General features: G+C 36.1%; 1 long non-coding RNA gene and 1 other non-coding gene across 2 annotated transcripts; both read left to right on the forward strand.

The window, feature by feature from the left end:
- Positions 1-12,270: 12,270 nt before the first annotated feature.
- LOC141513761 (uncharacterized) lies at positions 12,271-47,032 on the forward strand. Its single transcript, XR_012475872.1, has 3 exons — positions 12,271-12,445; positions 17,071-17,190; positions 46,707-47,032. It is a non-coding gene; the product is annotated as an uncharacterized LOC141513761 (long non-coding RNA).
- LOC141510778 (U6atac minor spliceosomal RNA) lies at positions 40,439-40,563 on the forward strand. Its single transcript, XR_012475180.1, has one exon. It is a non-coding gene; the product is annotated as a U6atac minor spliceosomal RNA (small nuclear RNA).
- Positions 47,033-69,607: the final 22,575 nt, after the last annotated feature.

Genomic DNA, 69,607 nt, shown 5'->3' on the forward strand with positions numbered 1-69,607 from the left:
TGCATAGAGAAGCCTGCAGAACCCTTGGCAGCCTACCACGTGGCCTTCTTGCCCATTCCTGGGTGCTAGTGGCCCCATGACTTCCTTTTATGAATTCTAAGAGCTTGCAATAAGATGGCAGCTCCTTCTTCCTCCTCCCCCACCCCCCCACCCCCAGTGGGCTAAGCAGTGGGTTCTGTTACACCAAATTCTGCTTCATGGTAAGCCAGGACTTTCAGGTGACAGAAAGAAGTGTTATAACTGAAGGAATTCAAAGGTCCCTTCAGCTCTTAAAATAAACTATCACGTCTCAAAGAAAAATGGATAGAGGACATTTGTTTTTTCTTTATTTTCGATTGTTAAAGGTGGGGATCAAGTACTTTGTATGAGATAACCAAATTACAGTGGAAGAAAGCCTGGAGGGAGTCAGGAGGTCTAGCAGCTGGACCTAGCTCTGTCATTTATGAACTATATGATTTAGCATAAGTTAAATCCTCTGGCTTTCTTGATAGGAATTTTTATAAAAATGATGGTCTGATTAGGATCATATGATATGGAAAGGGACTTTACAGATCTTGTTCAGGATTTCTTAACCTTGATTTATATATATATATATATATATATATATATATATATATATATATATATATATATATGTATATATATACATATATATGTGTGTATTATATATCATCTCTCTATAGATATATAAAGAGATAAATATGTATATATTTGTCAATACAATTTATTTCCTTTGTAATCTTGTAGATTTCATTTTATTAATTTAAAAACATTATTTCAGAAAAGGGTTCAGAATCTTCACTAAACGTCATCTTCACTCTTCATAAAAGGGCGCCATGATACAAAAAAGGTGAAGCAATCCTGGTCTAGTTCAAGTCCTACACTTTAGAATACAAGAAGATGACTTCCCCAGGTCATACAGCTAGTAAATGGCAGTATCAGGATTTGAATCCAGATCCTGGGACTTAAAATTCAGTGTTCTTCCCAATATAGATCATTGTCTCCAAGACAGAATGATTAAACTAGGACTTCAATCTAGGTTCCTGACTAAATCTGTTGTACTTTCTACTATATCACCTTACGTTTAATCAGATTATAGGAGCACTGATTTAGAACTCTGAAGAGACTTCAAAGGTCATTCATTGAGTACCCTAATTAAACTTGTGAGAAAACTGAAGTTTCATCTTAGAGAGATGAAGCAATTGCCCAAGTTCATGTGTCTCATAACTAGGAGAGTAAGGACCCTTCAAGGAGAGTAAGAACCCTTCAAATTTTCAGCCAGAGATAGGGCCTAGGAGCTACCCTGCCCAACTATCTCATTAGATACTCCAATTGAGGGCAGCAATTGTTCGATGAAAAAAAAATCATATGACTGAAGGGGAAACCAGTTTTTGGATCCCAGGTGTCACACCAATTAGCTTTGTGACCCTGAACAAATAATATCAGTACTCTGATTTTCATCTATAAGATAAGGGAATTGAATACAGTGTTCCCTAAGAACTTAATCTAAGAATTTAAGTTTGCTTCCCAATATTAGAAATCTATTGAAATTAACTTGTTTGGTTCCTGTCTTTGCTGATGGAAACTGACAAATAAACAAGCAGACAAACAAATTTTATGGACTTAAGACATAAGGCATGATCATTTGGGGAAATGACAACAAATTTTAGTTCATAATTACAATGGCACATTATTGTATTATAAGATATTATGGATACGATGATGTTTTGTGCATTTTCAAAGAAGACCATGATATCCTAGAAGTGTTATCATGACAAGCACATGAATTTGAAGGAAGAAATGAAGATAAGGCTTTTTTTTCCAAATCCAAGTTCACCATCTTAAATCAGTCCATGGACTGACCCCCAAGTTAAGAATTACTGCTATGAGGTGACACTTTTTCAATAAGTCACCAGCCTCACTTTCTCCTCCAAAGCCATCTAGGTCCAGTGGCCAGATATAAATCAGGATGACTGGAGATGGCCCTGAATATGAGGCAATCAGGGTTAAGTGACTGCCTTAAGATCACACAGCTAGTAAAGTCAAGTTTCCAGGGCCAGATTCAAACTCCTGTCCTCATGAGTCCAAGACCAGAGCTATGAATATAATGACTACAGAGAAGCAAGGGAAGACATATGAACTGATACTAAGTGATGAAAGCAGAATAAAGAAAACAATATGCATACTATCTAAAATGGTATTTTAAAAAAAGCAAACCAAAACTCCTTCATCATCTCCTAAATAGTTTATGCTCATATCTTCTTCACCTCTCCATTAAGAACTATGATCAATTCAACCATTCCATTTCCCTTGGAAGGACATATGATACAACTCACCAATTCTGATAGTGGCTCTTCTGAGCCACTTCTCTCTCCTATATGCATTGCTTCCTCATTCAACTGTGATCTCCTTGAGAGCTGTATCTTTATTTTGTTTGTACTTTGGTTTTGTGCTTAATAAAAATGTATTCATTCATTCATTCCAAATAATTGAAATTGAATGCCATGAAATTGTGAAGACCAAAGTGATATAAAAACATCATAAGGGAGGTGACAGCCTTTGATTGTAGAATTAATGCCTTTAAGGCAGAGATATTTTACCTTTTCGTTGTCATGGACCCCTTTCACAGTCTGGAAAAACCAGTGGATCCGTATTCTGAATAATGCATTTAAACATATAGGATTACAAAAGAAACTATTTATACAAAAGAAATGAAGATAAGGCTTTTCTCCCCCACATCCAAGTTCACCTTCTAAAATCAATCCATGGGCTGACCCCAAGTTAAGAATGCCTGCTATAGTCTATTGAACTGTTTTCCCTTCTTTTAAAAATTTTTCATTATAAGGGAAGGGTCTCCCTGGAAGGGAGAAGGTAGAGAAATACATTGAGAAATACACATGTAAAAACTCAAGATATCAATAAAATTTATTTCAGAGACATATGGGGCAAGAAATTCCCTTAACATTCTTTTGTTTGGATTTCATGGGAATGGGAGACTTGGTTTTGAGTTTTATGACTTGCCAGGTTACTCTTATGCTAAGCACCCTTTGGCCAGGTAGTAAAAGGAAAGAGGAATATGTAATTATCATTATTACTGCCACCAATAAAAGAGTGCAGAAGTATGCACATCGGCAAACATGCCCCAACCATTCTTCTAATTCCCCAAGGACAGAGAGACAGCAACTTATATAGTTATGAAAGAACAGCAACCTGGAAAAACCCCATCTACCATGACATGATGGGGATGGAGGATGATGTCAGCATACAGAGTTAACAGTTCAATTGCTTCAGAGGATGAAGGGTCCTTGCTAGTCATCTGCCTCAGTTTCCTCACCTGTAAAATGGAGCTAATTCTAGCACCCACCTCCTAGAATTGTTATGAGGATCAAATCAGCTAATATTCATAAAATTATTTGCAGAGTTTAGAGTATTATGTTAGTTATTATTAGTAGTAGTAGTAATTAGTTATTGTTCTTCAGTTGTTTCAGCCTCCCAGTAATACCATTTTGGGGTTATCTTAGCAAGATACCAGAGTATTTCCTTCTCCAACTCATTTTACAGATGAGGAAACTGAGGCAAATGGAGTAAAGTGTCACACAACTGGTAAGTGTCTGAGACCAGATTTGAACTCATGAAGATAAATCTTCCTGATTTTAAACCCAGTGTTCTATCCACTGGGCCACATAGCTGCCCTTTAGTATTTAGTTTTTTTAGCTATTATTATTAGTAATAATAATAATAATAATAATAATAATAATAATAATAATAATAATTTTAAAGCACTTACAAACCCAATGTTCTATCCACTGTGCCACATAGCTGCCCTTTAGTATTTAGTTGTGTTAGCTATTATAAGTAATAAAAATAATTTTAAAGCACTTACCATGTACCAGGGTTTGTGCTTTTCTCTCTTCTTTCAAGATATAATTCCACATCAGGAGTTCTTATCAGGAGTTATATCATGGACCTCTTTGGTAGTCTGGTAAAACTCGTGAGCCTTTCTCTAATGCATAGTTTTTTTCAATGCATGATTATAAAATGCATAATGCAAAATATATAGGAAACCAATTATTGAAAAATAATTATAAAAGTTAATAAAAACTAAAAAATTAGTTCATAGACCCTAGATTAAGAACTCCTTGTTCTGCAAAAAACTCTTTTGATCCTCCTAATTTCTAGAGTCCTCCCCCTCAAATTACCTTGTTTTTAATTTTGAATTGATTCTGCATATATTTATTTATGTAAGAGTCAGCTAGGTGGCACAGTGGATAGAGATTGGTCTTGGAGTTAGGAAGACTTGAGTTCAAAACCTGGGTAAATCATTTAATCCTCTCTACCTTGGTTTCCTCATCTCTAAAATGGGGACAATAATCGCATTGTTGTGAAGATCAAATTATATCATAATTATAAAATGCTTAGGACATAATATGATATAAATGTGAGCTATTAGCACGTGCACGAATGTCTCCATCCAAAGAACACCATCATTCCTTTTACTTATATCCATAGTGCCTGCCACATAGGAGACCCCTGAGAAATGTTTGTTGATTGGTCAAATGACTGGTAGTTTCATCCATTGATGTGATCTGAAGACAAACCAAAGCCATACCCTGGTGGCCATCCCTTTGTATGAACATGTTTATACTTCACTAAGGATGGTCCTCAGGGGCCAGACCCATCATCCATCAGCAGACTCTCCTGGTAGCTTTTTCTGGCTCGTACAAGCTGCTAGATCTCTTATTCTACTGGCATATATCACCTTTGAGAACACAGGGTCACGTCCACACCTTGTGAGCATTAGAGAAGGCAGCTTTAGTGAAGATCTTTCAAAGCAAACCAACCCACAGGAAAAACAAAACAAAGTTTACCAGTGCATTTTATCTTTCTCCTTCTTTTCTGTACTAGCCTGGCTTGGCACAGCAAGTGAAAAAAAAAAAAAAAAACCAAGGGTATGGTTTCTTCTATATTTTGAGTGCATAAATTTCTATTCTCAGTAGAAACCATGTTCTTTTCTTAGGTTTCCTTTTTTAAAAAATGTAAAATCTAATCAGGGATCTAAACTTCCCTGGAATTCGACAGCCTTCCTTTTCGTTGTCCCCATAATTAGTTTAAATTACCTCGATTTTTCAACTTCCACCCACTCACTGAAAAACTTCCCTTCAGAGGGCTGGAGAAAAGGCTTCAGAGCCAGGTCTCGAGGGACCAGACTCTCATTGCAGGGTGCCCTGGTTCCCTAAATTTAGATAGTTAACACTACCAGGACATTGTGAAAGATGCATCAAGACAGTCACTATCTTTTTTCCATAAAGAGAAAAGAAACAGCTCAAGCCCAAAAGGATTTGGGGTGGGGGAGTGGTAGAGGAAAGGGGGTGGTTGCTGTTAATGGGCTTCCACCCCTGGAATGTGATTTCCCTCCTCTAAATGGCAACTGGAGTTCCACAGCTGTTTCCCATTGCTCCAGGAGGTGTACATTCAGCCCTGGACCTCAGGAGCCAGGGGGCCTTTTCATTATTTGTTTTCCTAAAAGATAACTTTCCCAATATAGAACTGAAATTAAAGGAGGAATTTACTGTTACAAACAGTCTACTACCCAACTGTAGAAAGGTCTGGTCTTTTGACTCACAGGATTGTGAACATAGGCAGGATGTAGCCTATGGAAGAGAGTCCACGTGAAAAGGATGGGACCTTTAATGGATTACAAGATTACTGGGAGTGGATATTATCACATGGTGGCCACAAAATGGCTAACCTGCTCTTCAGTATTTCGTTGGTGTGGATTTATCATTGTAGATTACAACCCCTCCAATAACATGACACATATTCTTTGTGGAAAAACAAATAAATGGATGGCAGAATGATTGGTTGTTATATCTCCCTGTCTATAGCCTATTTCCTGGAATATCAGCATATATCTCTGACTCTGTAGGTGAAAACTTCTCCAGCTTGGTAGGATCTGACAGAGCTTTGGAGAACACTTGGGTCATCTCCAGGCCAGGACAGAGAATCAAAGAATAAAATGAAGGAAGAAAATTATTTAATTAACATACTTAATCAGGTGTATATGCTGGAATTTTAGAATGACTCCCTTTATAATCAATTGAAAGATACTGGTTTTTTGCCTTCAAAATTTGTTTTAATCCAAGACAGAGAAGAGGGAGACCCAATGAGTTCAGGAAAGAGATAGCTTTGTAAATTCCTGGGTTGGAATTAGAAAAGGAGAAGCAGAGATGTATTTATAAATGTTTACAACTGGCTCTCCAGGGAAAGACTGATGCTCTTTTAAATTTAACTTGAATTATGTATGAAAATTCTTTCATTTTCCTCAAGTCAAACCCATCAACAAAATAGTCAATCAAGCCCTGGTTTGTGATGTTTGCTGATTTCCAAGGTGTAAATTTAACAATTTACTGTCATAAGGCTATAAGTATACTTCTGCTAAGGTTGTTTATATAACTCCCTATAATTGACAAATTGGGATACTTTAGAGAAATAGTTTGGAAAGAATACTTTGGAAATATTTCCAAAAAATAGAATAAAATATCCAGAAAGAAGGTATGGATAGGCCTGCTGGCCTCTGCCCCAGTCTTACTATATCTTAAGAGTTGTACACATTTATGAGAACCATATTTTAGAAAGGACATTGTCAAACCAATTTTCACAGGAGAACAAGCAGAGGGTGAAAAGACTGGAGACTCTGCCCTTTCTGTTGCTCAGTTTTTGACTTTTTGTAACCCCATTTGGGGTTTTGTTGGCAAAGATTTTGGAATGACTTGCCATTTATTTCTCCAGCTGATTTTACAAGAGTATGTCTTATAGGCATTAATTAAAAGAATTGGGTAAGTTTAGAGTAGAGAAGGAAAGATGTAGAGGGTGTAGAATTATTCTCTTCAAGAGGAAATATATATCTGGTTTAACTATAGAGGGAAAAACTAGGAGAAACCAGTGGAAGTTCAGAGGTAAAGATTTCAGCTACAAATAAGGAAAATTTCTAACTTATTCTCCAGCCACTCCTTTGTCCTCAATTACCTTGATTCCTTCTTGTGATTTCTACCCCGGGACCCCTGTTTGCCTTTTTGGTGTCTGCTTCTTTGTACCAATATTTTAGCTCTTCTTTCCTATCATATCCTTTTCTTTCCTGACCTCCTACCCATCATATGTATACTCTTTGCTCCCTTGCTCTTTTCAGTGCTATAACCATGGACTTGAATGAACTATTATTGCTAGTCTACAGATTTCCCCTTTCTCTCACCATCTTCTAACTTAGAGGTCTTTAAGTAGACATTGAAGGACTCCTGAGAAAGGTGAGTGGATTTTTTTGAATTATTTCTTGATTGAAATTGGTGATCTGGGGGTTCTCTTTTCTCCTCCCACAGTTCCAAGATTGTGTAATTCTTAATCTGATATAATTGGTAATTATATTGGGGTGTTAGAATGTTCCTGCATTTGGCTAGCTAATGATGGTGATTTCTAACCTCTGCTCCAGGCCTGGGTTGGGGACAAATTAATATGGAGTCTGTTACACTTCTTCCCTTTGCATTTCCTTCCATTTTTGTGATAAAGGGATAATTAATGACTGGCAGTGGAGATGTTTCTCTGATAATTCTGCTCTGTCCACTGATGCCAGAACACTTGAAGAGCCAGAACTTGTAAGGAATTGTGGAAGGAGATGGCAGAGATTATATTATTTGCATACCTAGGGGTCTCTCCATGATATTCATCATATTTCATGTGGGGAGAAGATTAGAGGTGTTGTTCTTTAAGGACATAATGGATGTGACTCATGAGAACTTCTTTGCAATCACTTGGGATTATTCTTCTCTCTTTGTAGTCTTCAGAAAATAGGCCTATGATGAGAGGGAGGGAGAAAGATATTGAGAATAGCTAAAAATAATAGCTAGTTTTTTTATAGAACTTTAAAAATATTATGACTCTTAAAGGAAGAGGCTATTATCTTTGCTGTTTTACATATGAGTAAATGGAGGTAAATGGTGTTTAAATAACTTGCTCAGGGTCACATAAGTAGTGAGCAATTTCTCAAGGTCGGATTTAAACTGAGGTGTTCTCTTTATACACTCTGAGAAGAGAATCTGGGGTAGGAGGAGAAGCAGAAGGAGAAGAGAAATAGGGAAATTGTTGAGGATATGCTTGCATTCTGAATAATCTCATTGAATTCTCCCATTGTCCATGAAATAGCTGAGCTTGAAGATCATTGCTTTTACATTTCATCAGTTTGTATAAAAATACTTCAAATTAAGAGATTTCTATCAATGTTAAAATAAAACTGAAGTGCTCCTGACTCCACATTCAATAATCTATTCATTGTGCCACCTAGCTGCTTCATTCCTAATTCTTATAATAAAATGTTTTATTTATGAAATTAAGCCGGGTAAGATTTCCAGTTAGGTGGTACATTGCAAATAATGGTGGGTCTGAAATCAGAAGTCCTTGAATTTGTATGCAGCCTCAGATACTACCTACATTACCTGAGCAATTCACTTAACCCTATTTACCTCAGTTTCCTCATTTGTTAAATGACTTGGAGAAGGAGAGTTTGACACTTCAGTATCTCTGTCCCAAAAAATATAACCAAAAACCCAACCGGAGTAATCAAGACCTGGACATGATTGAAATCATTAAAGAATAATAACAAAGTTCACAGGGGAATAGATATCGATTTCTGCTTTGATTCTACTACTACTGATAATTTTAAAATATAATATTTCTATAGTTTATATAGCATATACTATGTGTCAGACACTATGCTAAACATTTTACAAATATAATCTCATTTGATTCGCATAACCCCCCTCCCTATTTTATTAACGCCATTTTGCAGATGGGGAAATTAAAGAAAAGGGAGGTTAAGTGACTTATCATCTGTAAAATAAGAATAATAGCCCCTACCTCCCGGAGTGGTTGTGAGGATCAAATGAGAAGATATCTTTAGCGTGCTTTATGAACAATATCTACAAGGAGTCAAATACAACTTAACTTCAGGCAGTAGGGGATTTTTCTAGAAATACTCCATATAGGTGAAAGAAGATAGAGACAGACAGGACAGAAAGACCATTTTTTATACAGATGAGGAAAAAAAAAAGATGGCACACACAAGGTTTTTCAGGTACTATGTAAAATAGTGGAAATTCAAATCCAAAAGCATTGCTTTAGAACCATAAGGGACTTGATCATGCCTCCTTGCTTTATACATGAGGACATTGAGTCACAGGGAAATAAAGGTGTTAACCTGAGGTCATATATCCAAAAGTAGCCCAGGTGGAATTCCAACCCCAGGTATTCACACTCCAAGTCCTATGCTCTTCCGCCTAGGTCATGAGGTCAACTGGTGCCAAAATCTGTTCCCCATCCCCTTGCATATGTGGACAATGGTATTGCTGATGATGAGTAAGTCCCCTTTCCTGATTAATCATAAAAATAGTTAAACCATCCCACATCAATTTTATTATTATTATTATTATCTCTGTGTAAAATACCTGAGTTTAAGATGTAATGACTAATAATGACTGACAATTATCTGGAAGTACATATTCACTGTAGAATTTCTGTTGATAAAATACCCCCATGGCCATTCTCAGGAGATTGAAGGCATATGTGCCCTTCATTTTACTGGATGGGAAACCGAGGTTCACTCAAAGCTCACTAATTCTTGTTATTTAGCTAAGTAAGGAGGTAGGGGGTGATGTAGACACAGCTGGAAATTAAATCCCAGTTTCCTGATACCCAGACCAACATTCTTTCTATCATGCCACCTCTCTCTCAAAGGATTTAACGTGTTTTGTTCTGAAATTCAGGCCGCTGGACCAAATACATATTTAATGAATCAAATCTGAGTACATTGCCCTAGAATTGTAGAATCTTAGAGCTGGAAGAGAATGTTTTGATTGGCAAGTTTTTAGAAAAAAGATGATCAAAATGGATAGCTCGGGGGTCAGTTCTGGTCTATCCACTGCTATATGTCTTCAACTGAAAGCTGTTGGAGTTTCCAAGCAATTCCTTTTTTATATTTAATAGTGGTTCAGTGCCAGAGATAGGACTCTAGATTTTCATTTAGGGAACTTGGGGTCAAAATCCATTTCTCTCACTCACTGCTTATGTAGACCAACTTATTTACAGGTTGTCTCCACCACTGGTTCTTGAGGTCAGAGGCTATTTTTTTTCCTTTCTTTGACTCCCTAGTACTTAACACAGAGTTAGAAACATAGAAAACATATAAATAAATGCTTATGAATTGACTGACTACTTATGTAGTCCTTGGAAAAGGTGGAAAATTTCTAGGATTTACTTTCTTCATAAAAGACCCTTTAAAGTCCCCTTTGGCTTTAAAATTATGATTCTATACACCTATGTCTGATAAAAGCTAGGTAATGTAGCAAAAAGTCTGTGGGACTAGATCTGAATTTGAATCCAGCCTCAGATACTAGAGGTATGTTGGTGACCCCGGATGAATCAACCTAACTTCCTGCAGTCTCAATGAACTTATCTGAAAAATGGGAATAAAAATAATATCTTTCTCTCTGTATTGCTGTGAAGATCAAATAAGATCATATTTCAAGTACTTTGCAAATTGTAAAATTAGATTTAAATCTTTGTGGTTGTTCTTCTTATTATTAAATGTCAGAATCAAGATATCCCAGTCTATCATGGATCTGACACCTTATTATTTATGAATATCTAGACTTCCATTTTCCCCATCTTTTAGGGTCTTTTTTGCAAGGCAAATGGGGTTAAGTGGCTTGTCCAAGGCCCCACAGCTAGGTAATTATTAAGTGTCTGAGGTCAGATTTGAACTCAGGTATTCCTGACTCCAGGGCTGGTGCTCTATCCACTGTACCAGCTAGCTGCTCCCTTTCCCCATCTATTAAATGAAGGTATTGGTTGAAACCATCTTCTTTATCTTTGCCATAGAGAATCTAAAAATCTTGAATTTGTAAGTCACTCCTAATGTGTTTGTGTCATGGTGAGAATAGATGCCCAGAGTAATGTCTATCTTTCCCAGAGACCTCTTAGAGATTCAAAGGAACACAGATTAAAAATGAATTTCATTGGCAAGTAGAACAGTTGAATTGCCAACTTCAATTTGAACTGAGGGGTGGCTTTATAGAGCCCATCCAATTACCTTACCTGGATTTGAGGAGTATTAGCAAGGGAAGAGTTGGGACTAGATGTTCCTGGTTACTATTAGGGGTTCAAGTTTTCATAAGAAGCCTATGAAGACAAAGATCCTCTCATTAAAGGAACACCTGAGACAGACAAAAGCAACAATTAATTGTTGAATGTCCTGTGCTCAACACTAGGAGTAAAAAGGTGGAAAAATGATATTGTCCCTGCCTCCCAAGAGATTATATTCTACAACTGTACATCCAATATGTACAATGAAAAACTGTCTACAACATGCTAAGCATTGTGTTAAACTGGAATGCAAAGAAAAAAGCAGACCTTGTCCTCAAGGAGTTTATAGTCTAAAATATGTGGGGGTGTACAGAAGAGGGAGAGAAAACATGCAAACAACTGTACAAACAAGATATTTACAGGGTTAATTGGAGTTGTTTCCGGAGGGGAGAGCATTTTCAATATAATATAAGCTAGAAGTGATCAAGGCAGTTACATAACTCAGTGGGTAGAGTGCCAGACCTAGAGCTGGGAAGACTCATCTTTATACATACTAGCTATGTGACCCTGGGCAAGTCATCTTAATCTGTTTGTCTCAATTTCCTCATCTGTAAAATGAACCAGAGAAGGAAATGACAAACCACTCCAGGATCTCTACCAAGAAAATCCTAAATGGGATCCTATATAAATGAGTGAACAAGGTTATGCTCATTGGAAAAGACAATATTTCTAACCAAAAGAGAGGATGACAAGATGATTTTCAAATAGAGGAATCAGAGCAAGTTTTAAGGCAAGTAAGATCATAGGTTGATATCTGGAAGTGACCATAGAAGCCATCTAATCTGACTAGAGATTGATCATCTAACTATAGTTACTGGGTTTATTGTTATTGTTCTGATTATTTTGCTTTGATCTAGAAATGTTCTCAAATGTCACTTTTTAGTCAAGGAAATGGAGGCTCAGGGACAAAGGAAACAAACTTTAATTAAGAGTCATGTTTTACAGATATTATCTCAATTTGATCCTAAAAATTATTTCCCCCATTTTTAAAATTGAGGAAACTAAACTAAACTGAGATTACTCTATTAGTAAGTGTTTGAGAGTGAATTTGATCTTTTCTTTCTCACTCCAGGTCCAGTATCCTGGAGAAGGACTTGCTCTGGGTCCCATAGGTACTAAATACCAAATTCAGGATTCCCTACTTGTAAAGGTCCATGCTCTTCCACTGCACTGAGTTGAGCCTTAAAGGAACAAGAGAATTTCAAAAGGCAAGAAGAGGATCAGTTCCAGGCATATTGGATGAATTGCATAAATAAAGGTGATGGTTGAGAAAAGGCAGAGGCTAGAGAATATAGAATTGTCCTGATTGTCTGAAGCCAAGAGTGCATGAAACAGATTATTGGAAAGATGGGTTGGAGCCAGATTTTGGAAGGAATTCTATGTCCAATAAGTAATCTTAATTTTATTCAAATGATGTCTTCTGTTAATGAAGTACAAAAGTGTATATGGAGCAACAGCTTCTCCAACCTTGTAATCCCAAGTACAAGACAAAGCTGAGGACAAGATCTGAGTCACAGGGTGTGTGAATGTGTGTGTGTGTGTGTGTGTGTGTGTGTGTATGTGTGGTATGTGTGTATGTGTCTCTTAAGATGTATCTGCACACTCCCTGTCTTAGGGCTCTGCCCTCCATGACTCCATGCAGAGAAGATTGCAGGAGTAGTTCTGTTCAACTTAATGGGAGGGGTAATGTTCCTCCCTTGCCTCTCCCTCTTGCCATTCTGATGTCTGTTGATAGGGATGGAAAATTGAGTCCTCCACCCAGTAGACTAGGCGAATGTCCCTAATGTTACAGCATGGTAAAAAAGCATGGACTTTCTGAAAAATGACTTGGGGCTGGACTAGGAGGTGAGACTTAGACCTCGGCTGTCAACTATTCCTTACAAGTTCTCCTCTACTCCTCTCCAATATTGGGTTGGCTCGTATGGTTAATAATGGTTATCACATTATTGATTCTTAGTGAGCTGATGAAAGAAAGCAGATCTTTTTTCACATAGATGTTTCTCTAGTTTATCACCCTAATGCCCTACTTGTGAATTTGATTCTTTGAACCTAAACCCAAGACTTTATATTGATAGATAGAATGAGTAGGATTTAGCTGACTAAAGTAATTAAATTACCTCCATCTTGCCTGAAGCAAGTAAAATTTCTTCACTCCAGTACCTTTACCAGTGAGAATGAGTCTCAATCAAATCAAACAATCAGAGGCATTGCAACTAAGTGTGAAAAGGTTTTGATAAATTTATGTTTCTGATGTGCTACTAAGCAAAATGAAAGTGATATGGCATGAGAAGTGTATTGGGACTGTCTGAAGAAATTTGGTCACATCTTAGGAGTCTTCTATATAATATCAATCAATGTAGTATCAAGTGAGCTAATATATGTACAGTACTCTTCAAGCCTTAAAGTATATAAATCCTAGATATTATTTTTATCATCATCATCATCATCATCATCATCATAGTTATCAAATCAATTCAGGATTAAGAGAGATTCAGTCATGCATACATTGGGTGGTGGTGAGATAATGTTTGTCCTTCATTTTTGAAGAATCCCACAATGTTGGTGATGCCATGGCAAGCACATGAAATGAATTTGAGTAAGTGAATGCTAAGTCACCAGCCTCACTTTCTCCTTCACAGTCATCTAGGTCCAGAAGCTAGATAAAGATCAGGATGACTGGAGATAACTCTGGATGCCAGGCAATCAGAGTAAAGTGACTTGCCCAAGGTCACATAGCTAGTAAGTGGCAAGTGTCTGAGTCCAGATTTGAACTTCCAAGTCCATTCTCTATCCACTGCACTAAAAAGCTTCTGAGAAGGAAGGAATTGCTTTGGAGGGGGAGAAGCAGAAGGAAGAGAATTCTTTTGACTTTGATCTTGACTTCCTTCTCATATTTCTTAGCTAAAAGACCTTATGAACCTCAGACTTCCCCTCTTACCTTATACAACATAGTAGCATCCCTGGAATAGTTAGAAGCATTGTTTAATTGAGATTGAAGGATGCAGATTCATGACTCTATAAGGATTCCAGCAAAGAAGGAATATCATGCCTAAGGAGATGAAGCACCATATGAACGGGGGGAGAAAAGAACTTTCAGCAACCACAACTTGTGATTTAACTCTTTTGACTTGATAATTACAGAGTCATAATACTTAGTATTTACAACAATTTGCAACATAGATGTGCTTTCTAAGCTTGAACCCACTTTCTCCTGTATTCTTTATGTACCATTGAGAGTATTAAAGCCTCTTGTTAGAGGATGTTTTATTTTTAGTATTCTACCTTTGTGAAGGCTTAGGAAACTAGCTTTCTAAATACTAATTAGATCTTGCTAATTGATAATCTACCTATAGTCATGGAAGGAAGCATAATAATGGAGGTTCATTATTAATTATAACAATAGAATGCATTCCCTCCCAACCAATCAGGCCAATCCCTAGAGATTTAAAGGGATATAGTAGTTACAATGAAGACCTGACTTGTCAGTGCTTGTGAAAGTTGGGAGAAGAATCCTCAGTTTATAAGTGGGTCCAAAGACCATGGAATGTCTCTTTAAATCATGGTCCTCAGGGAATTGAGCACAAGATTCTCCTGTTTTATTCTGGACACTAAACTAATGAAAAGCACCATAGTCTAATATCACCTTCACTTTTGGGGTTGCCATGTGTTGACTGATATTGAGCCTGCATTTTCTTAATCCTCTGTATTCTTCTTGTATCTTCATTCCTTCTCCTTGACTCTACCTCTTGGACTTTGGGTAACAAATCCAAAGTAGGACTTGACTCAACTCCAATTAAATATTATCTTATTTAATTCAACCATTCAACCATTTAATTCAATCATTTAAACTGAGAAATTCTATTTTTAATATTTTATTTATTTGTCCAAATACATGCAAAGATAGTTTTCAACAATCTGAAAAATTCTTAACCTAATGTCCCTGAAATTTTTTAAAACTATATTGGTAACTATTTCATTCTAATTGGTTTCCTTTGTGATTCTGGGTATTTCATTTTATGTATTTAAGAGGTCCATAGCCTTGACCAGATTGCCAAAGGGCTCCATGAAACATACATATATAAATATATATATATATATATATATATATATATATATGGATGTTTTTGGATTTATTTTTAGGTTTTTGCAAGGCAGTGGGGTTAAGTGACTTGCCCAGGGCCACACAGCTAGGTAATTATTAAGTGTTTGAGGCTGGATTTGAACTTAGGTACTCTTGACTCCAGGGCTGGTGCTCTATCCACTGTGCCACCTAGCTGACCCTGTTTTTGGATTCTTACTAATATCTAGCAGGTTAAATATTTCATTAAGTTTTGTGTAATCAGTAAATTTGATGGGCATGTTCACTATGCATTCTTTAAGTCATTGCCTGAAAAAGAGTTTTAATAGAGCCTCGACCTCCCAAAGACCTTCCTTAGAGACAGAACCTCTGGTCCAAAAGAGCCTCAGTATTTCCTACTGTGACAATTCTCATGCCTTTTGGTTTCTTAGAAGATGAACCAAATTTACCTGCTACATACATTCTGTATGTGAAATGAATTCCTGCTCAATGTCCTTTTTTTTGGAATGTGGGTGAAAATAGGCAGGGAGAGAGAGGGGACATGGAAATGCACAGCAGTCTTTGCTTGTGTTACTCCCCAGGATATTTGGGCATTGATCCAGAGGTTGCAAGGCCAGACTGTGAGCTCCATGAGGGCAAAGATTTCATCTCATCTGAAATTTTATATCTCCCTCCATCCTTAAGCACAATATTGTGCCCACAGTAGGTGTTTTTATTAAATAAAAGAATAACAAAACCTGGTTTAAATAAACCACAGCAGGTTTATTTGATTGAAATGACTAGTTTATACACTTCAAGGAGGGAGTCCCAACAGAAATGAACTGCTGACTATCTCTATGTCCAACTTCTCCTCACTTTTGAAGTCTTCTGAATCTCTTTTCCTTCTTTAGGGGAACAGTCTAAGCCAATCTGGGTTTTTTTTTTTTGGTTTGTTTTTGTTTTTGTTTTTGCTGTGAATCAAAGGGAGATGCAGTCAGAGCTTGTAGGTAGAGTGAAGCAAGGAGGACAGAGAAGGTCATGGCCAAGGTGACCACATGGGCCACCAGATTTGTGCCAGTGATAACTCCCCATCTCCATGGATAAACACGTGTCTCGTGAATCCAGCTGTTTGGAAACAGTAACTGGATACTTGACCTCATTACACTTGGTTCCTGGGTAGGGGCTCTTGTGAGAAATGTTAAGTGAGCAGGAGAGAGGGAGACCGAGTGTACTCTGGCAGCAGATGAAAGGACTTTGGCAGAGTGAAGGAAGCATCTTTTGCAAAATGATGTTTAAACCCTGTGTTAGGGAAATTAACTCTTCATTGAGATGGACTCAGAAAATTTTCAATCTGTGCTGAGAAATGTCTGCCAGGATCAAGTGTGAGTCATTCCATGGCACACCAGTAGATTGAGAGAGCTGAGCTCTCTGCAGAAGCTTTGATCCAAAGATCCCTAGATAGGAGTAGTGTAAGAACACAGTGTCATGTGTCCAACAGGCAGAAGCCACTCGGGCCCTTGGCAGCTAAGACCCTGGATACTTTAACCGGAGACTCTGGACTCTGATCTATGGTGCCCCTGTCAGAGCAGAACAGTAAACCCATGGAAATGGCTCAACTAGTCCCAGGGAGAGCTAGCTGCTTCTACCCCTGCTTCTCTCCATAAGTCCTTTTCCAAAGTTTAAAAGTCATTGTGTTGTCTAATAAATATCTGTTGATTGAATAAGTGAGAAGGGAATTAAAGTTAAGTGGAAATCCCCAAACCTGCACTGTAGTCTACCTGCTGAATGTTAGACCTCAAAATTTACCTTTTCTTGACCCTCTCCAGGTTATACTGCCTGCATGTGTTTCAGTCTCCACTTCCCAACTGGATCCCAGATTCCCACCCCTAAGGTCAAACTAGAGGCAGTCTAATGAACTTGTGAGAGCTGATTATCAAACTTTCAGGGTGAGTATTACTACCTCAGCAAAAGCTCAATTTGTTTTATTGATTGTCTGAAGAAAGTGATAGAGAAAATATTAATAATGCAGATTAAATTTAAAAGTGTGTCATGGTAGTCTTCCTACCCCACTTTATTTTTTATTTCATTTTTACTTTTTTAGAAGCAAATACCCAGGATCAGACAATTAAAAAGTATCTGAAGCTGGATTTGAACTTAGATCCTCCTGATTTCAGAGCTGGTACTTTATCCTCTGTGCTGCAAAACTCTTCTCCACCATTGTTAAATATTTATGAGCACACCCTAACCTAGGATCTTGGGTTCAGATTTATGAGCATTCACCTCATCTTTCCAAGAACTAGATCCACCAAATCCTTATCCTAGCCTCTCCAAGGTCATGCCACAGGGCAATCAAATAGCAGTTTTCCCCATCACCATTCCCTCTGATTTCCCTGTCCCAACACTTCTCCTTGGATCCCATTTTCCTATTGATGTGTCCTCTTCTCCTATTAGAATGTCAAGTCCTTGGGGCTAGGAAATTCTTTGCTTATTTATATTTTCATTCCTTTTCCATCTCCACCCCCACCTCAAATACTCATCTGCTCACTCTGGTTTTTGTTATTCTGATAGAAATGAAGTTATAAAATCTGTGAATCTTAGAGACAGAAGGGGGCCAATGAGATCAAAGGAGGAAACAAATTATAGATTTAAAGCAAGAAGGGATCTCAGAGATCATTCATTCTAACTATTTCATTTTATTGTAAAGGAAACTAAATCCCAGTGAATAATGTGGCCATAGTCACAAATGGCAAGTGGTAGAGCAAAAATTTGCACCCAATTTTCCTAGCTTGAAATTCAGTGTTCTTTCTGCTGAAGTATTCTAATCTAATCCACAAAGGAATCTTCTCTTTGGTTTTCCCAACAATCTCAGTTACTCAGTAGTGGATAGCAATCATCATAGGCATGATATAAATTTGGGTGCTTTGACTCTAGAGTTGGACATGATTCCATTTTCTATCCCCTGAATCATTCTTCACACTCATTCAAGAGCTCATATTCCCAAGGTTGGGCATAACAATGATTGTTATAATGGGTCAAGTGTTTGAAATAAAAATCTAAATTCTGAGCATCTGGATCATCATTGATTTGCTTATGATTCTGGGTCCCTTCATTTTTCTTCAGGCAGATGTAGACATGGGAGAAAGGGGTGGGGGGTAGACATGTATCATGTCCCTGGAAAGCCTTTTCCTGACTTCCTGAGTTCTCTTGTAATTCCTCAAAAGTTCATTTGTATATTTATCTGCTTCTTTGATGCGTTTCCATCAATGAATGTAAACTTCTTAAAGGAAAGGAACTCTCTTGGCATCACCATTATTTAATAATACAGTACATGCAAAGGGTGCTTAATAAATGCTTACTAAATTGAAATACTTAATGGATTGAAATGTTCCTTTGGGCTTGTAATTTCTTCTGCTTTGGAAGATTCATATATTTACCTAGAAACACAGAAATTGCTCTCATGTATAAAATGGAAAAGAATGAAAAGACGATCATCAAGGCAGAAGGGTTCTCAGGAACCAATGTATAGAGCCAGACAGCCATTATCAAAGCTCTACTTTATCCTAGACCAGGCAGGCAAGGCAAACATAGAAAAAGATCATGAAAAAAATAACTAAGTAAGTAGGGTTCAAAGAACTCTACGAAGTGGCAATGGAATTTCCAGAGAAGAAATAAACAACCTGTTGACTTTAAACCAAGATGAGAGAGATCCATCTTTTACTCACTCAGGTTTCATTTTTCAAGCAGCTGTTTCAACTTCATATTCTAGGGTGGTTTTGTTGATTTTGGGGGGGGGAAAATCTGGACCTGTGATTTCATGAATTCAAAGAAAACCTAATTAAAGAAATTTCTTCTAAGAATGTAGAGATCAGCCAGTACTTTGCCACTTAAAGTCTTCTTGTTCCAAAGTTCACATGTGTCAGTGTAAGAACCCATGTTAAGATCTTCCTGACTTAGAGGTTGGTTCGCTATCCACTCTTTTCTGACTTTCTGCAAGTATTGAAATCCAAGGAAAAAATTAAAAGCCAGAGAGAGGAGACCCTTTGAATCTCATTTCTGCTGAGTACATCATGATTCAGATGTTTCTCTGTATTAGTCCGTACATAGCTCTCTCTCCTCACTCTGCTCTGCCATCTCTGCCATCTCTGTCTTCTCTCCCCTTTCCCACTTCTGTTCTTGGTCTCCTCTCTTCTTGGTTCATTTCTTTGATCATCTCATTCATTCCCTCAGTTTTAGTTATAGAAGTCCTTGAATAGATAACTTTTAAATCTACATTTCCAGTTTCAACCTCTTGCATTTCCATATTCCCAAATATCAACTGGTCTAAAATTGAACTTGTTCCCATTCCCATATTATGGTTGATTGCCCAGGATCCATCATCTCCCTTCCTCTGCATACAACCAGTGTGAAGATTCTATCCATTCTACTACCTTACTACCTTTCACACATATCCTTTTCTTTCTAGCAACCTAATTCAAACCTCAAGACCTCTCATCTACACTATTGAAAGTCTTATTATATGTTCTTGTCTCCAGTTTCTATTCCCTCTTATTGACCCTTTACATTCAGTAGATCACTTAATCCATGAACATCTATTTAAGTACACCTATTATGTTTCAGCATTGTGGATAGAAAAAGAGGCAAAAAACTGTCCTTGCTTTCAAGGAATTTACAATCTAATTCATCTAATTCTAGAAGAAATTTTCTAAAGCACTGATTGACTATATCACTCCCTGCCCCATCACCATTTTAGAGAGGAGAGAGGCATAGATTTCACTGGCACAGGGAACTTGTGATATAGAAACTCCACCTACCAATTCAGATCAGAAACTATTCTACATCTTAAAGTCTTAAAAGACACTGAGAAACCAAGTGGCTTTCCCCTAGTCATATAGCTTGGATATGTCAGAAACAAGACTTTAGAAGAGGTCTTCCTGATTCCAACCATCCATTATGCCACATTACCTCTTATTCTCTCTTTCTTACCCAATAAAGTCTAAACTCTACTACAGGGATAAAAGTTTTCTATAATGTTCATCAATTCATCTTTCCAAACTTATCTTCTAGAACCTTTCTCTCCGTGCTCTGATAGGTGAATTTTTTGCTATAATTCTAAGTCCCAAGGGACTCCTCATCATGCCCCAGTACAGATTTATTCCATATTTTTTCCAATCCTATTTTATAGTATCTCTCTTTATGAATTTTCTTCTTCTAATAAACTGTAACCTCAATGAGGGCAAAGAATCTCTCCCTTGTTTACATGTATTCCCAGTATCCTTTTGCCTGGAACATAGTAAGGGCTTCATAAATTCTCTCTCTCTCTCTCTCTCTCTCTCTCTCTCTCTCTCTCTCTCTCCCTCTCCCTCTCCCTCTCCCTCTCCCTCTCCCTCTCCCTCCCTCCCTCTCTCTGTTTATTGATTATTATATGTAATACTTTTTAGCAAAACAAGATTATCATTTTCTCATAGTTATATCTCATTATTTCCTGCCTCTATTTGGATCCTTCTTACTGTCTATTTAATAATTCAAACTGAATATCCTACAGGTACCCAAAATTCAACATATCCCAAACCCATATTCCTTCAAAATTTTACTATTTCTGCCAGTCAGTTTCAACCTTATAATCATTCAGGTTGACAATCCTCCTTCACCTTTCATATATCCGACTTCCAAACCTTGTCATTTCTTCCTTCATACACATGCATCCCTCATATGACCTCAACTCTAATTTAGGTTATCATCACTTACTTCCACTACTTTAATAGCCTCCTAAATATTCTTCATGTTTTATATTTCTCTCCAATTCATTTTCCATAAAGCTGCCAAAGTGATTTTCCTAAAAAGTGTAGTTCTGATTATGTTGTCCCCTTACTCAAGAGATAACAATGGCTCCCTATTACCTCTAAGATAAACTATAGAAAGTCAATCTTTTTGGCTTCCGAAATCTTTTACTATCTGTCTCCAACCTATATTTTCAACATTATTATATATTATTATGTCATAAGCTCTCTATATTTATGCTACATAAATTATTATTATAATACTATATTATATGCTACATAATGTTACTCCCCTTCCCCTACTCTGCAGTCCAACTTAATTGGTCTTCTTGCTGTTCTTCCCATTTAATACTGTGTCTTCTCTCTCCATGTTTGCTTGATGACTCCCTTCCATGCATGGATTTAGTTCCCATCTTATATCTTAGTTTCCTTCAAAACTCTGCTCAGGTGACATATTCTATGAATCCTCTAGTTCTCTCTAGCCACTGGTGCCTTCTACTACACTTATCATTTTTTTAACCTGGTATTTATTTGGTATATATTTGTTAATGCATATGTTGCCTCCCCTAATAGAATGTAGGCTTCTTGGGTAAAAAAAATATTGCATTTTTGTCTTTGTATTCCAAATGCCTAGGACACTACTCAGTACACAGAAGACAGACTTAAGTATTTGTTGAATGTTAGACTGAGCCATATCTTTGCCCATGTTGTTACTTCTCTTTGTGATTTTCTTCTTTACTAGTTGTAACTTCTCAATTTCTTCCTATCCTTTAAGGCCCACTCAAATCAGCACCATATCCATGAAGTTTCCCTGACCCTTCCATACTACTATTAACTTCCATACTACTATGTGTATATCTTTTTTATATCATCTGTACACTCATTTTCTTTTATATAGTATAGTTATGATTGTCATTTACTTAAAAGCTCTCTTCAGGCAAGGCCTCCATCTCCCTATTTTGAATTTCCCTTGTCATTAGCACAGAATCTTGCAATGAGTGTACAAAAATATATTTGGATGAATTAATGGATGAACAAGTAATAGGAACAAAATTATGACATACTCTTTGAAAGATCTGGGATTTCGTCTATATGGGTACTCATAGCTATGTAAATGAAATGAATAGAGCACTGGGCCTGGAAGGAATGACAGAAGTTCTGACCTAACTTCAAACACTTAATAACTGGGGTAGCAAGGTGGTGCAATGGATAGAGCACCAACCCTGGAGTCAGGAGGACTTGAGTTCAAATATTATCTCAGACACTTGATCCTTATTAGTTATGTGACCTTGGACAAGTCATTTAAACCCATTGCCCCACAAAAAACAAAATAATACAAAAATAAATACTTACTAGCTTAATGACCTTTTGCTTAACCTCTATCTCTCTTAGTTTTCTTAATTGTAAAGTGATGATTATAATAGCACTTACCTCCCAGGGCTATTGTGAAGATCAAATCTGGTAATATGTAAAACACTTTGCATCCCTTCCCTTCACTGATGGAGATCTCAGCTCATCTAATCGTTAGTGGTCACTCCAAGAGTTATTGTGGCCATGTCATTTCATCAGCTGGTAATCAACTTTCTGGTACAGGTATATATTTGTATATACAGATCTTGGATAGTAAATAAGAGTACTTGCTGACTTTGGATTCAAAAGGATAATGAGTAAAATTCTGAGCATGCATATATACTTATTCCCTATATAATACTGATCTAGTTGCTTATGTGACCCAGAAAACCCCTTGGGACTTATCTCCTGAGTCATAGATGGGTTACAATATGGTGGTGAAAGGAGTTCCTAAACCAGGGAATCCTCATGTTAGGGAGTCAGAGATACATACTTGGTGTGGGTTGTACATAGGCATGGAGCCTCCTCTTTGCACACAGAATTTTCAGAGCCTTAGACTAGCAGAGCACAAATTTAAGCAGGTCCTAGCAAGATGGCAGGGTTTGGAAGATGGATCCAGCAAGAGACTACTTGCTTGCTCCACAGATCCAATTTTTGTAGTATTTGAATTACAGTCACTAATGCCATCTGTCATGGTCTAAAGAAAGGAACAACCCCTCCATCCACAGAGCAGACCAGTTCAATCTTTGTTAAATACTTGAAACTGTTTAAAATTAAATTTCCTTTTATTTTTCTCTATTAAAAAATTCCCACAGAAGAGCAATGCCTTAAAGGATATGTTATTCATTTTTTAGTGGAGTGAAATCTTCTATGCAGTATTTTGAAAGAATTTCTAGTATATAGTTCTTCCATGATAACATGTTAGAAGTAACTAACAATTAAGTTATTTTGGTCCTCGCTAATAATGCTCAGGGAGCAATTCATGTTTCTTTCTGGGTTAATAAGAAACATTTGCGGCAAAAGCATGGAACTGTGCAGATAAAGCAATTGGCAAGAAATAGTATGTTTAAATACCAGAAAACAGCCCATATCCAAACAGGTGCGTGATAAAGCCATATAAATAGACTGCTCTGTATGCAGAATGGCGCGTAGCAAAGTTGGAGAAGAAGTTTGCGGGAAAGAACTTTCCTCCTATGTAGAGGAAAATAACTCCAAACTTGGACCTTGGGTATCCGTGTTAGACTAAACAGCTGGAAAAACAGTTCTGTGGGGGCTTGAAAGTAAGAGTGACTGTACCATTTTTTCCCCCAATGGCTGGATAAACAAAACCTTGCCAGGGAAATGATTAGACTTTTGCAAATATAGCCCCAAGCTAGAGTCTTGTGAAAGGCAGGCTCACCCCTTTTCAACCTTAAGAAATAAGTCTGACTCTTCAAATTAGTGTTGGTAATGTTGTTGTTGTTGTTGTTGTTGTTGCTGTGATATTTTAAAAGACATTTTTTGTTGGTGTGTGTTTTTTTTTTTCACCACTTGGGCACTTGTCTTGGGGGAATGCAGACCTTGGCTTCTCAAAGTGCTGTTTGGTTTCCATTAAGTCTTGCTAAGTGTACAGGAAATTTGCTTTCAGGCTGAAAGATTAAAAACAAAACAAAGCAAAAAAAAATTAGAATATTTCTGCCCATAGGATGATAGAATTTAGAGCTGAAAGGAATCTTAGACAGAATTGGTTGTAGGTGATTTCTAGATGAATTCAACCTGGATGAGAAGTGATTGAAAGAACTTGGAGAAGAGAACATTCAAAGAACAAATGATGCCTATCTTCAAGTATTTGAAATAGTAGGATAGGAAAAGGAATTAACTTTGTCCTTAGAAGGCAAAACCAGGAACAATGAATGGAAAATACAACTGGACAAATTAAATTGATATGAGGAAGGTATTCTTAGTAATTAAAGCTGTCCAAAAAAAAAAAAAAATGAAACAGACTGCCCCAAGAGGTGATAGTTTCCTCCTCAATGGAAGTCTTCAAGCAGAGGTTTTCGTGCCTGACCATCAATCAAGGATGTTATGGTGATGATTCCTTTAAAGTTTGTGTTGCCTCAGATGGCAACTGAAACCCCTTCCAATTCTAAAAATTATAAATAAATGCATTTGTGAATTCAGGGGTCTCTTCCACTTCTGATATTGTGTGATTTATGTTTGCGTAATATACTTGAAGGGATCCCTTGCAGCTCAAAAATTCTATGATCTTAGGACTTGGATACTGAGGGATCCGGAAACCATGCCATAAGAAGATTGGTTGAAGGCATTTGCAATATTGACCCTGCAGAAGAGAACAATGGGGATGGAGCAACAGGATGAGAAAGATGAAGCAAGAGTGATTAGGCTTGGACTGCAAGGAAAATGGTAGTAGTTGCTGATTTTGACTTGAGTTGAGGGGGAAAAAACAATACCTTAAATAATTATAACTATTCCAAAGTAGAACAGAATGCTTCAGTACATTTTCCCTTCACCAGGGTTTTCTAAGTGGAGGCTGAATGACTATATGGATGCTTTAACAATAAAGCTTATTCAGGTATATATCAGAAGACCAGATGGAGTATGAGGTTCCAGACCACTCTTGAGATCTTTTGATTCTGAATTTGTGTGTCCAGGACCCTCCTTTACATATTTGGAAGCTAAGGTTCAAGAAAGGTTGAATAACATGCCCAAGGCTGCATTCAAAGTAAATTAGCAAGGGGCGGCTAGTTGGCATAGTGGATAAAGCACCAGCCCTGGAGTCAGGAGTACCTGGGTTCAAATCCGGTCACAGACACTTAACAATTACATAGCTGTGTGGCCTTGGCCAAGCCACGTAACCCCATTGCCTTGCAAAATAAAGTAAATTAGCAGAAGCAATAACAGAAGTAGAAGATAGCAAATGCTTTTATTCACAGAATATAGAATTGGATGGAGCATCAGTTGCCATTGGATGTTGCAATGTAGAATGTAGAAAAGAATCTATACTATAGTATCCTTGATCAAAGATATGAATCCAGGTTCTCTGAATCTGGTCCAGTAAGAAGAACTCCCATATTTCTATAGCACAATGTTGCCACTAATTCTGATGGATTTAGGGTTGGTAGAATCAACTGTAATCTCAGAATTATGAGTTCTTTTTTGGTCTTTTAGGGTCATTCACTTCTTGTTAACCCATCTCAGTGCTCAGAGACAGAAAAGAACTCTGAAATCACTAAAAGCTGATCCACAAAGTCAGTGGTACACAAGATTTAAAAACCCAGTGTCCTGTGGCTGACTGTGTTGTGCCCCAAATAGCTCACTTGAATGTTTGTCTACTAGGAGACAGAAAGTGTTAAAGATAAGACAGTGGGAGAATGTGACCCTAAGATAGACCTTGGTCTGGGCAACTCCCTAGAGGCAAAAATACTTTGAAACAAAGAGTCTAGCTACTCCCCTAGTTCTTCCTTCTAACATACTACCTTTCTATTAGAAGACTATTTCTCCCAGGAGTGGTGAGAATCTTGCCTTTGGAGTTCAGTGACCTGGATTTAAACTCTGTCCTTTTTTTTTGTTTTGTTTTGTTTTGTTTGTTTGTTTGTTTGTTTCCTGGCTTTGTGGCTGTGGCAAATCTTTTCCTGAAAATGAGGGAACAGGACTCACAGAATCCAAAGATTTTCTATACTTTGAGGCCTAGACCATTTGTTCCTTCCAACTGTCTCTGACAGGGGAGATAGGTGCTGCAAATAAACTGACAGTCACTAGCAACCAATTGGTAAGGTGACCAAGGTAAAAAGACTGGGGTGCCTGGGGCTTAGTAAATGTTTAACAACCAGCTCTCTGAGATTGTGAAACATGCTTTTAAATGGAATTTGGATCATTAACTTTTTTCTATCACTTTAAGTCTAGACAAAAACAATTCAATAAAACAAGCATTGAATTTTAGCTTTTGCCCATTTTCAAGGGCAAATTATGTTGAAATACATTCAAATACTTTAAAAACTTAACAATTGTCTGTCTTGGACTCAGTTGTCTCTGACACATCCTGTTCTTTCTTTCAAATAAATTATAAACAAATTGTTTATATACTGTAACTAATTAAACAACAAGCAGTTATTAAGTGCCTACTATATTCTAGGCTCTCTGCCAAAAGTAAAACAGTTCCTTTCCTCAAGGAACTTATATTCTAACTGAAGAGGCAAGATATACATATATAATTATATACAGGAAAAATAAATATACATACAAATACATATCTTTGGAATATATAATATATATATATATATATATATATATATATATATATATATATATATATATACACATACCCATATGCACACCCATACATACATGCATTTACATGCAAATCTGCTAGGTAATGCCATAGTGCATAGAGTACTGACCTGAAGTGAAGAAGACTCATCTTCCTAAGTTCAAATCCAGCCTCAGACACCTATCTGTGTGACCCTGGGCAAGTCACTTGACCCTGTTTGCCTCAGTTTCCTCATTTGTAAAATGAACTGGAGAAGAATATGGCAAATCATTCCAGTATCATTGTAAAGAAGAGCTCCAATGGGGTCAAAGAGAGTCAGATACTGAAAATAGCTCAACGACAACAAGAATATATGTATATATACATATATGTATATATAAAATGATTATATTTATATGCAGGCATAAACACATACACATATATACACATACACAGAGTAATCTTAAGAGGGAGGATACTAGAAGTTATAGAGAACAGGTAAGGTTTCGCATAGAAGGTAGATTTTTGATCTAGGTCATGAAGGAAACCAAGAATTTCAAGACTTAACATTAAGGCATGTGCTGGTAAATGTTTAACATTTAGCTCCTTGTGGGGAAATAATGTTTGTTCAACACAATTTTAAGTTTTATCTTCATTATTAACATTCCCTCCAACATTTTCTTAAGTCTAGAAATCAGCAAATCAACAAATCAAACCCTGTTTTGTGTCCACATGCTGCTTTCTGGGGTAGAAATGATCATACCAAAAATTTAATAATTGACTCCAGAGGGTTTAAAATGGCTTAAGGATATGCCAATTAGGAGTCATAGGATCTAGAGGAAAGAGCTCTTAGAGATCATTCAATTGGACACCCTCATTTTTTACAAAAGCTGCTGAGTCTTTTTCCAGATTTGGAAATATCTCCAACTCCTTCCTGTGGTCCTCCTTTGTTATATGTTCTCCCTATTCCTGGTTTTCTTCTTCTTGACCTGCTACAATTTGTTCTCCCTCAAAGAATATCATGAAGGTCAAGACCCAACTGACTGTTCTGTGAAAGTCCCTGATAAACAACCTTGAGAAATATGTGGAATGAATATTTTGTTTGTCTGCCTTTCACAGAATTTTAGAGCTGGAAGTGTCATATATGGTCAGCCAGTCCAACTGCCTATTTTATTGAGGAAGAAACCAGGGTCTATAGAGATTAATTCATTTGTCAGAGGTTATACAGGAAGTATGAAGGAGAGCAAAGATTTGAACTCAGACCTTCTGGTTTTGAATTTAACACTCTTTTTACTATAGAAATTAAGGCCAGCTATTTCCTGATGAACTGACTTCCATATCAGTCCTTCCCATGAGAGAAGAAGTTAGGAGTTGTAGAAATGTAATCTTGTTCCAATCCTGACTGTGATATTAGGTGAAGGTAGAAAGTGGTCTCCCTGCTCTGTTAAAAAAAAAAGGTATAATACTTCAACTATCAATTTTTTTTTTAGTATTTGCAAGGTAGTGGGGTTAAGTGGCTTGCCCAAGGCCACACAGCTAGGTAATTATTAAGTGTCTGAGACCGGATTTGAACCCAGGTACTCCTGACTCCAGGGCTGGCGCTTTATCCACTACGCCACCTAGCCAACCCCAACTATCAATTTCATTAGTGCTTTTGAACTCTAAAAATGTGCATCTGTTATTCAGAAAGTACCATGGATATTATGGAAAAATATTTTTACAAATCTTGCAAAGGCATGGAATTGATGAATCAGTAAACATCTAATAAAAGTTTGCCGGGTACTGTTATATACTGGAGATTTAAAAAAAATGACAAAAATGAAAAATTGTATTGGGGAAAACAAATGCCCTACATACAAATGGCATAGGAAGGATGACTGAACTGGCTTGGTTGAAGGAATCTTCCCCCATGTCTTGAAAATGAGAATTAAGGGGAAAAAATTGCCTTTGTGTCCTGCATTGCCTCACTCAGTATTTCACACACAGGAGTTTTAAAAAATTCAAATTGAATTTCTCCAAAATTTTCTTTCTCTTTCTTTCTTTTTCTTTCCTTCTTTCATTCCTTCCCTTTCTTTCTTCCCTTTCTTTCTTTCATTTTATTTCTCTTTTTTCCCCTTTCTTTCTTTCTCTCTCTTTTCTTTCTCTCTTTCAATTTCTCTTTCTTTCTCTCTTTCCTTCTCTCTCTCTCTCTCTCTCTCTCTCTCTCTCTCTCTCTCTCTCTCTCTCTCTCTCTCTTTCTTTCTCTCTCTCTCTCTCTCTCTCTCTCTCTCTCTCTCTCTCTCTCTCTCTCTCTCTCTCTCTCTCTCTCTCTCTCTCTCTCTCTCTCTCTCTCTCTCTCTCTCCTTTTTGGAAAGGAGAGAGGAACTCTCCATTCAATAATGAGTGCTAAAGTATGGTGTACCTGATGCCAGATTGGATGCTGTTTCTGATTTGTGACTTTATTATCTGTTTGTGGTCACATCATCCTGTAATTAGCCACTTCAGAGTCAGACATGGCTGGCAAACGTTTCAATTTTCTTCTAAATAAATGCTGGTCAGAATCCTTTAAGAAGGACAGAGACAAAAGTCAGACTGTACCAGAACCAGATGCAACTGGGAAAATTTCTCTGTGGAACAGAATTTTCTCCCATTAACCACTGATGGATATGATAAAAAGCCTCCTTTCTGTTACTAATAACCAGGAAGGAGTGAGGGAGCCCACCAGACAGCTCTCCAACATTATTTTATATGTTATGTGGGGGTTTATGGAACACATTCAGTTTCGATTCATACAGAACCCCCCTTTATTTCTTCCTGTGGTAAGTATTATAAATAGGCCCCCTCCTTATCTGATCCTTTCCTAAATGTTTTTCATTTGAAAACCACAGTTAATTTTAGATAGTTGTCACAGATAATCTCAAATTTGTGTGTATTGTATGCCCCAGTTCTAAGAAAAACATGCCATTTCTGAAGGTCCCTGCTTTGACCTTTTCCTCCCCCTTCTAGTGCCAAGTCCAGAACTCCCTCCTGGCTTTGCTTTTGTCCAAAGAGTCTCCTGGTAGCTCAGCCTTGCTGGCTTCCATTTCCCCAAGTAGATAAAGTATCCATTCTCTCCAGGGTGCCTTTCTTCTGTTCTCAGTCTCCAAATTGAGTAGTTAGGTCTAAAGGAATTGCCTTTGCTAAAGAGCTAGAAGATAACAAAGGTGTGGTTTTTATGGACTGGGGACTCTAGCAATTTTGCTATGACAAATCTGCCTTCCTTCCCTCTGGAGGGCTGGGTCCTCCACCCTTCTCTTGTGCAAAGAAGAAAAAAGTAGGCTGTTTTCTGAGCCTGGGCCACATTTCTTCTGGCCTTGGTTAAGAGATAAAAGAACATTCTCATTCCAAGCTTGGAAGGGTGTGGAGGAAAAGGATATTTGGATGTTTTCTCCTCAGAAGGTATGCAAAGGATCATATTCTCTTAGTACTGAAAGGTTATAGGGAAGAGGATGTATTTGGGAAGGGCTGACCCTATTTTCCCTGTTCTGCCTTTACCTCTTTTCTATCCCTTCTTCTATCTTTCCTTTCCTCTTCTCTTTCTCCTCAATTCCTTATGACAGACAGTACATTTTAACACCACTTTCTACATGAGGAAGTGTGAGGCTCAGCAAGGGAAAGAGATTTGCCCCAAGGTAGAAAAAGCCAAAATTAGAAGTAAGGTCATCTTCTTTCTCATAATCCAGGGTCTTCCCTAGGAGAACTTCTTCATTCAGAAAGTACCTGATATGTGGACAATCCTGGAAAATAATAGAAAAGGGAGTTTGCATTGTGGACAAACTGAGTTGAGTGAGGATGGGTCTTGAACAAGTAGATTCTAACAGCTGTCAAATGTTTACTGAGCATACTAGAGAATGGGTTGAGTCTTGAGCTGTCCCCTAGATGTAGAGGGGACACTTGTGCCTCCTTCCTGTCTTTTAGAATGATAGGTTCATGGAGGCAAAGTTAGAAGGAAATTTAGAGGTCATCATGTCCATCTCATTCTAGAGATGAGCAAATTTCAGCCTCAGAGAGTTAAATCCCCATCTTCTCCCAAGTTTCAGCTCATGGGCCATCTCCCATGGAAAACCTAACCTGATACTCATAATTGTCAGGGCTCTTTGCCCTTTCAACTTATCCCATCCATGTGGATTTGTGTGCATATTGTTTCCTCTACTGGAATGTAAACTCCTTGAAGGCAGGAACTACTTTTTAAAAATTTGCTTTGTTACCCTCCTTCCCTACCCCCTACAGTGGCTGACAAGACACTTATTCAATTCATATCCTTATTCAATTACATTGGGTTGGAGGAGAATTCAAATATTAGAAAAGACAGAATCTTTGGCTTCTAGTTTAGTTTAAGATCCTACTATCTAGACCTGGAGGGACCTCCAAGATGAGCTAGTGTAGGAGTTCTTTTTTGGTTTGTTTTTTACAAGGCAATGGGGTTAAGTGACTTACCTAAGGTCACACAGCTAGGTAACTATTAAGTGTCTGAGGCTAGATTTGAACTCAGGTCCTCCTGACTCCAGGGTGGGTCCTCTATCCACTGCACCACTTAGCTGTCCCTACTCTAGGTGTTCTTAACCTGGGGTCCATGGATAGATTCTGAGCTTGGATAGGGAAAAACATACATTGGTACTTTCATTAACATCTACTTGAAATTTTCTTCAAGTATAATTGTAGGTAATTGTATGTATGGATTCATATGCTTCATCAGACTGCCATCTGTGACAAAAGTTAAGAATCTTTGATTTAGTCCAATCACTTTACTTTACATTTGAAGATACTGATTACTTTGATATTACGTAAAATTTGGAGGGTTAAAGAGGAAATAAAATGCAAGTATTACAATAATAAAAAAATATTGCATCTAAAAACTAAACAGATGAGGAAACAAAAACTTAGAGAGGGGTCACACAATAATCTCTAAGCAGATTTGAACTGGGGTTTGTGTCATACGTTTTAAAAAAAATTTCAAGGCAATGGGGTTAAGTGACTTGCCCAAGGTCACACAGTTAGGTAATCATTAAGTGTCTGAGAACAGATTTGAACTCAGGTCCTCCTGACTCCAGGGCAGGTGCTCTATTCACACCACCAAATAGCTGTCCTTTGTCATACATATTGCATCAGGCAGGTGATATTGAAGATTTTTGAATATCCTTTCCAAAATGCAGTACCACAAAATGAATAGAATTATTTCAGATGCAAAATGCAGCGCTGTCCTCGCTCATCTTAAATGCTTTTCTTATCCTCTATTGACTTATAAATATTATACAGTTCCCTAAAACTCCTAGTATTTTTTTCCCAAGAAATTAATGTCCAGGCCATGCCATCCCCATCTTGTCCCTTTGACAATGAATTTTTGGACCAAAATTGAGTTTATATTTAGCTCTGTTAAATTTTAACGTATTATAGTAGATACAAACCATTGTTCTAGTCTCTTGATATCTCTTTTAATATTTACCAACATAAAATGCACTTGCTTTTCCACAAAGCTTCATGTCATCTGAAACATTCAATAAACATATTACTCATTTCTTTATTGAAAACATCAGGGAGGAGGAGGAGCCAATATGGCAGAGTAATGGCAAAGATTAACCTGAGCTCTCCCCCAAACCCTTCCAAATACCTTTAAATTATGATAAAAAATTCTAGAGTGGCAATACACAAAAAAGATGAAGTGAAATGATCCCAAGATATCCCAAGATAACTTAAGAGGTCATCAGGAAAATTGCATCAGGATGAGAAAAGACTATAGTACTGCTCACAGAAAGAAACAAATCAAGTATCATTGGGTGACAGTCAGACTAACAAGATTTAGCACATTCTACATTGAAAGACAGGAAGGCTTGGAATATGATATTCAGGAAGGCAAAGGAGCTAGGATACAACCAAGAATCTCCTACCCTACAAAACTGAATATAATCCTTTGGGGGAACTGAACATTCAGTGAAATAGGGGGTTTTCAAGCATTTTTGATGAAAAGACCAGAGCTGAAAAGAAAATTTGACTTTCAAATACAAGACTAAAGAGAAGCATAAAAATATAAATAGGAAAGGGAAATCATTAAATTATTTACAGTCCTACATGGGAAGATGATAACTTTTAAGTACTTTCTCATTATTAGGGTAGTTAGAAAGGGAATATAGACATAGGACACAGATGTGAGTTGAATATGAAGGGATTATTCTAAAAATTAAATTAAGAGATGAGAGAGGAGAAAAGAATAGAGAGAGGTAGAATGGGTGAATCATCTCACGTAAAAGAAGCAAGAAAATGCTTGGAGGGGAAGAGGGGAAGTGAGTGAACCTTATTTTCAGAATAATTGGTTCAAAGAGAGAATAACATAAACACTCAATTACCTTACCCTACACAAATATAGGAGGTGAAGGGAATAAGAAAAGGGATAGTGGAGATAGAAGGAAGGACAGATTATGGGAGGGATAGAGTGAAAGGAGAGAATAGAATAAACAAGGGAAGAGAGAAATCAGATGAAAAGGAATACATTTAGCAATAGTAACTGAGAAAAAAATTGAAGCAAGTTTCTCTAATAAAAGCCTAATCTCTCAAATTTATAGAGAACTGATTCAAATTTATAAAAATAAAAGTCATTTCCTGATTGATAAATGATGCAAAGGTATGGATGATTTTCAGATGAAGTGATCAAAGATATCTAAAGCCATTTGAAAAAATGCTTTAACTCACTGTTGGTTAGAGAAATGAAATCAATTCTAAGTTATTACCTCATAATCTATTAGATTGGTAAATAGTACAGAAAAGGAAAATGACAAACACTGGAGGGAATGTGGGAAAAGTGAGACATGGTGGAGTATGGACTGATTCAACCATTCTATAGAGCAATTTGGAACCATGCCCAAAGGGCTATAAAAACCATGCAATACCCTTTGGCCTAGCAATATTACTTCTAGTTTGTACTTCAAAAGAAATAAATAACTAAGAGGAAAAGGATTATAACAGCATTTTTTATTCTGGTGGCAAAGAATTGGAAATTGATTAGCTATCCTTCAATTGAGAAATGGCTGAACATATTGTGGTATGTGAATAGGATGGAATACTATCCTGCTATAAGAAATGAAGTGCAGGATGCTCTCAGAAAACCCTGGAAAGATTTCTATGAGCAGATACAAAATGAAATATACCGAGTACAAAATAACAGTAATATTGTAAGATGACCAGCTTTATAAATGACTTAGCTATTTTCAGCAATGATCTAAGAAAACTGTAAGGGACTTATAATGAAAAATGCTATCCAACCCCAGAGAAAGAACTGATGAAGTCTGAATACTGATTGGAAGCATACATTTTTTTTATGATTTCACCTTCATTTACATGCATATGTATATATATATATATATATATATATATCAGATTGCTTTTCTTCTCACTGGTAGGGTATGGAGAAAGAGGAAGGGAAAGAATTTGGCACGCAAAATTTAAAAAAATAAAATGCTAAAAATTGTTCTTATATTTAACTGGGGGAAAATTAGGTATTAACTCTTTTTTAAAAAGAAAACATCAGTGAACAGAGCAGAACCAAGCATTGATGCTTAAACACACAAAAGGAGACCTTCTACAAGTTAACATCCAATTGTAAATGACTGCTCTCCGAATTTAGTCATTTAATCAGTTCCAAAGTTACCTAATTGCTTTATCCTCTGGTTATTACATCTGTCCAGCTGTTCAACAAGGATAGCACAAAGATTTTGTCAAATACCTTTCTAGAATCTAGATAACCTATATTTAAACCATATCTAGCATTCCTCTTATCTACACGTTTTGTGACAATGAGGAAAAAGGAAATAAGTTTATTCTGGCATGACCTGTTTCTGATGAAACCAGGCTGGCTCTTTGTGGTTACCACTTCCTTTTCTAAAATGTTCACTAATCATACTTTTAATACTATGTTCAAGAATTTTGTCAGGAATCTGAGACATTCTTGCTGACCTACAGGTTTCATTCCCTTTCCTTTCTCAAACACTAAGATTTTTGACATAACATCTTAAGTATTAGCTGTGGGACACTGGAAAAGTAGCTTATCCTCTGTGTGCCTCAGTTTAATCAACTATGAAATGGAGATTATCATAACACCTACCTCCTGAAGTCATTGGGAGAATCAATGAAATAATATTTGTAAAAGATCTTAGCACAGTCATAAGAACATAGTAGACATTGTATAAATACTTGTTCCCTTCTTCATGAGAATGCCAATTATTTGGACTGGTTTGCTAATCATATTTCAGACTCTTAGATGCTCTTACTATCTACCTCCCCCCTTGTGTATCATCATCTTATTAGTCTTTTTATGATCTATTCTTTCCTGTCCAAAGATCACACACAGATTTAGAAGCAAAATAAGAGTGGATAGTTTGGCAATGAATTCAGAGTTAATTAAAGTGCTGTGCAATAACCAGAATACAATAATGGCAACCAGGAGAGCATAGTTTAGGTTTTTGTCTTGAAATATGTTGTTATGTAGAGCAAACCAAGTAATTTCTCTGTTCCTTAGTTTTCTCCTCTAAAAAATATGGAAAATCAATCAGAGAAGTGTGGCTTAGGTAACTAGCTTTGGAGTCAAAAAAATTTAGGTTCAAATTCCATTGACCACAGGCAAGTTACTTGACTCAATTTCCTTATTTATAAGATGAGGGGAGGTTGTATTAATTTAATGGTCCTCTGAGCCTGCATTTGATTCAATAAATGGGTTTTCATAATGCTATAAGAAGGGAGTCTTATGAAAGTTTACATAGTGAAGGAGAATTTGGAAATAGTATAATTTTTGTCCCAACTGTGTCATTCTGGTAATCATTGGACTGGACCTTCTCTAGGGCCATATGAATGATTAAAGAAAAACCCATGTGATAGATAAAAAATGTCTAGGAATGAGCTTCCCTTGACTAGGATTTTCCTTTGTCTGGCAGAGAAGTAGAAAGGTAAGCTAGCAAAGGGGAGACTTGATGTCCTTTTTCTTTTATGACTAGACATTTGGGTGTAGCCCAATGTTACAAAATTCTTAAACTGAAATTTAAAACTTCAGCAAGACTTTTGAGACAAGAAGATCTACCCTCTTATTTTGAATTTATACTAAAGATGACTAGATACTTTTGATTGTTGGGTTTTCTTTATGAAGATTCTTCTTCTCCTTTTGCCCAGATGTTATCCATTTATGGTCAAGGAAATTAATCACTAGCCTTCCCCCCCCCTCTCCCCAGTTTGAAGAGAGGGAAGACAAAAGAGATGTGGTCCAAATCAGAATTGTGCTTCCTGGCAGCAATTCCACAACAAGAAGGAGGTGGAAAGCACAAAGATTTAGCTGGAATCTAGACATGACCTATAGACTCTTCATGGATCTGAGCTACTTTTTTTTCCATGGGCATGTACAATGAACAATGGAATGTACCATTTTCTTTCTTATCTAATACTGAGAACTCATATTGAACAGGAAGAAAATCTGATCTCTAAGCTTTGACTTGACTGAAATCCATTTTGCTGAGAATGGAAAGTAGGTCTGTCTTACTTGGTTTGATTTGGGACATTGTTTCCTAATTATCTCTCTAGTGTTAGAGTCCCAACTTTGGAAATTTTTGGAATCATCTAGGTGACATAACACAGTGATTCTCAAACTTTTTGGTCTCAGGAACCCTTTACAATCTTAAAAACTATTGAAGATCCTCCACATAACTTTTACTTATGTAGGAATCAATATTTGCTTCAATAGAAATTAATATAGTTTGAAAAATACTGATATACTGGATAGAGTGCTGGACTTAGAATCAGGAAGACTTGAGTTTGAATCCTGCCACAGACACTTAGATAAATTATCATATACAAGTCATGTTCTGTCTCTCAGGTTTTTCATTCAGAAATTCAGGGAATTGAATTTGATAGCTTTTAAGGTCCATTTTGACTTTAAATCTCTAACAATATTTCTGGAAGGGATTTGTAGAATCAGAGTCAAAAGACCTAGGTGAAAATCTAAGATCTGCCACTTACTGATTTTGTGATTTTGAGAAGAAAGTCTCTTAACTTTTCAGAAATTCAGTTTTACTATCTAGAATTTGAGTGATTTGAACATAATGATCTCTAAAGGACTTTCCAATTCTTTTTCTTTTTTTTTGTTGTTTTTTAGGTTTTTGCAAGGCAAATGGGGTTAAGTGGCTTGCCCAAGGCCACACAGCTAGGTAATTATTAAGTGTCTGAGACCAGATTTGAACCCAGGTACTCTTGACTCAAAGGCTGGTGCTTTATCCACTATGCCACCTAGCCGCCTAATTTCCAATTCTTAATCCTCAAATTCTATTGTGCTATAAACAAATGAAAGTATATGTTTTAGTGACTGATCTTTAAAGGCAGAATCCATATTTTGGAGTCCACCAACCCAAGTTGGAAGAAGTCTTGTTTTGCCATTCAATACCTACTTGGCTGAGGACAAGTCTTTGAGGCTCAGTTTTCTTCTCTGTGAAAGCAGTGAGTTGTACTCAGTAATCTGTAAAATCCCTCTGAGCTCTAAATGATGATACTTCTTCAGCTGGCTAGAATGTTTTGAAAGAATTGTTTTTAATGCCATAGGTGAGTCATCTCACTTTTCTAGGCTTCAGTTTCATCATCTGTGAAATGAGAGGGTTAAACTACCTCTTCCCTGAAATTGGTTCCCCATTCTAAAGCCTATGATCCTCAGATTAAACTTCCCTTTGCAATAGAAGTTCAACTTTCCCTGGATTGGGATCAAAACTTGTCTCCTCCTCCATTTTGTCACTTTCCCTTCCCATCTTTTGGAGAGACTAGGACTCATTTGTATAGTGACATCCTTAACTTCTACATATCTCAGGAGACCAACTCATTGGCTTGTTGAACAGTGTTGACAGAGAGAGCAGTATTAGGGAAACTGAGAAGCAGGGTGGAGTAAGAAAGGCAGAGACAAAGATATAGAGAGGGTGGAGGAAAAGAGAAAGAGTGAGACAGAGAAAGGAGGGAGGAAGGGAGAGAGAGAGAGAGAGAGAGAGAGAGAGAGAGAGAGAGAGAAAGAGAGAGAGAAGGAGAGAGACAGAGACAGAGAGACAGAGAGACAGAGACAGTGAGAGACAGAAAAACACAGACAGATTCAGACAGAGACAGATAAATAGAATTCTCTTGCCCAAGGAGATTGGGGAAGGGAAATCTGGAAAACAAGACTCAACTGACTTAACCCAATTAACTATTTTAAAATGTTTAGGGGAAATGGTCAAACATTGAACTGCTTCCCAGAATTGAAGGGCCAGGGCAAAGGTAACATTCTATTAGTCCTTTCCTTCAGGTTTGGAAATCCCAGAGATCATGAGGCCCAAGTACCTTTCTATTAGGTCTGGGGAGATAGGACCTTACTGTAGGGGATGGGCAATGCCTTACCTAGGCATTCCAGTTGGTGCCTGGGTGACTGATAATTCTGGTAAAAAGCCATTGAGCTGCTTCTTCTGATATAGCCACCTCTCTGAGTGACAGTTGGCTTTTGCTCAGGGCTGAACAACCCAGAATCATAGTCCATCTAGTCCAACCCTGTTTTAGAAGAGAAAATGGGGGGCCTAGAAAGTAAAAATTTCTTGCCAAGTAGTTCACAGGTAGTAAGCAAGATTTGATTGAGATTTGAATTCAGCTCTTGACACCAACTAGTGAGCTTTCATCTTTTTTGTTCTGGGTTCAGGCTAAATCACTATGAATGGAATCAGGGTGGCCTAGATTCAAATTCTACCTCTAACTCTTACTAACTAGGCAAATTATTTATCCTATGTGTAAAATGAAAATAATAATTCCTGTAGTTCATACTTTTGTTACTAGTTACTAAAAAAGGCAACTTATGTAAAACACTTTGTGAATTCCCAATTGAATGGCAGTTGTGATTATTATGGGGCATCATCATCATTATTTTGATTGGTACTTGATGAGAACAAAGAGATAAACTAACTGCTTCTTTTTCTTGCTTCCTTTTGACTTTGGTAGCCCAAGTCCCTATTGGGTCTTATTGTCCCTACTCACCCACACCAAGTCCCAGGGGAGGACTATGGTGAAGAATCCTTGAAGAGAGACCCTTTGATCTGTCTGCATAATACCCTATGACTCTAACAGATCTATTAACAGAGCTCCTGACCAGGTGACTGCTGGCCAGTGCCCAGGAGAGTCCAAAGTGATTTGGGATTCAGTGTCCTGAACAAGCCACTGATTAGCTAGTAATCAACTAGTGATTAGAAGACTGCGGTCATCTGGAGTTCAGTTCTCATTGTTCTTTGTAAGAATCCTGGAATGTTTGCAAGGATGTTGGCCATTGTAAAACACGATTCAGAGAGATTTGATTAAGGGGAAGATCTTTCTGTACTTTCTACCTCACCTCCAGTAAAGCACAGGACACATCCACACTCAAGAGGCAGGCAGTGTATGCAGAGAACACACTGTTATCTGCCAGTGAAAAGAAAACTATTATGAATAAACTGGGATATCAATCAATCAGTACACATTTATTAAACACCTACTGCATATAGGCATTGTGCTGGTGATACAAAAAGAGGCAAAAGCACCTCTCTGGAGGCAAGAGGCTCATAATCTAATGAACAAGTAGAAAAAAATAAGGGATTTAATGGAAGATCTCAAATTATTATTGAGTCTCAGTAATGAACTCAGAGTCCAAACCCTATTATTCATTAAGAGTCCTTTCTACAGAATTGTTGGCAAATGGTCATCCAATATCCAATTGAAGACCTTCAGTTATGGGGAGCTCACTACCTTTTAAGAGAAGTCCATTCCTCTACCTTTGGATAGTTCTAATTGTGGGGAGTTTTTCCTCCATTTCTATCCTCCCCTCCCATCCTTTATATCAAGTACAAATCTGCCTCTTTTTGGTTCCCATACACTGTTCTGAATCCTGGCCCTAGGAGCCAAACAATTACTTGTTTAACCTTCCTTCCATTTATGTCTTTTTTTTTTGTTTTTTTTTGTGCGAGGAAAATGGGGTTAAGTGGCTTGCCCAAGGCCACACAGCTAGGTAATTATTAAGGGTTTGAGACTGTATATGAACCCAGGTATTCCTGACTCCAGGGCTGGTGCTCTATCCACTGGGCCACCTAGCCTCCCCAAGAACCACTAGTTCTTCCAGGAGATAGCAGTTAGAGAAACAAGTTGGAAGATGGTTCAGTTTAATGGGGGAAAAATATCCAAGAGACTCCTGACCTAAGAATGTTTCTAGTTTGATTTTTACTAGTTTACTATTACAAGAAATAGGAATAATATCTCATGATCCAATAGTGCTTTTTGATTTATAAACTGTTTCTCTATAATATCCTTATGAGAATTATTTCTATATACATTTTATAGATGTTTTCAGAAAGTTGAAGTTATCTTCCCATGAATATAAATAGTTAAATATAATAGCCCAGGTGTGAAACTGAATCTGATGACCATGACCACTTTTTTCCAAGGCATAGTAAGTCATCTACCATTAGGAAATAAACAGGCAAGGCTGATTCTTGTAACAGTTAAGATGGTCTAGTAAGGAAATAAGAAGAGGCATTCCTTTGGATAAATGGATATTGGACAAAGGAAGGTTCTTCATCTAGGAAAGGGTTATGACATAGCAAGCTGGTAAGTGAACTATTGCGGGCAATGTCATAGTCCCATCAAACTGTGAAAGCTAATGAGTAAGTTGACAGAAGTCTGAAATGCCCATCAGACGTATTCTCTTTCCTTCACATGCATTAGCCATGTCCCTTTGCTTACCCCTTTCATCTCATCTCACCTGAAATGTCTACCTTCACGTCCTCCACTTCCTTCAAGGTCCAACTGGTGTTATATAAAAGAGAAGATTAACACTCTTTCATTGAGGATGGAAGAAAGGTCAATAACTTTTATCATGAATACTTGTGGTTAAGGCCTTTCATCAACTCTTTGGCATCTAACCAAGTTTTCTTAAGGAAATGAATCTGAAGGACTAAAGACAGGCTGAAAAGGGGCAAAATTAGCTATATTTGAAATTGATTCAATGGTTTATTTAGAAAATCCTAGAGAGTCAATGAAAAAATTAATTAAAACAATTAGTGACAGGGTAAAATAGCAGGATGCAAAATTAAAAAAACCCCATAAAAATCAACAGCTGTTATGGGTATTATTAATATAACCCAGCAGGAGACTAGAAAAAAGGAATGACATTAGATAGAACTACAAAATGCATAAAATATCTGGAATAAATCTACTAAGATATACTGGGTCTTACATGAATATGTAACACCCCATCTGAGTCTACTTTCCTAATTCTCACTTCCATTGGAAGACAGAGTCCCCAGAGAGCAGTTGACTACTAACTACCCTCAGTGTTCTAAGGAATTAGGCTTCTAATACTGTCACTAATGAGCCCCATCAGTGTGCTTTCCCTTAAGTATCAGTCAGCTAAAACACCATATAGCTAAGATATTTTCATATATACATATATATGTATATGTGTGTGGATGTGTGTGTGTGTGTGTATGTTCAGAAGAGGGTATCTTTCAACTTGTGATTCTAGGAATCTTTTTCTCCTTTGAATGGTCTTCATCAAGTTCTCTTTAGATATAGTTCTATGCTGGACTCCTAGAGTTGGTGCCTTTCTAGATTCAAAGTTCACTTTTCTCTTCATCATAAGAGGTCACACTCTATGAAGCCTTTGCTATCTTTGAGTGAATGTCATTCTGCATCTATTTAGAGATACTTCCACAATCAATGCTCAATGCCCCTTCAGCAGCCACTGTTAGTGCTATTGGTCAGCTCTTATAGGATCTTGGATGGGAGTTTCTTAGTCACTCCAAATTTTGTAAACTACTACAACTTTACTGGAAAACAACTAATTTCAATCACCCCAAAAAGGTTAGACAGAGGTTAGACAAAAGATTAGACAAAATTATTAGAATTCCACTTTCTACGGTATCAAAGAATTAAAAAATAAATATGATTGAGGAACAGCTGAATAAATTCTACTAACTTAATGGAATATTACTGTGCCATAATAAATGGAAAATATAAACAATTAAGAGAAATATTTGAAGCCTTGTAAAAACTGAGACAGAGTAAAGCAAATAGAACCAGGACAAGTAATTTACATGATAATCACAATAATGTAAAGAAGTAAAGCTCATATAACTCTGAAAAATTATTATTCCAATTCCTAATCTTATAGACAACTATCAGGCCATAATATAGGTTCCATTTCCCCCTCCAAACTTACAAAGTCTTCCTCTGGCCAAATTGGGGAGAGGAGATCTGTCCAAGGTCAAAGCAGTGGTTTCTTCTTCCTCCTTGTAAAATTTCTCTAGGATTATAATAGAAAGTTATACTTGCTCCAATTTCTGAAATTGTCTAATTCCAGCAAATTCCAAGCTCTTTTATTTTAATTATTTAAGGCAATGTGGTTAAGTGAATTGCCCAAGGTCACACAGCTAGGTAATTATCAAGTGTCTGAGGTCAGATTTGAATTCGGGTCCTCCTGACTCCAGGGCTGGTGCTCTATCCACTGTGCCACCTAGCCACCCCTAAATTCCAAGTTCTTAATACAGGATACAAGGAACATGAAATCCTTCAGTTATTTTTCTGTTTTGAATCATTATACTTCAAGAAAAGTCTTTCAAAAACTTTTCACCTGTAGTCTAAAGCCTATGATTGATTATCTAATTGATAGAGCATTTTATCTTACTAAAAGTAGGGTAGGATGAGTAACTATCAATCACTTCCACCCTAAAACCCCTAAAGCACAAGTCTTTTTTTAAGGTATTTATTTATTTATCTTGAATTTTACAATTTTTTCCCCTAATCTCGCTCCCCCCCCCATCCCTCACAGAAGGCAGTCTGTTAGTCTTTACATTGTTTCCATGGCATACATTGATCTAAGTTGAATGTCATGAGAGAGAAATCATATCCTTAAGGAAGAAAAATAAAGTATAAGAGATAGCAAAATTATATAATGAGATAACAGGTTTTTTTTTTTAAATTAAAGGTAATAGTCTTTTATCTTTGTTTAAATTCCACAATTTTTTCTTTGGATACAGATGGTATTCTCTATTGCAGATACCCCCAACTTGTGCCTGATCGTTGCACTGATGGAATGAGCAAGTCCAATAACATTGATCATCACTCCCATGTTGCAGTTAGGTATGTAATGTTCTTCTGATACTGCTCATCTTGCTCAGCATCAGTACATGCAAAGCTTTCCAGGCTTCCCTAAATTCCTATCCCTCCTGGTTTTTAATAGAACAATAGTGTTCCATTACATACATATACCATAGTTTATTAAGCCATTCACCAATTGATGGACATCCCCTTGATTTCCAGTTCTTTGCCACCATTACCAGAGCTGCCATGATTAGTACAAATGATGTTTTTACCCTTTTTATCATCTCTTCTGGATATAGACTCAGTAGTGGTATTGCTGGGTCAAAGGTTATATACATTTTTGTTGCCCTTTGGGTATAATTCCAAATTGCTCTCCAGAAAGGATGGATGAATTCACAGCTCCACCAACAATGTATTAGTGTCCCAGATTTTCCACATTCCTTCCAACATTGATCATTGTCCTTTCTGATCATATTGGCCAGTCTGAGAGATGTGAGGCAATACCTCAGAGATTAAAGCACAAGTCTTTATCACTCATTTGATGAAAAGTTCTTACCTTCATTCTATTGATATTGAATGTGTCTTGTGTTCATGTCCTCTTCCAATTAAATGATAATCAAAATACGACCCTGTGATCTTAGTCCACATTATAAGAAATCAGATACCCAGAGAGAGGAAGTTGACTTCTCTCTGGTCATAACACCTATGGAGTTTTGTCTACAATTCCATGACTCCATTTAAGAAAGAAATGATAAACTGGGATGGGTCCAGAGGAGGCTAACCTAAAGACTATGACATATATAGATGGGTTAAAGGAAGTGGTATAAGGGATTGTGATATAAGGGGAAAATCATCTAACCAAAAAATTAAAAACAGTGCATCTATTAGAAGGTTCTCCCACCTAGCCTAGAAGCTCTATGTACATTGGTGAAAGAGAACATTGTTCTAGCATTATACTTGAGCTCTATCTGTCCAATGGAGACCCAATCACCAGGCATGTGCTTATATTGACCCAGATTTCTAACCCTAAGTCTTCATTGTTCTCATGTACCCTTTAATAGAGAAGTCAGACTTTACCTTCTATTTCTTGTACTTATTTTGTCCTTCTCTCTGCTGACCTATCAAAACCTTCTTATCCACTGCTTCCCTCCTAAACCTATGATAATGGTGTTGTGAAGGAGTCCATTAAACTTTTGATAGCTCTGGTTGTGTAATTTTTTTGATTTGTTATTATCAGACCCAAATCTTCTCTGTAATTTCTACCATTGCTTCCAATTATGTTCTCTGATATCTACTTATGCAAATTCAAAAATTTCTTCTTGATGATAGTCTCTCTGTATATATATGTACACACATATACATATGTATATATTTGTGTACATATATATATATATATATATATATATATATATATGTTCCTGATGCCTAATTTACCCATCAGTCAAAAATGAGAAGATTGGTTAGATAGCCTTTAGTTCACTTTAGTTGCTACAGTGAAGATCTCAGGTTCTATAAATCCTTATATCAGCTACTAGGTCATACTAAGTCCTTTTGTAACCTCATTTCCTTTTTGACAGAAGTGTTAGAAATAGATAAGGAAGTGGTCAGATTTGTAGAAGGAGATCAGGAGGGAATTGTGTGTCATGACAACCCAGAGAAGAGAGATTATTTAAAAGGAAAAGAATGCCGAATAGTGTCAAATGCTGCAAGTAACTCAAGAATGAAAATTGAGAAAAGATCAGCACATTTGGCAATTAAGAAATCATTGTTAAGTTTAGAGAATGCAGGCCAGTGGTGGCAAATAGTATGCCAAACATTCATTTAAATTCAATAGATTTATAGAACTGGACTTTGGAGATTAAAAAAAAAAAAACAAAAGCATGAAATAAAAAATAATGTGCCCTTAAAGAGCTTCCTTTCTGATGAGGGAATACAAGTTACAATTCCATGCACCAGCACAGCATAGGAGTTGTGATGGACGTAAAAGAGCCCCAGGAATAGTTGAGGAAGGAGAAAGTACTATATGCTGAGGTAGAATGGGGAAAGTAGAGAATGCTTCAAGGTAAGGCTTTGAAAATGAGGTTATACCTTAATGGAGATTCAAATATTACTAGGTCTTGATTCATTAGATTCTTAGGAGCAGAAATAGATCCCAGAGCTCATTTTGTTCAACTCCTTCATTTTAAAGAGGAATAGAGAGATAAAGGTGCACATTCTTAAAATGCTATAAAATGTACATTGTCAGTGAAGTTGGTAGTTTTGAAATCCTTTAAAGATTTCAAAAGATTTGTGAGGAGAGTCATATTTTATAAATTTAATACTCAACTTATGGAAAATAAAAGGTTATTTGTTTTGTTTTTCAATTTTTTTAATTTCAGCATTTTCTTTAGAGCTAAAAACTTCAAGCTTAGAAATCTGGGCAATCATCACAAGTGGTCTGTGGCAGATACATTCAGTAGTATACATTCAGTAATGTTTCCAGAGAAAGGACAATGAATCCAGGATGCCCTTCTCCCCTACCCTTTAACTCCTGATTACTCTCCCAAGAGACACTATGAAGTTGCTAAAGAGATACACAACCACCACCCTAATACAGATCCTCATTATTTTTGTCTTGGGATATTGCAAGAGAATGTTCATTGGGGAGAAATCAGAGCCAGGAGTAGTTGAGCAGCTTAGTTGGGGAGTCATGGTTTAGAGTAGGGTAGAGAAGCTGGGTCCACTAGTAATTTTCTAGTTTAAGAAATTATTCTTTCTAGCTAGATGCTAGACAAACAGCTGGTTTGACCTGCTGTAGCATGAATTGCCTTATAATTCTGGCATCTTGTGGAAAAGCTTTGGTCACTTTTACCATTATTTTGGATGGCTTCTCCTCACACTTCCTCATATTTTCTTTTACACAGGCAAATAACAGGGTGAAAGGCAAAAGGAAACTTCTCAAAAGTAATTTTCCATTTGGGGCAGTGAACCAAAAGTTCAGACTCACCCTTCATCTGTTTCAGATGGCTATGAAGCCTACTGAATAAGGAATTTGGACTTGAGGACATACTGGAGAAATTATGACCTTTTACTATCATACTTTAAAAAAACTCACAATTTGGGGAATAGCAGAACAAATTATAATATGTGATTAGGACAGAATACTATTGTGTTATAAGAAATAATGACAGGGGGCGGCTAGGTGGTGCAGTGGATGAAGCACCGGCCCTGGAATCAGGAGTACCTGGGTTCAAATCTGGTCTCAGACACTTAATAATTACCTAGCTGTGTGGCCTTGGGCAAGCCACTTAACCTCGTTTGCCTTGCAAAAACATAAAAAAAAAGAAATAATGACAGGGATGGTCTCAGAAAAACAAAAAAAATGTGGGAGACTTATATGAACTGATACAAAGTGAAGTGAGCAGAACAAGAACAATATACACAGCAACAACAATACTATATTATGATCAACCATGAGAGACTTAACTACTTGAATTCATCATGAAAAATGCTATGAACCTCCAGGGAGAGAACTGGTGAACTCTAAATACAGATTGAAGCACACTGTTTTTAATTTCTTTATTTTTTTCCTGCCTTTTTGGCAACTTGACTAAAATAGAAATATGATCTGTATGGTAGGTATTCTATTGCTTTCCTTTTCATTGTTTTGGGTAGGTATTGGAGAGAGGGAGAGAATCTGGGACACAAAACTTAACAAACCCCCACAATTTTACTTGTTCCTCAATTTCCTTTGTTTGCTGCAAAATCACATTCTGCAGTTTGGAAATGACAAATTCTGTCATGTGACATCATAACCTACACAAAAGGGATATATATTACAACCTTACTCCTCCATCCCCACCACCCCTGCCCCACTCCCAGATATTCCAAACTAAAAAAACTAGATTAGGTCAAACAAAGAGAGTCACCATATGAATAAATCTCTTTTCTCTCTCTGGATCAAAATAGAAATTTAGACTGTTTTCTTTTAATACAGACTGTCAAAAGAGGAAGAATTCATCGTATTTTTACAATGGAAGGGACAAAAAGGAAAATGGATATAACCAAGGTCATACACACATCACAAATATTCCAACATTGCTTCCAATTCAGTTCCAGTAATCTAGATCCAGCTTTTTCAACCTTCCTGCCATTTTAACTCAAAATCCCAGGAGAATAAAGGTAGTGTCATTTTCTTGTCTTGTTTCCATAACTAACAAATCCAGACCCTCATCACTTCTTGCCTAGGATATTACAAGAAACTCTAACTTGATTTCCTTGTCTCAAGAGTTCTTCATTTTGATTTATCCTCTACAGAGCTGCCCAATGATTTCCTAAAGTGCATGTCTAATATCATATTTTTCTTTTTACTCCATAAACTACAGTGGCTCCCTACTACCTCTAGAAACAAATAGAAACTTCTTTGATGGGGGAGTTTAAAAAGTTCATTTAAAATCTTGGCCTGAATCTTGCTCTTCAATATTATTAGACATTATTTCCATTCATATTCTCCAACCTAATCAAACAGTATACTACGTGTTTGCATTTTGTCTAGGGTATTCCACTGATGTATTTTTTTCTATTTTAATCAGTATTTGATAATTTTCATAGCTACTTATTCATAATATAATTTGAGATAGTACAATACTAGCCCCTCTTCACTCTTACTATTTTTCATTATTTCCCCTCGCTAGTTTTGATCTTTTGTTTCCTCATGTGACTTTTGTTATTATTTTATCTTATCCCTATAACCATTCCCTTGATGGTTTAATTGGCTTAATCTGTAAATTAATTTAGGTAAAATTTGCATTTTTATTATATTGATGAGACTGAGTCATGTACATTGAAAATTTCTCCAATTATTTAGGTCATCTATCATTTTTATAAAAATTATTTTGTAGCTATATATAAGATCTGTGTATGCCTTGGTAGGTTAAGTCATATGCTTTATGTATTTTATAGTTAAAATGAAATTTCTCTTCCCTTTTTTCCCACTGTTATTAATAATATATAGTATATATTTATTTTTATATTCAATATAAGTTTTGTTTATAATAATATGTAGACATATATATTATTTTGTGGAATTATTCTGTTTTCTGCTACTTTGCTGGTGGTATTAATTGAATTTAGTATTTCCATTGATTCTCTAGGGTTTTCTAAGTAATCCATTATTTTATTTGTCAATTCCTATGTTTTTACTTCTTGTTGCCAATGTTTATTACACTAATATTTTTATAGCTTTTCTTGTCTTATTCTTATAACTAACATTTTCTATTTTTATGACAAAAATGACATGCTTCATCTTTAGGGGAAAACTTCTAATGTTCATTTCTGTTACAAATAATAATTCATATTAGTATAGATTTTTGAGAATATTTTAAAAAGGCTCATTCAGTCTGTATCTGTGTATTTAAATATAAAAATGAGCTAAAATTTATTGAAGGCATTTTTTGTATCTATTAATATAAATCAGATGACCTGAAAATTCAGATGAACTAAGTTAATAATGTTGAATCAATGTTGAACTAATATATAAATTAAATTTATATTATTCAATGAATAATAATTATTTTATATTGTTATGTAGCTTTGCTAATATTTTATTTATTTATAAATGTCTCATTATGCATTAATGCTATCTGTCTGTATATCTCTTTTTTAATCTTTTGTGTTTTGGGTTACATGAGTTTAGTGGAATAACTCTTTTACTGTATGTTGAGAATAATTTCTATAGCACATGTTTTTAAAATATTTAGTAGAATTTGTTTATGATTCACCAAAAAGAATGTTTTTGGTGAGGTGTATATATATATATATATATATATATATATATATATATATATATATATACACACACACACATATATATATATACATATATGTGTATATATATATATATATGTATGTATATCTTAATCAATTTCATTTGAGATTGAATTTTTTAGTATTCCATTTTCCATTTTATCATTTGGTCAAACACACATCTATATATACATATATACATACACACAGGTATACTTATGTGTATATGTGTGTACACACACACACATACACACACATATATGTATGTATGTATGTATGTATGTATGTATGTATAAAAGGAAAGCGAAAAGAAGTCAGAAAGACTAAAGGAACTCTCTCCAAATTTTGGTTATTAAGACAACTGTTTAAATTGATCAGCAGAATGCATACACATACAGAGCTTTAAATTCTGTGACTGGTTGGTAGCTTTTTAGATACTAATTTCTGATGATTGTTTATATTTCTTTTTTGTCCAATGAGAATTTATATTCTCAATTTTGATTTTTGGTAATTTGATGTTCCTTTCCATTTTATTCAAAATCAGTTAATGGTTTTCTGTGGCTTTTCTTAGCCTTGTTGGGGAGAAAACAGCCCTGAATTTAGACTATAAATTCAGTTTTTTTGTTTTTTCTTTTATTTCTCCTGATTTTCAAAGATTACTAATTTGATTATTTTTCTATTTATTTTCCCCTTAAATTACAAATAATCCTTATTTTTCATTTTTGCTAATATATATATATATACGTAGTCATCACATATATATATATATATATATATATATATGTATATGTATATACACAAACACATATATTTCAGATACAAATTTCCCTCTACAGACTGCTTTAGCTACATTCTACATATTCTAAATTTTGGTTACTGTTATCAATCTCTTTTTTTGCAATAAGTATATATAATTGACTATTCTTTTTTTTAAATTTCTTTTGACCCACTTATTATTTAGGATATCTTTATTTTATCTTTTTGGATCTTTCTTTTTTGTTCATTTTTTGCTGTTGATTACAATTTTTATTTCAAATTTTTGTCTTTTCACAGTCACTTATACATTCTTGATATGTAACATGATCAATTTTCAAAGTTATCACTTGAGGGTGAAAAATCAACATACTTTTCCAATTTTCATAGCCATACAATTTTATTTTTTCTATGTTTGGTTATGATTCTTTTTTTCTATTAGAGTTTTTTAAGTGCTCAAAGAGGATCTACAAGTTTTTTGACTTTCAGTTAATTTTTCTTTAGTATATTTAGGTTCATTTTCACTTAGTATATAAAAATTAAATAATATCATTTAATCATCTATGATGCCATTAATCATATTGCAATTTCTCTGCTTGCTTCCCTTATAGCATCCATTTGTTACTATATTTAAAATTCAAAATCATGATTGTAACTTATACAATTATAGAACACAGGTGTCATAGGATCATAAACATCAAAGGAATCTTCAAGGTAATTTAAAGATGAGAAAATTGAATTGAATTAATTATGATTTACCCAAGATCATGTAAGTAAAAAATGGAGGGGTTAGGATTAAAACTGAAATCTTCTGGTTCTAAATTGGAGATTATTTCCATAGTGCTACTACTTTTTTTCTTGGTTTAGTTTCTAATTTTGAAACATGCTGCCTGACTGAACAAAACATTTAGTTTCTCAGGTTATTCTGTATGTTCGAATTGGAAGAGAAACTGCTGAACTACATTCTTAAAAAGAGTTTCCTCATTTATGTGTTTCTTATTAAAATGAAATCATACTTTAAATCCCCATCATATTCTATCTTTATGTTTTAAATAAATTTCTATATGCAGTAGATTGCTGGGTTCTCTTCCCTAAAATATTGTACAATTCTCTCTTTCATGGAACAGCTCAGTCTTTTGTCATTCAATATTATAATTGTTTGGTTTTGTTTCCTTCACTATGTCTGTAATTCCACAAAGTATCAAAATTAGATACTTGTATTTTATTTTGTTTGAATAATTGTATCCTAGTATCCTCATTAATAACCCCCCCACTCCCATTACCTACCCCAAATTGAGATTCCTTGGTTTTACTTTTTTTCTGCTATTATATTTATCTTATTTTTTTTGTGACTTCCCTTGCTCAACCACAATATGAGTAGGGTTTAGGATCTATAGGAGTTGGGGATTGGTAGAAAACCTGATAGGGAAAGACAGGCAGAACAAAGAAATTGGCCAACAAACTCTTCCACATCTGTTCATCCCCACAGCTTGAACACAGAGAGTTAATAAAACTCCCTTACCCCTATTGTTCTCATGAAAAAGAAACTGACATTTCAGATTGCATAATCTGAATAATCTACCCAATTAGACTATTTGAAGCCTCTAGATGGTTTAATTCAGTGAAGGTAGAAGGTTCTCCTGCATGCAGCCATTTTTCCAGGTTCTTAATTTTGATGCTGTAAAAGTAAAATTATTCCCATTCAATAAATGGTTGGTGCCATGCTATGGTTAAAAATTTGAAACAAGGTCCTCCATGATTTACAGGATCTCATTTTCATCACCCTAATTCTTTGCTCAAATGACCTTTAACTATATATTTGTTCCATTCCAAGAAACATCAGTTCAGCTATTCTCCTTTCTTTCTCCTCCCCAAATCTTAATTTTTTATTTCATCTTAATAGATTTCACAAATAATATCCATATTTGTTCTCCAAATGATACTGAATCAAGGTAAACCTCTAAAAGGCAATAGTTTCGGATAAATATGGGTATGGAATCTTCCTCCTTTATCCTAATTTCTCCCCACCCCAATTTATTAGAATCATCTTCATTTGTAGCATCTAATTTTGAGCAATATTCATTTGATTCTTCCCCTTTCTCTGCTTTAAGACAATTTTGTTGTTGATTCTTCTTCGTGAACTTTACCCATTAAGACATTCTCATTGTTTTCTCAATGGTTCTCTAACAAAGCTGGACTTGTAAAAGATATTCATCCAATCTCCTTCTTTAACCATATAAGCCCCATTTTATTTGTTTGATTTTTTCCAGGTCATAAGGATTTGGTTTTGTTTCTTAAGTTTCTATACTGTGCTATGTTTTTATTCTCAAATGTTTTGTTCTTCTCTGGTTTTACAAATATAAGTAACACAAATTTCTCTCTTGTTCAGAATATTTATCTTTTTTCTTTTTTGCTTAAATTTTGCTTTGTAGCATATTTTATTTGCAAAAAATTGTTTTTATTTGCTTTTGTGTCCATCATATTCCAGCATGTTTTATCATTCATTAAAATATTTTCTCTGCTTTGTATGATTTCTGAATATTTTTCCTTGATTTATAAAGGGACTATTCTTGGTTACTTTATATATATTGGAATTCTGGGATTTTTCAACTACATTTCTGAATGTGCTGAACCTGAGATTCTTGTCTGTTGGTATTTTGTGTATTCTGTTATTCATATGTAACATTTTTATATGGCATTTAGTACTCTTTCTTTATAATTTTTGTGAGAATAATAATTCTCATACTTTTGTACTTCATTCTCACCAAATGTCAGTGGCTTTGCATTGTGGAGATGTCAAATATTCTTCTAATATTGCTTTTTTTAAAAGTTATTCATTCTTTTGTCTCTGAATATTTGGGTCTATAAAATTTTATTGTTGAAAACTTGAGTCCCTTTGTTCTGCCTGTCTTTTCACATAAAGTTGCAAATCATTTTCTTTTTTAACATCTATTACTTTAGTAAGAGTTTATTTTCCTAAACTGTTGATTCCCCATTTGTTTTTATTGAGTTTTCATTTGAGAATTTTGATTTATCACCTAAATTTCATATTTCTTTTTTTAGTTCTTTCATTGAACACATAAACTTATTCTAGAAATTATTGCAGTTTTTTAAAAACAATTGATTCATTTTTGAGATGCTAGAGATAGTTATATGCTACAGTAGATAGAACTTATGATCTGAAGATAGTACAAATCTGAGTTCAAAACTAGCCTCTAGTACTTTCAAGTGTGATAATGGACAACTCATTTAATCTCTGCTTTAGTTAGTTCATCTTTAAAATGGAGTTGATAATAATCCCTACCTACTAGGTTTGTGGTGAGGATTAAATGAAATAATATTTGTTAAGCATCTCAAAACTTTAAAATGCTATAGAAATACTAGCTAGCATTGCATTATTGTTATAGTATTATCCTTTTTTTCCTAGGGATTTCATCTGAATTTTTGCAACCATTAGTATTTATTAATTTTACATTTAGATTGTAGTTTTTCAATGTTAAATTATCTCGAATTTTTTGCTTCTGCAATTTTCTATGTGGTGAAATATTTAATTTTCTAACATTTTTATTTTGTTTTATTTTAGATATTTTTTCACTTTGGCACATTTCTTGCTGGTTTTACATAAGAAAAAGGGTCTGAATTAGTATACAATCTCTCACTCAGCTGTCTTGCTGATAATTTACTAATGATTTTAATTAAACCCAACTAGCAAAAAATCCAGGTCTATCTTTTGTAATCTTGAAAGCCTTTAGAAAATAAACCTCCCAAGGGGAAATATTTTCATTGGTTGTTGCTAGCCTCTAATTTATTAGTAATTCCAAGTAAAGAGAGCTTGGTTGATGCTTCAATAAATCAAATACTAACAATTTACTGTACAATTAGCATGTAACCAAAACTCTACTAAAAGTTAATTTAAGATTTCAGGGTTGGCAATGTGAAGAAACAAAGAAAATGAGATTTCCCAGAGTCATGGTTGATATATACATGTAAAGAATTTCTGTGGAATATATATTAAGTAGGGAGTGTTCAGAAATAGACAAATGGTTTGGATAAAATGAAAACAGTTGAATGATCAATGGAAGAACAGTCAATATTATTTTTGTATGTCCTCATTTCATACTAAAGGAATGTTCTTGTCTGGAGAAAGGAAGTGAAAAAATATTTATTAAATTCTGTGTACCAGGTTCTTTACCATTAATACCTCTCTATAAGCAAGATTTCACCAATGAGCTGTGAGAAAAAGAGCAAGATGTTAAGAGTAGGGCTACCCATAAGTTCAACATTTATGAAAGTCTTCTGAATTCACATTAAGGATTATGCCATTATCAACAGACTGATCCCTAACCTTGGACAAGTCTAAGTTATATTGATCATCTGTAGAGGGGAGGGGTGGGGGGAATGTAATAGGGGTCATCTGACATATATGGATATAGATATGATATAGATATGATATAGATATAGATATATAGATATATAGATATAGATGATAAAAGCAAAATTATCTCTGAAAAGCAAAAAATTTAGTGCTCTCTAATAGTTTCAAAGATCAGGATATCTGAAGATTTCTTAATGATTAAATATGCACAAAATTAAAATGGGTTATCACCAAAGGTGGTGAGTTACTCAGTACTAGAGGTCTTTAAACAGAGATTAACTAAATCTTGAAAGAGAGATGCTTCCTATTCAGGAAGTTTTTGGACTAAATCCCTTGTGAGGTTCCCATTATCTCTAATGATCTGTGACTCTGTAAACACAGAACCTAGACCATCAGAGATTGAAGAGAACTTATAGATGACCTACACAAGCCTCTCAGTTTTTGTAGAAAGAAACTGAGTCTCAGAAATAGGGAAATGACAGAGTCGATATATAAGACAAAGTCTCCCAAATCTCCAGCATTATTTTCACCACAAGATGCTATCCAAGTTTCCCTTATTATATTAATTCCTCTATCCCCTTTCTTCAAGGATATATTCTTCACTCTTTATGATACTGCTGTTGCTTAGTCTCCCTTGGTTTTCTAAGCTCCTGTGTAACGATAACCCCAGAATAAACTTCCAAAGAGTAAAGAAATCTGATTTGGAATTCTGGGCTTAGATTTGAAACCTGACAGATATTCTCAGAACAGAAGGAGAATTTGGGAAATGAACTGAGCAGAGGACAAGACTCAAAAAAGCTGAGAGCATATTCAAACTTGATACTGCAGAACAAGACAATAGAACTAAGGATCAATAGAAAACATTTAAGGCAACTCTGACTAGGTAGAGAGCCTGGTGGATGCTTGTATCCTGCACAAGGAAAGTAAAATGGATCAATATTTGACTAAAACTGATATTACATGACTGAGATTTGCTACCTGCTATCAACATTCTCCTGTCTTAGCTCTTGGGCCAAACTATGTTTTCCTGGATGCCTATATTCCCTAGTTCATTTTCCACCTACCCTCTAAGTAAACCTTTTTATAGAAGTTCAATGTATATCATCCAAAATTTTGTAGAATGTCACAAAAATATCATAACTGTAAATAATTTTATAAAAAAATAGAGAAAGTGTTAGGTATGGAACCTTAGATTACAGAAGTGAGAAACTTAGAACAGAGAATGGCAGAACTGGAAAGGGCCTTAGAACATGGAGTGTCAGAGCTGGAATAGAGTAGTAGATAGAATGTCAGAAGCAGAGATGATCTTAAACATAGAATAGAGATTATCAAAGGAGCAGGGGACCTTAGGATAGACAGCATAGCCTACTGGGAAAAAAACTTAATTTTGGAAACAGAAGACTTGGGTTCAAATTCCAATCTCTGTTACTTACTATTAACCTTTGTGACCATTAACAGATTACTCTCTAGATGACCAAATGAAAATATTTCTTATGTAGCAAGTACAATGCTAAGTGAGAGAGACATAAAAATAAAACAGAGGGTTTTAGAGAAGTGATATAACATATATATGGGAATGTGGTTAGGAAAAGGGTGTTTTGGTTTGGTTAAGTCATGGACAGTGAGTGAAGCCATAGAGAAGTGGACTGATATGTCCTCACAAACATGATAGTAGTGATTAATTATTGTTTCAAGAGCAAAATTAGAGAGTGAGGAGGGGGATAGGACATACTTACATGGTGGAAAGGTAGGGAGGTGATGAGAATTAAGCATGATTAAGGGTCTGGGATGTACTAGAGAGAGTGAGTTTTCAGCATTTTGGACATCATAGTCCCAGATCTAGAGAGCTTAGGTTTTGCTGAATGGCTTAGCAGCTCTAAGTCATGGCCTTAGAAATTCAATTTAAAGGATCCAACGGCAGGGCAGCATGTGTGGAAGAAGGCTAATATGAAGTATGGTCAATGGCCCAAAGCCATCTTGTTATAGATAAGAACCTCTTTGGCCCCAATTTAATTATTTATAAAATGAAGGGGCTCAAACTACATGATCTCTCAGTGACTTGGAAGCCTAAAATCCTACAAGAGAAATAGGGAGTCTGGAATAACTACAAAGCTGTTAGCTTGAGTGATTGGGAGTATGGTGATACCCTCCACAGTTTTAAGAAAGATAGGAAGATGAGAAGTCATGAAGTGAAAAATAATGAGTTTTGTTTTATATCTTTTGAGTTTTATATACCTACTGGACATCTGATACAAGATTCTCAAGAGTCATTTAGGTATGTAAGACAAGCTTGGAAGAGAGGTTAGAGTTACCTTTATAGATCTGGGAATCAGTTTCATAAAGATTATAACTGAACTCATGGGAGATGATGAGAAAACCAAGAGCATAGTTTAAATGCCAAAGAATGTCCAGGACAGAACATTGTGGAAAGCCCCATGATTAGGGGTCATTACTTAGTTGAAGAATTAATAAAGGTACTTAGAAGAAGAAAGTCAATAAAGTTTAGGAGAAGCAATCAGACAGGTTAGAAATTCAAGAGAACAATGTCACCAAAATCTAAAGAAGAAAATACATGCAGAGGATGGTGATCGACAATGTCTAAGGTTGCAGAAAGATTTGAAAAAAAGGTTATTAGACTTGGCAATTAAAAGATCCTTGGAAAGGACAGTTTCCATCCAATGATGAAGTCAGAAACTAAACTACAGAAGGTTTAGAACTGAGTGAGAGGACAGGAAGTTGACACTCAGTATAGATGATATTCTTAGGGAATTCTAGTAAAAGAAGAACTAATGTCATTTTCTCTCTATTATTGCTGAACATGGATCAACACCACAGTGTCAAGTTCAGTCAAATAACAGCTGATTTTAAGATCACTGGTCATGGAAAGAACTAAGTGACTGAATAGAGCAGCTTGTACTCAGAGCAATTGATTTTTGGAATTCAACAGTTTCCTTCCCTGGACCTGCATCTCTATGTGGACACATGTCAAAGAGTGTTGCGCGATTTATCTGAAGTTATGTTTCTTCAAATCCAATGGCATTAACTGCCTGTTTAAAAGAAGATGGAAAGTTGGAAACAGAATAACCACTAGCCTTCAAATGGAACATAACGTCCATTTGTCAAGGGATTTAGGTCAACTTCACATTCACAGATGGACCTTCCTGGGCAAGAAAAGCAAATGAGATGCTGAGGGAAAAAGAGAAAAATGGAGAGGAAAAACAGAGTCTAGAGTTCCAATAGTAATTGCATCTGATAAATGATAGAATCATAGGCAACCAAAACCAGCATGAATCTCAAGTTATATAGTTCCACAGGAAGAGAAATACCCTCTAAAATATCCCCAACAAGGGGAAATAGAATTGTAGATTGAGGACTGAAAGGGATCTTCGAGATTAAGTTCAACTGTATAATTTTACAGAAGATAGAAACTGAGACACAGAGAGGGAAGTGATTTGTCCAAGGTCACACAGCAGCAATGAGAACCAGCATTTGAGTACAGATCCTCTAGCTCCAAATCCAATTCTCTTGTTCTTTGTTCTACTGCAATCATATTGTCTCTAGTGGTAGAAAACTCATGACCACCAAAGGTAGCTCATGCAACTTGAGTATATTTCTAATTGGTGAAATAGTTTCTCTTATACGAAGTTAAAATCTGCTACAACCTCCAATCATTGCTACAAATTTGTCTCTCTGTTGTGAAACAAAGAAAGTATAATCCAGCTACTATGTAATTTCATTAGAGATAATTGAAACCATTATCATGCCTCTAAATGTCCTATTGTCCCATTTCACAGATGTAGAGGCATTCAACCTAACTCATGCATGAAATGGACTCCTTTATATTATATTCCTGAAAAGTGATCCTCCAAACTCTTCTGGAGGAGCCGAGTATCTCATAGGTCAGGCAAATCTGATCTAGCAACCCAACTATTTCTTTTCTGGCCAAGCCCAAAATACATCTCAGCCAAAGGTGGGTGAGAGGAGTAAAGGTGATTGACAGTGGTGAAAATAGGTCCATTGATGGCAGAAAGGGACCCTTTCCATTACAGGATATATATATTCTGAATTAGTCTTTTCCTAAGTGGTATTATAATAGAATATCAAGATAGTTCAGTTCTAGGTCTACATTCACAAAAAAATGAGTTCAAATACTGCCTCAGATACTGACTAACTGCATGACCCTAGCCAAATCATTTATTCTTTATCTTCTTCAGGGTTTTCATATGTAAGATGGGAAATAATAATAATAATTCCTACCTCCTAGGGCTGTTGTGAGGATGAAATGAATTTGGAGGAGCTATTGTGGATAATGGGATATTGAATCTGTTGGGGAAAAGTACAATTATTACTTTGTTGTAGTGGAGGTCTCATTGAAATTAGATTTTTAAAATGTGTAGTGGGGCTATTCAGCATGACTGTGATTTTCTTCAGCTCCATTTCACAGCTCATGAATAGGAGTGAGAAAGACAGTGGGTGAGAGCAATCCAGGGTTAGCAAGGTGTGATTAGTGATGGGAAAATGGGGTAGATGATTCACTGTAGTGTAAAGTGTGTGGTTGAACAAGGGTTCAACATAGGGAAGGTAGGAGAGAACAACCAATGCAGAGGTGATGGCTTAAGAAAGCACAAGAGCTGTAGTATTTGAAAGTCACCCTGAGGAAGAAGAATGGGTAAGGAGTTATAAGAGAGGGAAAGCTGTAAAGATAAAATATATTGACCAGATAAAGGCATTCTAGAGCTTATGAATATGGAAGTAGAAGTAGAACACTTGAAGATGATAGGATTAAGTGTTTGACCACATTTGTATATAGCTGTGGCAAAGTGTAGGAATAGCTTAAGGAACATTGAGGAATGGAAAACAGGGTATTTGAGGGAACATCACAGTGAGCTTCTGTTCACAAACTCCTCCAAACAGATCTAAAAAATGTACCAGACTGAATCCTGATAGGAAAATCCAGTAAAAGTCACAGTGAGTCCTTTGTGCAATAATTTTAGGTATATGGAAATAGAAGGGTAGGCTGAGGAACCAGAGGAGGAGGTCGACCATTAGTAAGCCTCCCAAGATTAGTGTACAAGAGAAAATCCCTGACTCAAACAGAACATGTCTAGAAACATGATAACTGTAATGGGTATAGATGTGAACTGGCAGCTTCATTGCCTACTCTTTAGTTCTTGGTCACAAATCTAGGACAGAGGAAGATAGAGCTGTGTTCAGAGTAGTGGCTTCCAGGACTCAGAGACCTTGGACTATGTACTGAGAAAGAGGAAGTTCAGAAGTCAATAGAAGCAGCAGTGCCTGATTCAGACCATACCACTTTCAGTATTCAGTATAATTTGTAGAGTAATAACCAAGGCAGTCTTTAGACCAAAGAGGAGTTTACAGTTCTGCCATCTGAACCAATAGAACTTTCCAGATAGTTAATAAGGACAAAGTTTAGTATCAGTACAAACAGACTCAAACCCAAGTCAGGAACTTGTAGAAAAATGGGGAGTAAATTATCAGACTTTGTACTAGATCAGACCATACTGAGAGCACTGAAAACTTGAAGGTCCTCAGTCTGTAACTCTGTGACCTTAGAAGAACACAACACTTAATATACCAAGAAAGCAGAAATGTGGCTGAGCCTAGCCCTGACATCAAATCTCAAGTCAGAAGTAGGCTAGAAAAATGAATATAGCAAGATTAACAATAGCAAAAAACCCTGCCATCTTAATGAGCAGTTATGGTGGCAGAGACATTCAAGACACAAGCACAGAAGAAGAGAATAACTCCAAAATATCTGCAACAATATCTAATGGGGTGAAAAAACAAAAGGAGACAACTTCAATTAAAGTTAGAGGAATAGATAAAGCTATTTTTAATAATTTTAATTTAATAATTTTTAATGATAATTTAATAAAGCTAGGTGGCACAGTGGATAGAGCACAGCCCTGGAGTCAGGATTACCTGAGTTCAAATCCAACCTCAGACTCATGATAATTACATAGCTGCATGGCCTTGGGCAAGCCACTTAACCCCATTGCCTTGCTAACCCCCCCCCAAAAAAAAACAAAAAAAGAATTTAAAATGTTTTTTATAGATGGAATGAAAGTACCTGAGGGGGAAAAAACAATTGGAAAAGAAATGAGAGCTTCAAAAGAAAAACTTGGAAATGGATCTACAAAGCCTTGTCTAAGCAAAAACAAACAAAAAACCCAGGGAAAATTAAAATGGACCAAAAAGAAGACAATGATTCTGTGAGGAGACAGGAAATGTTAAAATAAAATTAAAAGGTTGAAAAATGAAAACAAAAATATTATTAAGCTAATTCAGACAAAGGAACTGAACTAGAAAATAAATTGAAGGGGGGAATGTAAAAATTGTTGACTTATCTGAATTCCATGCACTGATATTTTAGAAGAGGACAAAGTGAAAATAGAAAGACTCCTGTGGTCACTTCTAGAAAGAAATCCCAAATGAAAAACTGCCAAGAACTTCAAAGCCAAAATCTAGGTCTTCTAGGTGAAAGGAAAAAGCACTGCAAGGAACCAGAAAGAAAGAATTCAAATTCTGAGGAGTCAATATCAGAATCACTCATGATTTCGCAGGCACACTTATGAAGGAGTGAAGAATTTGAAATATGATATGTCAGAAGGCAAAAGATAATAGGAATAATCTACCAGCAAAACCAAGTATATGAAATGATACTTTCCTAACATACCTAATGATGAGACCACAGTTTCAGATAAACTGAAGAACGTACATAGGAATGAAGAGCAACATAAAATGGTAAACATTAATAACCATGATAAAAGACCCTACAAAGATAACCTGATTAAATGAACTATAGAGAAAATATACCCTACTGTCATCAGGACCTATAAAGGGAGTCCAATTCAACTTAGACTGGGAGTTGTTCTGTAATGTCATGAAGATCATAAAAATTGAAAGAAAGAGGGAAGAGAAATGCAATGAAGGGGAGGAAAAGAAGGAATAGAAATGTTAGGGGAAATCATCTCATAAAATCAGGGTGCAAATGTAGGTATTTATACAAACAAGGAGGAGAGGTGTCAGGGTCAATTGATAATTAAAATTTACTGACACCTGAACTGGTTAAAAAATAAAAAAAATACATACATAAACACAAACAAGTTCAGTTGGGTACAACAATACATTTAAATCAACAGGGAAATAATGGGAAAGGGGAGAAGGGGGAAGGAGGAAGGGGAAGAATAAGGGAAGGATTAGTCCTAAGTAAAACACATTTTAATGATATACAAAAAAAAATATTTGTAACTATTTAGGTGAATGAGAATCTTTCCCATTAAATGGGAAATGTATGAAAAAGTTATAATGTGTAAATGTGATGGAATACTATTTTGCTGGACTCATATCAGTATAATGACCACCAGGATTCTAGATGAATTATAAAGAAGTATGTCATCCACCTCTTGATAGCTTGCTAGGGAGATGAAGGATTTGGGATGTGGTAAAAGTCGAAATCATGATTTGTATTTATTTCATGACAAATTTGAATGGCATGTACCACAAAGCAAATGATGCCATAAAGTAAGCTACAAAGTTCATGAATGATGGTGATAATTAAAAAAATCTGGAAGTAATAATGAGAAACAAAGAGTATTTCAACTTGTTCATTTTGACCAGTGAATCAGGAAGTATGAGGGGATGCAATGTCATTGGGAGAAAACCAGGTCTCTGTAAGTGCCAGAATATGGAGGGAAGAAGAAAGGAGGAGGGTCAAGGTGATATTTTATTAATGATGGAGCCAACATTTCAGAGTGTACAGTGGGGAAAAAGTGGATAGTTTTAGAGCAGGATATGGTGGGTTGGGGTGGTAAGGCTGGGGGAAATAGGTGAAAGGGAACAGGCATTTGGGGATTGAACTAGATACTAAAGAAATTTGTGGAGAACAGGAAGGTTGTGGAGGGGCAAGGTCTTGATTCTAGGCTGGAGAAATGTCTAATGTCAAGATGGAAGTCAGAATTATCTAAGTTTGAATACTGTCTCAGACATTAGCTATATAATCCCTGGGCAAGTTGCTAAACATTTCTAGGTTTAAATTTCCCCAAGTGTAAAAAAGAGAGAAGTAGAATCTATGGCCCTCCCAAGGTCTATTTCAACCCTAAATCTGATCCTACAATTGAATGATCCTTCTAAACATCTCTTCATCTCCATCACAATTAAGATGTGCCTAAAGGATTACAGTTCAGGAAGATTCTCTAAGCATCCACTACCATGCTCCTCACCCACTATCCCAAGGAGATTAATTTTCTTTTCTTTCCATAACCCTCCTTCCTCTTGGTCTTTCTTCCTATGGTTTTCTCTATTACTTAGTCTATGCCTTTGTCCATTTCTTCAGTGAAATCTGTATCCCCAGAATAGGGTTCTGAATTTTCTATTGTGTCTTTGCTTTACTCCTCAAATCTGTCTTCTTTGGGTAATGTGTGTGTGCGTGCATGCATGTTAAGTATTCTTGTATATTCAAATCTCCTCCAAGGGTAAATGCTTCACCTCTTAGACATTGTAAAACACTCTTGACACCATTTGTGTGTGGTCTATGACATAGCTTGGTGGGATATTTCCAGTTGTTCAGGCTAAATATAAATTTGGCAGGCCAAATCATTTTCTCAAACCAGTTTCAAGACTGGGCCAACCGTGAAGCTTGAGTTTTTAACAATGAAGGAATTCTTCTCTCATAATTTTTCTTCCACCCTTCCCCTAAATTACTCCTATATCAACTTAATTTGTTTCTTCTTCATTTTTTAAACTCTTGACTTGAATCCCCCCTTTTCCAAGATGACTAAATAAAGATTGTGCTAGATCATATTACTAAGATGAACATTTCTCTAGATGTTTAAAATTTACAAAGCATTTTCTTATGAAGTTAAGTAGAACAAATACAAATGTCCCCAATTTTCATATGAGAAAACTGAGGTTTATTGAGATGAATGGTTTGTAGCCATATAAGCCATAAAACAAGAGTTAGGACTTGAATACAGGTCTTCTGACAACAATCCAGAGTTTTTCCACTACACTTATTTTGTCTGATCACCTAGACTTATGAATATAGGAAATGCAAACAAGTTGAGTACTTTATTTGTCGGGATCTACCTGTCTGGGAAAGGTATTAATGGACCCTGTGGAGGTGCTCTAGTATTCTTGGTGGTCAAGATAACAATCATTATAGCCAACATTTATGTAACACCTTAAGGTTTCCAAATTTCTTTACAAGCATTATCTTATTTGAACCTCACAGCAACCATGGAAGGTAGGTACTTTTATAAACTATTTTACAGATGTGAAAACTAAAGCAAATAGTGGTTCAATCAGGGACATGGGGGGGGTATACATCAGCCCTTCACAACTGGAATTGAGGCTCAGCTCTGACTCACTTGCTGCCCCCCATTGCAAATCCCTACATTAAATGACTTCCTCAAGATCACATTTTATAAAAAAATTTAAGACAAATTTTGAACTCTTGTCTTCCTGAGTCTTAATACAGCACTTTCTCCACTTTGTGATCTGGTTGCATCCAGTATTGGAGAAACTATTAATCATTGTCATTCAGGTAGCATAAAAGCATAAAGAAAAGACCCAATCCTGAGCTTTAGGTCTTGTACTCCATGTCAGCTTCATGGCATACCAGGATGTCTCTAAGACCAGCCCAACTTTATCAACTTACAAACCCATAGCCAATCTGGGATAATCAAGAAACCCCTGATAATTGTTGGACTTTTCTAGGCAATCTCTTAGTTTATTAGCTATCTCTCATTGTTCCTAAAACAAAGTACCTGTGGTTGCGGAGTAGGCACTTAGAAATGCCCATTGAATTGATTTGTTAAAAAGGGGAAAGAGCAAAATAAGTCTTCAAGTATTTGAAAGGCTGCCATGTAGAAAAGAGGTTAGGCTTGTAGGTCAAATATCATAAGGGAAGGAAATAGAAGGGAAAAGGCATTTACAAAGCCTCTCTTCTGCGCTAGGCATTGTGCTAAGCACTTTAGAAACGTTCTCATCTTAACCCTCCAACAATCCTAGGACCTAGGTGCTAGCACTATTCCCCATTTATAGATGGGAAACTGAGGAAAGCAGAGATGAAGTGAGTTGCTCACACAGTCAAAAGCATCTGATGCTGAATTTGAATTCAGGTCTTCCCAACACCAGACCCAGTTCTCTTTCTCCTGTATCATTGCTCCTAAGAGCATAGATCTGGAGCTTGAAGAGAAAGCAGAGGTCAAATTCTAACCTCATATCTTCAAAATGAGAAAGCTGAAGTCAGTGGAGCTTAAGTTACTTGTTCAAGATTACACAAGCAGTCAATATTAAAGAAAGGACTTGAATGCAGGTCCCAGACAATCTTCTACTTGATCCCAGGGGGCAGAACTACGACAATACTGTGAGATGCTGGAGTCAACTCATAAGGCTCAAGAGAGACAACTGTTAAGTTTTTCAGTGTGAGCATTTATACATTGGAAATTGTCAACTGCTACAAATCGGGGCTAAATTCATTATTTCATTGATTGTCTAATCCTTTGAAAAAAATGAGAAAATTATCATAATGTAGATTAAATGTAAATGAGTCTCTTCTGAGAACCAATAGTTAAACACTTACATACCCCAGAAGCAATGGGTAGAAATTGGAGAGGCGTGATTTAGCCTCAGATGTTAATAATCCTCCCTAAAAATCAAAGCAATATGATAGGGCAGCTACGTGGATCAGTGGATAGAGCACTGGCCCTGGAGTCAGGGCAACCTGAGTCTAAATGTGACCTCAGACACTTAATAATGACCTAGTTTTGTGATCTTGGGCAAGTCACTTAACCCCATTGCCTTGCAAACCAAAAAAAATTTAAAGCAATATGACAATAGAATAGGCTTTTTATTGGTAAATAAGGTATTATCTATCACCAGAAATCTTCCATCAGAGACTGAATACTAATTTGTTTCACAGTTGTTGAGGATAGACCTTCTTAGGTATTAGTTGGATTAGATTCTCTCTGAAAATCCTTCTCTGAAATTCTCTAATTCTGATACCTCTCATGACTTAAATGTTTTCCATTACTCAGAAAACACGATAATAATTAAATCTGGTACCCAATTCATTGCCAAAGGTTTAAGTGACTTGCCCAAGGCCACACAACTAGTAAATAGCAAGTGTCCAGCAAGAGGCTGGATTGGACTCCTGTCCTCCTGATTCCAAGATCAGTGCTTACACTTTGCAAAGTGACTCTCACCCTATCCCTGATGCTCCTTTTTTCCCCACATGGTTCTATGAAAATCCAGATCAAATCACAACTGTTCTCTATCATTTTAGCTCCTTCCACAATCTCCATTGTGTTCAGACCTTTACTTAATACTTCTCATTTGGATTATTTCTATAGTTTTCCAATTGATTAGCCTGTCTCAAGATCCTATCTTCTCTAGGCCATCAGAATCACAATCACTGACATTTATATAGAGCTTAAACTTGAACCTTTTGTTAAGTATCTAGTAAAAATCCTTACCTTTGAAATCTTTTAATAACATTCAATTAATATTTTTAAAATGTTAACTGTTTTAAAAAAACCAAATGCATTGTAGTATAGTGGAAAGAATTATGGAAAGGATCCAGACCTCTGGACCTCTGTCCAAGATTGAAACTGCTGTTAATTTACTGTATGACTTTGAACAGGTTATATACCTTCTCAGGACCTGTTTCTTCTTTAATAAAAGGAGAAGGTCTTGAAGCACATTCTTTCTATTCCTGGATCCTAGAATCTTATATTTCCTGGCTTCATGTTAGTATGGTCACTGATTTAACATAAAAATGATTTGCAGTAGTTTTCCCATTGATCAGATTTGAATTTTAAGAATATCATTTTGACAGTTTTGTGGAGGGTGGATTGAAGAGAGGAGAGAGTTGAGGTAAAGAGACCCCAGTGAAGAGGTTTCACATTCTGGTTCCCAGCTCTCAGTTTAAGAGACAATTGGTTTTAGCTTAAAATGAAAGAACTCCCCTTGAAAGACTAGATATTTATCAGCAGTTCTGTAAAGTATAAACTAATTGTGAAGGGATTGGAACTCAAAGAACAGGACTTCAGTTCTTGATAAAAATCAGTCAAATTCCATATACCTTAGAGGAGTTCAAGGTGGCACAAGAAATCCCAGTGCCTTCCTGTGAAATGATGGTCTTTTTATTTTCTCTCAATAGCATCTTGTTTGTACCTAGTTGCTTGCATGTTGTCTCCTCCATTAGTCTATGAACTCACCAAGAGCAGAGACTATCTTTTCCATTTCTTTGAACACAGTACTAGCATATTGCCTGGCACCTAGCAGGTACTTAATAAATATTTATGGACAGACTGACAAGGGAGAGTCTTATGCAAATGAGTTGTGAGCCCCTGGTGATAGGAGAAAGGACAGGGAAAAAATTCTACTTTGGAAATAATTTTTAAATTTTAACAAATGACCATTTGCTGTTTACAACAAGGCTGTTGAAGTTTTAGAGAGAAAAAAAATAATGTTCCTTTTCTCCAATCTTGGAGAGAGCAGTGATTATAAAGGCAAACCATCCTTGGTTTCCTAGAACAATTGGGGGGAAGTGTCATTTACTTTCCAATCATAGGCCATACAGGTACATGTTTCTTACATGTTTCTTCTTGAATCTTTTTTTCTTCCACAATTTGAGCACATAATTTTATACTACTGGGTAATTATTCAACAAATCAAATAACTAATATTTTTTGTGCCCAAATTCTAAGTCTGATATTATACCAGGTGCTGTGTACATAAAGATGAATAAACAAATAGCAGTCCTTGACCTTAAAGAGATTATGTTTCAATTGAGGAGACAAAGCATATATATGTATATATGTATGTGTATATATATATATATACATTATATATATATGCACAAAATATATGCAAAGGAATACAATGTAATTGGGATTTATAATCTTCTGTAGTAAGGGAAAGAGGAAATTTTCACATAGAAAGGAATGTTTGAGTTTAGTTTTGCGGACAACAAGGAATCATATAAGGCAAATGTGAGAATGTGGTACATTTCTGGCTGTGGGGGGAGTATCATGTGCAAAAGCATGGTTTTATTAAAGCATAGAATATATGATAGAGTACAATATATAATAGGTTGGAAAGATAGATTTGGGTCAGGTTTTGAAAGGTTTTCAATGCCAAACAGATGACTGTATTTAATCTTAGGGGTAATTGGGAAGCACTGTAGTTTATTAAGCAGAGGAGTGACATGATCAGACTTGAATTTTAAGAATATCATTTTGGCAGTTTTGTGGAGGATGGATTGAAGAGAGGAGAGAGTTGAGGCAAAGAGACCCCAGTTAAGAGTCTATTGCATTAGTTTAAGCAGCAGGGACCTGGAATAGGGGAGTGAATGTATATGAATATATATATATATATATATATATATATATATATATAGATATATCTTAGCTAAGATAGGAAAAATAACTTTATTCTCTTCTGGAACCAAAATAATAACCTCATTTAATTTCTATCAGTCCTATTCTAAGAAAATCCCAGAAGGATCATACAAAACATAAGATTAGTATTCAAAATATTTTACTGAATTTTAAAAATCATTATGTTCCAAAAGATCACTTTGCAAAGTGACTCTTACCCAGTAGATGCATCTACATTAAAAAATAAGACATGTAGTATCAGATGCAAAATTAACAAAATATTAACTTGTACATATGGCATACATTGAAGGGTGATGATCTACATGACTTTCTAGAGAACTCCAAGGAAACATTCAGAATCTCAGCAGGTGTTGCACCAGATTTATTTTTCAGAAGCTTACATCTTAAAGGAGTGGTGGAAACAGTTTGGTTCCCTTTAGAGAAAGCAATTCAAGGGGAGGGGCAAAGCTGACTCAAAGTCTGATCCAATATGGTGGGCAATGCTAGGGCAGGACTTCTAGGGTGGCATACTAGGTGAATTAGACTAATAGTGGCCAAGCTGGGAAAATTCTGTTGTTTAAAAATAATTTTTATTCCCAAGATAGAACCTTGGTGAATCCCTACAGTTAAAGGTGTGATATTGATAATAATCCAAAAGAGGCAACTGAGGAGTGCTCAGACAGGTAGTAGGAGAACCAAGAGAGAATGGTGTCAAGAAAACTCTAGGGAGTGAGAGCATTCATCAATGTCAAATACTACAGAAAGGTCATAGAAGATAAAGATTGTGAAAAGGTCATTATATTTGGTAATTCAGAAATCATTGGTAAGTGGAAAGATCCTAATCAATTGAATGAAGGGGTTGAAGGCAGACTGTAGGGGGTGGAAGTTTCAGAAGAGAAAAAAGAAGAAGTCTTTTTTAAGGAAATGATCTAAGGAAGGGTGGTAAGGTAGAGTTGATAGCTAGCACTTAAAGGCTCTAGTGTAGTTTTTTTTTTAAGGATGAAGGAGACTTGGGTATGTTTGAAGACAGTAGGTAAGAAACCAGTAGATGAGGATAAATTGAATACTATAGAGAGTAGGAATGATAGAAAGGGTTTTAATAGGAAGACAGGATGTTTGTCCTTCATTCTTGAAGAAGACCATGACATCAGAAAGGTGTTACCATAAAACAGACATGAATTGTATTTGAATGTGGAAATGCTGTGTTTAGTCACCAGCCTCACTTTTTCCTTCTGCTTCTCTGGGTCCACTGGCCAGATAAATGAATCAGGATGACTGAAGATGGCCCAATGTGAGATAGTCAAGTTTAAGTGACTTGCCCAAGGTCACACGACTAGGAAGTAGCAAGTGTCCAGCAAGAGACTGGATTGAACACCTGTCCTCCTGACTCCAAGACCAGTTCTTTATCCACTGCAACATATAACTGCCCTTAGGATGATAGGATGGAATAGGATCAATGTGGACTATATAAGAGTTAGCCTTAGAAAGAAGTCTTTTCATCAGAGACTTGGGTGAATAAGTGAAGGATAACATCAATATGATACAAGGAGACAAGGAAAAAGAGAGAGTTCTTGATAAATATTCTCAATATTTCAGAGAAATAGGAGGCAAAGTCCTTGACTGAGGGGATTGGTAGTAAGGGAAGAAGGTCGTATGAGAGACTTGAAGTGAAAAGACATTTTGAATAGATATTATGGGTAAGGAATAAAGAATCATTTAGCCATAAGTATGAGAATCACTGTGGTGAAGTGATGGTGTCCCATTGGCATCTCAAACTCAGGATGTAAAAAAATGAAGACCTTTTTTCTAATCTTGACCATATACCAAACTTCCCTTTTTATGTTGAAGAGACACACCTATCTGACCATATGACTGGAGTTACTCTTTCATCTTCCCTTTCCCACAGCTCTGTCCTATCTCCCATCTCCATATAGAAGCAGGAGCCAAGTCACCCCTAAAGCAACTCTCATGTCTATCCCCAACTTTTCACTCATTTACAACCATAACTCAGGGACTCATTACCTTCTACATCGATTCATACTATAATCTCCTAAACATATTCTTGCTTTCAATCTTTTCCTTATCTAATACATTGTTCATATAGCTATCAAAATCATCTTCCTAAGTCATAGATCTAACCATGTCACTTCCCATTCAAAAATCTCTGGTGGTTCCCTATCACCTCTAAGATGAACTACAAATTCCTCAGCCTGATATTTAAATCCCTCCCCAAACTTTTCAGTCTTTCCAAAAAATTCATATTGTTTCCATTCAAACATCCTATTTGAAAATCAAATTAGATTATTAGCTATTACCTGAATTCAGCACTCCATCTCTGATGTATGACCTCTGTTTTCTCAGGCTATCCTTCATGCCTGGGGGTTGGCGGTGGGATGGGGAGGAAATGTTAAGTTGGATTTTGACCTATTGATTTTCACCTTCTTGTCTTCCCTTCTCCCCACAACTGGTTAATGTAGTCATAGAAAGCAAAGGGCAGGTAAGAAAGGTAATGAGGTATTACTATGTTAATGAGGTGTAAAATTAACTGTAAAAAAT

This window comes from Macrotis lagotis, chromosome 1, assembly GCF_037893015.1.
Source record: "Macrotis lagotis isolate mMagLag1 chromosome 1, bilby.v1.9.chrom.fasta, whole genome shotgun sequence".
Classification (NCBI taxonomy): Eukaryota; Metazoa; Chordata; class Mammalia; order Peramelemorphia; family Peramelidae; genus Macrotis; species Macrotis lagotis.